The sequence below is a fragment of the Tenrec ecaudatus genome, chromosome 15 (genome assembly GCF_050624435.1).
Source record: "Tenrec ecaudatus isolate mTenEca1 chromosome 15, mTenEca1.hap1, whole genome shotgun sequence".
In the NCBI taxonomy this organism is placed as follows: Eukaryota; Metazoa; Chordata; class Mammalia; order Afrosoricida; family Tenrecidae; genus Tenrec; species Tenrec ecaudatus.
The window spans coordinates 22,193,959-22,261,254 of record NC_134544.1 but is presented as its reverse complement, the minus strand read 5'-3'; the positions used below and the strand labels follow the sequence as shown (position 1 = coordinate 22,261,254).

At 39.8% G+C, this 67,296-nt stretch overlaps 2 protein-coding genes across 6 annotated transcripts; one reads left to right on the top strand and one right to left on the bottom strand.

The window, feature by feature from the left end:
* Window positions 1-6,983: 6,983 nt before the first annotated feature.
* STARD6 (StAR related lipid transfer domain containing 6) lies at window positions 6,984-22,742 on the bottom strand. Its single transcript, XM_075533020.1, has 6 exons — window positions 22,653-22,742; window positions 22,421-22,470; window positions 18,680-18,806; window positions 13,460-13,577; window positions 10,438-10,531; window positions 6,984-7,248 (listed from the first exon to the last, which is right to left on the bottom strand). The coding sequence occupies exons 1-6, from the start codon at window positions 22,740-22,742 to the stop codon at window positions 7,047-7,049; spliced, it is 681 nt and encodes a 226-aa protein (XP_075389135.1). The 3' UTR covers window positions 6,984-7,046.
* Window positions 22,743-26,205: 3,463 nt separating this feature from the next.
* C15H18orf54 (chromosome 15 C18orf54 homolog) lies at window positions 26,206-55,088 on the top strand. 5 transcript variants are annotated; one of them, XM_075532604.1, is made up of 10 exons: window positions 26,207-26,379; window positions 30,847-31,024; window positions 31,877-32,201; window positions 33,554-34,342; window positions 34,639-34,789; window positions 37,922-38,024; window positions 43,015-43,146; window positions 43,838-43,908; window positions 51,371-51,494; window positions 53,491-55,088. In XM_075532604.1, the coding sequence occupies exons 3-9, from the start codon at window positions 31,922-31,924 to the stop codon at window positions 51,441-51,443; spliced, it is 1,599 nt and encodes a 532-aa protein (XP_075388719.1). In that variant the 5' UTR covers window positions 26,207-26,379; window positions 30,847-31,024; window positions 31,877-31,921; the 3' UTR covers window positions 51,444-51,494; window positions 53,491-55,088. The 5 variants fall into 5 exon arrangements, with proteins under 5 accessions (XP_075388723.1, XP_075388722.1, XP_075388719.1 ...); XM_075532608.1 differs by lacking the exon at window positions 33,554-34,342 and having other exon boundaries at window positions 26,206-26,379; XM_075532607.1 differs by lacking the exon at window positions 43,838-43,908 and having other exon boundaries at window positions 26,206-26,379.
* Window positions 55,089-67,296: the final 12,208 nt, after the last annotated feature.

Genomic DNA, 67,296 nt, shown 5'->3' with positions numbered 1-67,296 from the left:
TATTGGATATATGGGCTAATATCGGATATACAGACTTGAACTGGACTGGGCTGAGATGTTAATATACAATTGCTCTTTCTTATACACGAGTCTTCCTGGATTTGTTTCTCTAGTCTACCTGCACTAACACAGACACTAAGACCAGAGACTGAGGCAAGGAGACTATGAGAGAGGGCAGAGGAGCAGTACCAGACTGTAAGACAGAGGCAGAGCAGTGGGTGGGCTTCCTGGCCCGCAGGGACAGAGGCCAAGGGACTACTTGGCTGAGAGGCTGAGAACCAAAGAGACTTGGCTGCTAGCTGAGGAGAGGTGCTGCAGTGGAACAATCACTGTTTACTGACTCTGACTTACCATAACCTGTTAACTTCCCTAGACACCCCCTCACAATTGTGTTATCTATGACTTCTGTGGCCACTGCAACAGATTACTAGACCCAGCAGAAAAGTAGACTGCTGTAGGAGTAACAGTTGCTGCCAGATTTGAACAAATCTGCTGTGTTAGGGTTCTCTAGCGAAGCAAAACCAGTGAGATATGCAGATATATTGATACATGATTTAAAGAGAAATTTATATAAAAATATTTCACATAGTTGTAGAATCGGGTATGTTAAAAAAAACACAACAGGTATGTTCAGTCCAGTTTCAAGTTTGTGGGTCATATGTTAAGCTGGAGGGCTTCTCCAAAATCACATACCTTGGGGGATGCAGGCACACAGGATTAGCAGGAACACCATAGGCTACTGAGGTCGAGGAATTCAAGGCCAGAGAGTTAGGCTTATGACTGGAAAGGTGACTAAATCTCAGGTTGACTGGTCAGGTGGCAGGCTGCTGATGGCTCCTAGGATCAGTAGGCAATATGGAAGACTGTGGACAAGAACCGGAGCTTGACAAACCAGATGAGTATGCAGACAGCAAAACGCAAGCTTCTCCCAGCATTCCTATATAGGAAGTAGACCACACCTCCAAGGACATTCCCTTTCAATTGCCTGAGGGCTGTGACCTGTGTAATCCACTCAAATCTTACTTCAACTGCTTGGCTGCTCACAGCAGATCCCATTATGGGGTTGATTACATGATGCTAGGTCACATCATGAGGGATTAGTGGGCCTCACCTGCTAAACCACTGAGAATCCTCCACCTGCAAAGTTGACACAAAACCTACCACATCTGCCTTGGAAGTAGTGCAGCTCAGATGGTGAGATTCTCATACATACTTGGGACACATTATCTGGAGAGACCAGCCAGTCACTGGAGAAGGACATCATGCTTGGCAGCAGGTTAGCGTGAAAAGAGAAAGACTCCCAAGAACATGGCCTGACACAGTGGCTGCAGAAGTGACATGATTGCGAGAATGGTGCAGGATCAGGCAGTGTTTCTGTTGGACAGAGGGATCAATGTCAATTGGAGCCTTACTCAAAGGCACCTACAGCAGCATGAGCATTTCCCTTCAGGGCAACACCCGCAAACGTTTCAAGCTGGCTTCTGGTCTGGCACTTCCTGCTCCTTTCCTGCTTTTGTTTCAGCACAGCTGTTTTTTCACTCTGTGTGTGTTGTACAGGGGGAGGACCTTGAGATTTCCCTTATTAAGTTCAAACCCTAATAATTTAGTTAGTAATGAAAATACCGTTTGCTCCAGGACCCAGTGTTTATAGCAGGAGAGCTCACCAGTGTTCCACCACAGTGCCGATGCTCAAGCCTATTTGGTACTTTTTGCCATCTTATTTCGTGCGTTCTATATACCTTTATTATTGTTGTTATACTTCTTACTCATTTGCTATGTATGTATTTTATTTATTCTGTATTTTCTCTTTACTGACTTGAAAATTAAATATTCTATCACAAGTATGTAAGACTACCCTTAAAATTTCACCAGTTATTTGACATTCAACTGGCTGGATAATAGAATAGTTAGTTGAGCATTATTTGTGGCATCCAGCCCTGAATTTGTGTGTGAAATCATCATGTGGGTTTCCAACCTATCTTAATTCAAGTTCATGATTCCAATCCATGATTCCAATCATAAAACTGAGGAATCACATTTCGGTTGATTGATTAACTTCTGAATATTCACTTTCAGATCTAGACAAGAATTCTAGAAGTAACGGTATGAATTAACAAAATGTAATGCTATGCCACGAGGGCATAAAATTAGTATAAGTTGATGTCATTTGATACAGGCTGTTGTTCAGTGCCATCAAGTTGCTTCCAACTCAGAGGGACACTAGACACTATACACAACAGAATGAAACACCGCCCAGTCCTTCACCATCCTCACAAGTGTTCTTATGATTGAGCCCAATGTTGCAGCCACTGGGTCAAATGAGAGACTTACTCTTTTTCATTGCTGCTCTACTGTACCAGGCATGATGTCCTTCTACAGGGACTGATCTCTCCTGATAACATGTATAAAGTATGTAAGATAAAGTCTTACCGTCTTTGCTTCTAAGGAGCATGCTTGCTGCACTTCTTCCAAGACAGATTTCTTTATTTGGCAGTCCATGTTAATTTCAATAGTCTTTGCCAGCACCATAAATTAAAATGCATCTATTGTTCTTAGAGCTTTCTTAGTCAATGTCCAACTTTCAGATGCATATGAGACGAGTGAAAATACCCTGGCTTGGCTGAGGCCAAAGTAACATGGGTAGTCCTCAGAATAACACCCTTGCTTGACAACACTGTAGACTGGTCTTGTGCAGCATTTTTACCTGGAGCTCATCTTTTGATCTCTTGGCTCTTGCTTTCATGAGCATTGATTGTAGATCCCAGCAAGACAAAATCCTTGACTACTTCAACTTTTTATCCATTTATCATGATGTTATATATCGATCTTGTTGTGAGGATTTTGGTCTTCTTTACAATGAGTTGCAATCCTTACTGAAGGCTGAAATCTTTGATCTTCATCAGCAAGTACTTCAGTTCCTCCTCACTTTTAGCAGGCAAGGAGGTTGTGTTATCTGCAAAACACTGGTTATTAATAATCCTTTGTCAAATTCTGATGCCAGATTTTTTTTCACATAATCCAATTTCTCCAATGATTTGCTCAGCAAACATACTGAATAAGTAGGTGAGAGGATACAACCCTGATGCACACCTTTCCTGATTTTTAATTATGCAGCATTCCCTTGTTCTGTTCCCATAAATGCCTCTTAATCCATGTACAGGTTCCCCATGAGCACAATTAAGTGTTCTGGAATTCCTTTTTTTTCACCCTTAAAAAAATCATTTTATTGGGGGCGTGTACAACTCTTATCACAATCCATACATATATCCATTATATCAAGCACATTTGTTCCCTGGAATTCCCATTCTTAAAAGGCTATCTATACTTTATGATTCATAGTCAAATGCTTTTGCATATCAATGAAACACAGTAAACATCTTTCTGATTTTCTCTGCCATCAGCCAAGACCCATCTGATATCAGCAATGATATCCCTTGTTCCATGTACTCTTCTGCATCTGGTCTGAACATCTGGCAAGCTTCCTGTTAATGTATTGCTGCAAATCACTGTTGGATGATCTTCAGCAAAATTTTACTTGCATGTAATATCAATATTGTTCTATAAGTTGATCATTCTGAACCTTTTTTTGGACAAATATGGATCTAATTCCAGTCAATTGGCCAAGTAGGTTTCCTCCAAATTTCCTGGTATAGATGAGTGAGTGCTTTCCAGTGTATCATCAGCTCATTGAAACAACTTCTATTCCACTAACTCCTGGAGCCTTGTTTTGGGCTAATGCTTTCAGTACAGCTTGAACTTCTTCCTTCAGTTCCATTGGTTCTTAATCGGATGGGCAAAATGGTTGAATATCGACTAGTTCTTTTTGGTACATTGTCTGTACTCTATCTTCTTTTTGTTTTCTGCATTGTTCAATATTTTTCTCATAGACTCTTTCAGTATTGCAACTGGAGGCTTGAATTTTTTCTTGAGTTCTTTCAGTTTAAGATTCATTGTGCGTGTTCTTTTTGGCTTTCTAACTCTAGGTCAGCGGTTCTCAACCTGTGAGTCCTGACTTCTTTGGGGGTTGAACGACCCTTCCACAGGGGTCGCCCGATTCATAACAGTAGCAAAATGACAGTTATAAAGTAGCAACAAAAATAATTTTATGGTTGGGGGATCACCACAACATGAGGAACCGTATGAAAGGGTCACGGCATTAGGAAGGTTGAGAACCACTCTTCTAGGTCTTTGCACATTTTGTTATTTTACTATTTTATATCAAGCTGCCCTTTGAGATTTTGTGTAGCTCTTTGACTTCATCATTTCTACCATTCACCTTAGGTAATCCATGATTAAGAGCAAGTTTCAAGTCTCTTCTGACCGCCATGTTGATCTTTTCTTTCTTATCTTTTTAATGACCTTTTGCTTTCTTCATCTATGATATTGACATTAATCCCAAACTCATCAGGTCTTCTGTCATTAATGTTCAATGTATCAAATTGATTCTTGAGATGTTCTTAAAGAAGGAATACACTGTCCACTTCTAAGGAATTAACCACAGAACACCTTATGGATTGTATTGAAACAATGTCAGAGACTGAAAACTTCATGAATAGAAACAAGATAGTGTTGGATCTAGTGCCAGCAGATGAGCTCTTCAAGTCAAAGGCACTCAAAATGTGACTGGGGAAGAGTGGCCTTCTTAGAGTCAACCATAACACTGTAGATGGAGTAAAGTCTGAGAGTAAATCCTTTGGGACCTTCATTTGCTGATGGAGTAGGATTCAAAATGACAAGAAACAGCTTAAAACATCAACTAATAATCAGAACTCTGAATGTATGCAGTATGAATCTAAGAAAATTGGAAGCTGTCAAAAATGAAGTGGAACTCATAAAAAGATTGACATCCTAGGCATTCGTGAGCTGAAATGGACTGGTATGGACTATTTTGAATCAGAAAATCACATGGTTTACTGTGTTCAGAATGCCAGATTCAAGAGGCATGGCATCCCATTCATCATCAAAAAGGACATTCTTAAGATCTATCTTGAAGTACAATGCTGTATGTGATAGGATAGTATCTACCCAAATACAAGGAAATGCAGTCAGCCCAACTATTATTCAAATTGATGCACCAACTATTCAAGCTAGTGATGAAATGGAAAATTCTACCTACTTCTTCAGTCTGAAATTTATCAAACATGCAATCAAGATGGATGGATAATTATTGACGATTGGAATGCAAAAGTTGGAAACGAAGAAGCAGTAGTTGGAAAAGATGGTCTTGGTGATAGAAATGAAACTGGAGAGTATGTGATGGAATTTTGCAGGACCAATGACTTCATTGTAAATTCCTTTGTTCAACAACATAAAAGGTGACTGTACATGTGAACTTCTCCAAATGGAATACATAGAAATCAAATTGACTATCTGTGGGATGAGATAATGAAGAAGCTTAATATCAGCAGCTAAAATCAGGCCAGCAACCTACTTTATAATAGACCATCAATTGCTAATATGTAAGTTCAGGCTGAAGCCAAAGAATATTTAAATAAGTCCACTAGAGCCATTATATGACCTTGAATATATAGTGATGTATAAACATGTAACTGATGGTAACAATACAATCCGGAGTGGAGTATACACATGTGTGGATAGTGCCTTATAGGAACCAGCATTTTTACAAATTACTGAAGTTGAGTGTTGTTTTCACTTGATACCCGACAAAATAGACTTTAGGTCAAAATCTGCTGTTAGAGGCAAAGAAGAACACTGATGTGAGAATGGAGGTGGAGGCTAAATCTTGTGATGCCAGGGTGGTGGGCTTTAAGGGGTGACTTTGCTGATAGGGAGCCCTGGTGGCATTGCTGGTTATTGTTGAACTGCTATCTGCATGGTCAGCTGTTCAAAACCACCAGCTGCTCCTTGGGAGAAAGAGAAGGCGTTCTACTTTCATAAAGAATTACTCTTGAAAACCCATGGGGACAGTCCTACTCTACCCAATAGGGTTACTAGGAGGCAAACTGACTCAATGGCAGTGAGTTTCAGCTGTGCGTTGTACTACTGCTTTATTTCTTGTTGCGGCAACAAGTTCACCAAGTGGCCCTTTACCTGTGGGCCCCACTTACACTTCCACAACAGGGAAGTCAGAGCAGAGCAGCATCACCTGCTTTCGTCAGGGAGCTGGAGATGAAAAAGCCTTTCCCTGCCTGGCTAGCCTACACCACCTGACAGGGGAATCAGATGCTCAGCCCCTCTAACACCAGAGTCTCAGAACCTCACTGCCTGCCTCCACAGGTGGGAGAGTACACACTGGAAGATCTTCTCCCTGTTCACCCTTACTGGGTAGGTACTGTCGAGATGTTTTTGTGTTAAAGCTCCATTATGAAGTGCCTTTGCTTTATCAGTGCCTGGGGATAGTTTGGGCTAAGCTTCTGCATGCAGTGCCCTGTCCAGGATATCTGGGAGACACTAAGAAAGCACAGAGAACTCACTGCTTGGGTGTTCCTCCATCCCTAAGGTCCCTAGGCAGTTTACCACTCCCTTACCTCTGAGTCTTCCTGAACTTGTTTGTGTGTTATGGTCCAGAGATTCCAGTTATGAGGAAGGGGACTTGGGAGGGATGGGGCTATTACCTCTTGGTTAGATCCAGAAGTCCATTCATGGCTTACTTAATTGTAAAGTCTAAATGTCATTAGTCATGAATTCTATTGGAAATCTTTCCAGTTTTTGTGTTTCCCACCTTCTCAACTGAAGCAGTAAGTGAAGTGGAAAACAATTGATAGTGTTTTTCAATCTTTAACAATGGCTGTCTGACTGCATCTGCTCTTTTTCCTAGTCAGAGCATCTTCTAGAGAGAGAGATAGAGCAAGAGGGAAATAGTAACAGAAATATTAAGTACAATTGGAATTTGGCATCATTCTTCTCTGAGACTTAAAAAGTGTTATTTATTACTATTCTCTTATACAACTATGTTCACATTCTCACAAAGTCCCTTCTGTCATTTGTATAAGAATTATGCCTAGAAGAGTTTGTCAGTATTTATGCAAGTGGACTTAGAAGTAAAGTACCGTTACTGCTACACCTGATTTTATAGAAGAATGGCCTCATTTCTTCTGTCGCAGTGACGAATGATTCTTACGGTGGTATGAACTCTCTCTTGAATTTCTGAAAGCCTTAATCCCATCTTTTGCATGGTAGACAAAGCTTATTAAATTAGAAGGCATGGTAGCTTCAATCAATGACGGGGGCAATTTTCCTTTCATATCTGTCTGGACAAACACCACTAGTTTGGAATATCCTGGGTTCCTGGAAGCAAAGGAAGTGTTAAAAAAAGATAATTCTTAAATTAACCTATTGAATTTATAATTTAGAGGAAGCAAGACTTTTATATGCACAACTAGTTCCCATCACAATGTATAACATAGGGTAAGTAGTTATCTAAAGAAAGGGAAAATTAATTTTTAAGGTAGAATGATTTGTAGCCACAACCTCCTAAGGGAAATGTTTATAGAAAAACATTGAAGTAGTCAGAATGTATCTTAAATTCTTTAGTTTTAGGCAGTTTTTCCTTTTTGGTAATTTTACTAAATTTTCAAATTAAATCGGAAAGACCCCCCCCCAAAAAAAAAAACCAATTCGAAACTCACTGCTATCTAGTTGGTTCTGATTAATAGCAACTCTATAGGAGAGGGGAGAGCTGCTCCTGCGGGTTTCCAACACTAACTTTTTATCAGAATAAAAAGCCTACTCTTTCTCCTGAAGATTGGCTGGTGGTTTCAGCTTAAAACCTACTACCCCACCAGAGCTCCGTAAAAGTAATATATACATATTACAACAAGTTAAGCGACTCAGAAATTTTGTGACTGTAGATGATTTTTCATTTCCTTATTCCTTTATTGCGCCCCCTAGTGAAAATCACAGTTCATAGATTTGATTGCATTGTCAGATTGTTGGCTATGTGTAAGGTAGCATACATATGTGCATATGTATAAATACACACTTGTATTCTCCACAGTATACATATAGATATTTTAATAACAATGAGATATATCTATAAACTTTCCTCTTTGTTGATAGGTACAGATCTGCTTAATTTTTTATGGCTGCATACAGTACTTCATGTTCTCTGGAACTATTCCCTTACCATTTCTCACTTTTAGCTACTGTAAATCAACTTGCAAGAAAAATTCCTTGTAATGTATTCATTCACACTTCCCCAAATACTGACCACAATATGCTTGGTTTTGTACCTTTATCATTTTGAAATAGTATTTCCAAGTTCCCCTCCAAGAAGATTGTAACCTTTTATGGTCTAGCCTAGTCATTATGAAAATACTATGAAATATCAAACTTCAAGGAGTAGGAAAGGATGAATGCATTTCCCAGTTCTCAACATACATATACGTTCCTTGTCCTTGCAGGAATCTGTACAGATGACTCCGATGGAGGTGGAGCTGTTTCTTTTCTTTCCCACCAGACTGTGCACAGTCATTTTTCTCGCATTATGGAACAAAGACATACCTGTCTTCCTCTCTGCATAGCCCCCTTGTGCCTTATCCTGGCATATAAAAATCTTTGAGGTTTAAAGGGAAAAGTTGATCTGTTGGAAGTGAGTTGAGAAAATGAACAAATGAAGGAAAATAGCCCTTTTAAAACTCAACCTTTTCAGTTCTTGGCTTTCAACAAAATTGAAGGATCTAATGGAGTTGTCAGCTGATAGATGATTACAAGTAATTTTTTATGATAGACCTGTATATATATTTTCAATAGCAATTCAAGGGATTGAATAATATTGATAACATTATCCTCCTGCAATTTTAACTCATTAATTATGTGAACAGAGTTTCTCAGTTTCTATCTATAAAAATGAAAAGCAGGAGTAGACTTAATGTTGAATATGATCTTGTTTTCTTAGCCAGTCATCTATGTCCACAGATCAATGACATGAGTGCAACAGTTAGCAATATGTCTGATTTCTCTACCTATGTAAGGAGCCCTGGTGGCACACTGGTTTAAGTGTTAGGTTGCCAATACGCTACCATGGCTCCTCACATAGGGAATAGCAAAACTGGGCTTTGATTGTTTGCAAAATCCATTCTTCCAATCATCTATCAGCCAAGATCCGTCTAACTTCATGTGCCATGACGTCCCTTGTGCCATGCTCTTTTCTGAATCCCACTTGAATTTCTGGGATCTCCTTGCTGATCTATTGCTGCAACTGATGTTCAATTATCTTCCACAACATTTTACTTGTATGTGTTATTAATGATATTGTTCTATAATTTCCACATACTGTTGGGTCACCTTTCTTGGGAATAAGCACAAATATGCATCTCTTCCAATTGGTTGGCCAGGTAGTTTGTTTGCCAAATTTCTTGGCCTAGATAAATGAGTGCTTCCAGTACTTCATCAACTTGTTGAAACATTTCCTTGGTATTCCAGAATTCCTAGAAACTTGTTTTCCTTTAATGCCTTCAGTGTTGTTTGAATGTCTTCCTTCAGTACCATTAGTTCTTGATCACATGCTACTTCTCCATATGGTTGAATGTCAGCCAATTCTTTTTGGTACAATGTCTCTGAACTCTTTCCACCTTCTTTTGATACTTCCTGTATCATTCATTATTTTGCCCAAAGAATCTTTAAATGTTGCAACTTGAGGCTTGAAACTTTTTCCTTCAGTTTTTGAGCTTCAGATATGTCGAACATGTTCTTCATTTCTGTCTAACGCTAACTTTAATATAGAACTTCCAATGGCTGGACTCAGAATGCTTACTAGCATTTTATATGATCTTCAAGAATCTACTAGTGCTATCTTTATATGCTGAACAAAAGGTTTCTAATATTTACTAGAAAATATCATCATTACAGATAATAATGTTTTTTAAAGTTTTCTATGTGGCTAGCGGGAGACTGACTCACTGCCATCAAGTTGACGCTGACTCACAGAGACCCGAGATGGGCAGGGCAGAATTGCCCCTATGAGTTTTCAAGACTGTAATTCTTTCTGAGAGTAGAATGCCTTGTTTTGCTCCCAGAGAGTGGCTGGTGGTTTTGAACTGCTAATCTTGAAGATTGTAGTCCAATGTATAACCACTATGCCACCAAGGCTCAGCAGCAGACAAAGAATCCATTCACTGATAAGTGTAGATATGTCATAATTCAAGGGAAACGTTATTTTTAATTCAGCAAACTTCCTTAATAATTCACAGAAGTGACTTTAATGGAGGACCACAAAGTATCAGCAGCAAATGATTAGCTAAGATGGAGAATATTCCAGTAACCTCGAATTATACTTTAAGGGAATAACCATTCTGATTATATTTAATATAAAAACCACTAAAAGAGATTAATTTTAAAAACAGCATGTTAAAGGCAAATATTCTTCCAACAGAATATGCTGGCACATATGCTATTTCAGCTGATGAGCCAGGAACTCTTTAGTGGACAAATCAACAGGTGTACTAGAAACGATTCAAATGAAACAAAGACACTCACTCTGGCAGAGGCGTGCAGACATAGCCAGATGGATGGTTATAACCACGGATATAATTTGAAGATGGGGGGTATTCTGGAAGATCCACACTGTTAGCTAAGAGATTGAAAAATGTAAAATGAAATTTTTTCCACAATATTGGAAACCTCTAATGCTAGTGGTGTCATTTTAAACAACGATCGCTCATTTACCTGAACCTACCTGTTGTCAGCATTAACAGCTGTATACATGTGCATGCATGTTTGTGCATAGGAATATCATGGAGGCAGAAAGGGAGAAAATGCCAGTTGGAACTATTGGCCATTCAAAATGTTTTGTGCTGGAATTTCTAAACCAAAAGATGCTGTTACTTCTTGTGTGTGTGTGTGAAATTCCATCATCTTTTCATTGTATTTTTCTATGAATTAAAAAAAAGGTTTTTTTTGAGATTTGTTATTTTTCTATAACAGAAAAAAATGTTACACTTTACTTAATTCTGAGATTTAAAGCACAAGAAGAAACCACAGAGACTTCTAGTAGAGTAGGATGACAGACTTTGTGTCTTTAAAATATTGAAAGTGCTTATCTGTCAACAAAGATAGAAGTACTCTCCTCTTCCCTTGTTAAGTCTCTGACTAACCTCAATATAAAATTAAAAATCAGTAGCGTTTGCTTTAAGAACTATATGGCATGATATTTGAATACTGTGTGACTAGTGGGAGGTGTTTTGACTGTTAATTTTAAGATAAGCTTATACATACCATTTCTAAAAGTGGAAAAAAATAAATATTTGTTCATTCTGTGCAATTGAGATGTGCTCTTGTCAGGGAAGATGGCTTTTCTTGCACGATTTCAAAATAAACACATCTGTTCTTTGGGGACCACCATATTAAAGGATACCTTAGAGACCAATGTGGCTGAATGAATTTCGCACATTCAGCTAGTTGTTCTGCATCACCCTCTGAACAGGGTCAGTTATGTTGGTTTGACAATGTGGTAGGGACAGAGGCGGTATTTAAAAGAACACTTTCTTTTTCTGTGTTTTAAAATGGAGATTATGTTAGTCTCAACTAAAAGAAAATTTGTTATTTTCCACAGACAGTCAGGGTCCACTGACACAGAATGTGGTAATTACCACAGATTTTGGAATATCAAAAAGACTTGAGTTTTAATTCTGCTCAGTGATTTATTAGCCATGTGTCTTCATTTCTTAAGTGCCTAATTTCTGTAACTGTTGGCTTTCTCTATAGTGAGATAATGCATGCAATAATTTTTATTTAGATTTATTAATATTATTAGCAAGGTATGTGTAAGGTACATAATAAACTAAAAAGAAAGCAAGAAGCATTAAGAAAACTCAGTAGTCATCAAAAATTCATTTCAAGGAAATCACTTACAACAAATTCAGTAGTTTTTAACCTCTTGTTACTTTTTTTAAAACCTTCTTTGACTACTAATAATGAGATACAGATGGCCTACTTTTAAAATATGGAAATTAATAGATTTACAATACTGCCTGTTTTTTTGTATGGTAGTCAGTGAACAACTTTTTATGTGCCCTCACTAAAAATGGAAATACATCTATGATAATCTTTCCATAGTTTAATCTCATCACACAGAATTGCAAGAACCCAATGGGGTACAGAAGGCGATGGTTGACAGTGGGAGCCCAAGATTCATTTGTGGAATTACATAGGAAAGAAGTCTATGGAGAACACCCACTATCTACAATTGAGGGATGGGAGGACAATGGAAACTAAACAGAGAGCTTTGGAGAGAGGAGTATCAAAGATTAAAGGCATAAATCTGACTTGAACTCTTAAAACTCTGTCAGTAGATCGCCCTACAATGCAGGCTGGACCTGATCTGGTTTCCTACATTGTCTCTATCTTTGGTTTGTATTGTTTGGTTTGGTGTTTACATGTCCATATTAGGATGTGTCTCAGAGGGGTCATGTCAATGGAGCAACCTTCTTGAAATTGTTATATGTATGTATATATATATATATATGTATATATATATATATATATATATATGAAACTCAGCATTGATGAGCCTGTAGAGACAGCAGTAGAATAAAGGTTTCAGGGGGAAGTGGGTTCAGTGGTGGAGAGGGGGTGAAGTGAGATGATGTCAAGGAGGCCATGTAGAAAAGAATATTTGGAAACTGATTGTGGTAGCAAATGTATAATTCTTCTTGATGTCATTGAACTGTGGAATTATATATATATGAAATAATCAAATATATATGAACATTGGAAACATTACTCTTAGTAGTATGCATGCTGCAAAACATTATAGGCGTAGTAGAGGAACAGAAATCTGGCTGGGAAATTAAAAATGAACAGAATTGTCCCTACTTTAGAGTTTACAGTAGGGACAAATGGGAATTATAAGATTAAATGGATTTGTGGAGACAAGCATGGCATTAGGCCACTGTTCTACCAAATCTCCACTCACCATGAGCTCTCTTAAGTAGTCTGAGTCCAAAGATTCTTATGATATGAACTGGTGTGCTTTGGTGGTGTGCTCTGGATAATGCAAGTTTGGAAATGGTTATACATCTGTCTATTTTACACAGTGACACATTGTGGGAAGAACTAGAAATATATCAGAACCTCCAGTTTTTAAAGAAAGTACTATGAGCATATTATATAAATACCTATCTCATGAAAATTCCATCAGTACTTCCGGGCTGTGCCCATTCAAAGAATTCAAATCTAAAACTCTATCTTGAGAGCCTCATTTTGTCTCTGTGGGACTTGGGAGTGTACAAGTTGAAGTTTTAGCCTCCAAGTGTCTATGTGTGCTCAGCACTGCTGGGTATATGCTACACCAATCCAGGGTGTGACATGATCTGACGAGTAAGATGCACGAGCCACCTCTGGAGCTGTGCATCACATCAGGCTGGTCTGCACGACACAGGACTTTGTTAATAAAGACATGGGGGCGGGGGCTATTGCAATATCCTTTGTTACAAGCCATGGATTCAAGAGGAAAACTTATTAATGACATAGCAATATGGGCAGAAATATTTGAACTTACAACTGATAATCTTTATATTCCCTTCATAGTGCTTGACGTGAACTAAGTCGATGAAGTCGCGGGGGGAGATTGAACCCATAGCAAAGCTTTGTGTGATGGCGTGACATATAAATGTGTCCTGCAACAAATCAAAACATAAAGATGGTGACCGTTATTTTAGTTTCTCCATGTTACACCCTGAAGATTTTTATTGTGAAAAGTTGATCACTGCTTGGAAAAAGCAGACATCCGAAATTTTAGGACCTTGTCACCAAACCATCTTGTGTTTTCAGCGTTAAAGGACCATTAGGCCTATAGGCATGAGGAATCAAGATGGAACCCTGGGAACACCTAATATTTTTAACAGTTAGAAATCAAGGTCTAATTAAACTGCAGTCACAACTAGAGCTAAATACAGGACTAGATCTAGTTAGCCTGATTCCCAATAGAACAAATTCTATTATTCTACATTGGTTATGTATCATGCCATAGAGGATACATTGATTTAACATCCCTGGAGATAAAATAGAGAAATATTCATGGGGCGGTAGAGTAATTCATTTGTTACTCAGAGATACTAGTGTGTTAGACAGGACATAGAATTTGGAATCAGAAGATCAGAACAACAACTAGTTCTGGCACTGGATGAATGTATGGATTGTGATATGAGATGGAAGAGGCCCCAATAAAAGTATTAAAAAAAAGAAAGAAAAAAACAACTACTCTGGCATATATCATTGGTCATGGTACATAAATTAGTCATACAATGTCTCTGAACCTATTTTAAAGGTGTTGTCTGTTGAACTCCCAGCCCTACATTCATTCCATTATCAAAGCTGATTTTTAGCAGCTGTAAAAATATTTGGCGTGCTAGTTTAATTATATTTGTATCATATAATCATGAATGAAGCAGTTCAATATTTGGGTGTTAATTTGTGATGACCAGTGTTTCCAACTGAATGTTCCAATCCCGTTGGGGTCATGAACGTGGTTTTGTTTGTTGGTTTGTTACTGTAGGTCCTCTCTAGAAGATGGCACTGACTTGCCTCCCTGGGAATTTCTATATTTGTCTCCCCTCTTAGATCATAATTGGTTTGACAAGTGGTAAAATCAAGCTCCAGGAATTGTAAATAGGTGGCAAGGTTATGGCAGGCATATAGGACATTGCTTTTTGTTCATTTTTTTGAGTGGAATGAAGCTTGGGGAGCCAAGAAAATGAAATAACTGAGTGATAGATATGATACTTGACAGATGCAATCATTTGTGAAAATCATAACGTTTTATTGTATCCTTCCTATGTATTACCTTTCTTAAAAAACTTGTTTAGCCAAAAGCCTAGGATTCACCTTAAGCAGTTAACTAAGTTACCAGTTACCCTCTATACATTCACTAATTTTAAGTCTACAGTTCAATGAGTGTCTTTTTAGCAGGTTTATTCTGTTGTGTAGCTACCAGCACAATCCTTGTTTAGAAGGTGCCTCTTGGATTCTTCTCGGCCCCTGTTGAGTTTATCACAAAAATGTATCTTTCATCCTAGCCAAAGCCACTGTCATTTCTCACGTTGATTTCTGTGATTGCCTCCTCACTGGTCTGGCTGATTTCATTATTTCCCACTCTTTAATTCAGCTGTCTAAATGGTTTAAATCAAGCCAGTCCTTCCTCTGCTTAGAAGCCTCCAAGGGTTTCCCAGTGAACAGACTGTGTCTCCCCATGGCAATGAGGCTCTTTGAGAACTGGATCCCAAACTGACCTCCCCAACTTCACCTGTCACTCATCCCTCTTTGCCATGCTGTTCATATTCAACGCCTGCACACCTTGCTTTTCTGCTCATTAGACATTGCCGAGCTCTCTCCAGCTTCTCTCCTTTCTGCCTGCTCTGCTCTCCCCTACGGGTCTATTTCCATTCCCTTGCTTGAGCTTGTTCTTTGAGATTCGACTCCTCCGTCTCTCCTCAGACAGGCCTTCCCAGGTGACCCACTTATAAATTAGCACTCCTAGTCTTTGCCTAATTCACCATCCTTCCTAACATTCAACATTCTGATCATACTCCTGGCCTTCCTAATTCTGATTGCCTGATATTATGTTGTTTAGATTAGAATCTAAACTTGGTGAAAGCAGGCATTTCTATCGTCTTGTTTCACATATCCCCAGTACCTGATAGTAATATAGTTCATGATAGGACTTAAAAAGGGCATCTAGGGAATGAACAAATTGGTCAAAAAGAACATAAGCATCCTTCTATGTGAGGAGGGGGTTGTTGGGACTAAAGTCAAGATCCCCACCGATAGACTGGTAAGGGCGAGGTGGGTGGGGGTGGGGGAATGGGAACACATAAGCACTAACAGAAGTGGAGAAAGGTTTTGATACATTACATTTTGGGATGAGCATTGGTTTTCATGTTCTCCCCCTCCCACCCCCACCCCCACTGCAAGCAGGTGATTCTATATTTAAGTGGTCTAAGTTCACGAATAGGCGCTTTGGTGGTATACTGGTTACATGTTGGGCTGGTAACCTGTGGTCAGCAATTTGAAATCAGCCACAGCTCCACCGGAAAAAGTTGGGGCTTTCTACTCCTGTAAAGAGTTATGGCCTTGTAAACTCAGAAAGAGTAGTTCTAGCCTGTCCTGTAGAGTCACTGTGAGTTGGCATCGACTTGATGGCAACAAACTTTTGTTTGTTTTAAAAGTTAATGAATGGAAGGCCTAGAATGCGCAGAGCACCAGAGCTCAGCACTGCGTATCCACTTATTTCTACTTCTTTCCACCCTGTAGTGTTCATCCTCTCTCATGTCATTATTTTCCTTCTCTTGAGCAAAATTTCAGACTGCCTGTCAGTCTGGGTAGACTAGAGCAACAAATCCATGGAAACACTTATGTGTATAAGAAAGAGGTTTATATATAAGAGCAACTAAACATGGAGATAACATCCCAGCCCAGTCCAGAGCAAGTTCCTAAAGTCCGATATTAGCCCATATGTCTGATATGAATCTATAAAGCCCTCTTCAGACTCACGAAACATATGCAATGACGCCAAATGCAGGACGATCACAAGCCAGGGGGTATAAAGTCTTTGGATCCAGTGGTGTTTTAAGCATCTCTGTGGCTTCAGAGGTCTGGTTGCATCCATGTGGCTTGTCTTCTGCAATGTCTCCCAGGGAGTTGCAGAGAGAGAGTGGTGTCTTCCGCCTCCAAGAAGGAAGTACCAGATTTCCCAGAATTCTCAGGAGAAGGCCATGCCCACACAGAAGTCTCATTGGCTATCTCCAGATCGACAGCCTAGAATCCACCCCTCCATTCTTAATCCTTAAACTGACACTAGATTAGGTGACAAGCACACTACCTTTGCCTTCTACTGAGTGTTTTATCCTTACCCATTGCCCTTGCCTTTTACTTCTCCGTCTTCAAATTCTTGTATTTTCCCTTTCTCCTTTTTAAAAAAATTTCTCTCTTCACCTCTATTAAACTGAGATGATGTGCTTTAAAGTGTTTTCTACAATGAAAGATCTGTTATTTAATATTTCATCCTTAGTCTTTAGAAAACAAAACCCAAACAACTTGTTGTTTCATCCTCAGTCTCCACAATCTGCAATGTCTTTGTTACCTAATGATGTATGATTAAGCTAACTTGATCTGGCATCAAGAAGACATGATTAATCCTTAAAAAAAATAATCTGTGGGTTGAAGCCTTTATCAATAAAATCACACCTCTCCAAGAGAGTAGACCAGATTTCAGAAAGTATGCATAGGGGACAGAATTATACAAACTTCTTAGCTCTAACCATACAGCTTGAGGGACTCAATCATTGGGTCTGAACCGTCAACACCATTGTCTTGGAGGATACCAAGGTCAATTGGCACAACAGAATTCACAAAGACAATGTTCTATATCCTAATTTGGTGGCGAGAGGCTTAATAGCTTGTGAGCAGACAAGTATTGGTTTCTAGCCAACCAGATCGAAAACACAAAGCAAACCAAATGTACTGTCATAAAGTCGATTCAGACTCATAATAACCCTATAGGACAAAGTTGAATTGCCCGGTGGGATTCTACTACTGTAACAGTTGATGAGTAAAAAGTCTCCTCTTTTTCCTGCGGAATGGCTGGTAGTTTCAAACTGCTGACCTTGTGGTTAGCACCAACATCAGTTTCCATGATCCTGAGACAGAAGAACTAGATGGTGCCCAGTTACCACTACCAACTGCTCTGAGAAGGGTCACTTTAGAAGGCCCTGAATGGAGTGGGAGGAAAAATGTGGAACAAACCCCAAAATCCTAAGAGTGACTAAACTTACTGGCTGGAAGGAGACTAACACACTCCATAGAGTATGTATGGTCTTTAGTCACCCTTCTGGTTTGGAACACGACCTATCCTTTTGTTAGAATAATCAACCATTTAGATTGTCCAAAGACAAATACAGGAGGTTAGAAAAGGAGGAGGGATGGACATAGGAAACAGAGGATGTGGGTAAGTGATAGTCCATTGAGGGGATTGCAATGAACGAGTTGAATCAGAATAGGTGTGAATTGTTGAATGTAAAACTGATGATCTGCTCTGTAAAACTTTACCTCTAAAAACAAACAAAACCAAACCAGAAAAACATCCTGCCTTCAAGTCAATTCCAACTCACAGCCACCCTATAGAACAGAGTAGAAAACAAACAAACCAAACCAGAAAAAAACGTCCTGCCTTCAAGTCAATTCCAACTCACGGCCACCCTATAGAACAGAGTAGAACTGCCTCTATGGGTTTCCTTGTCGCTATCAGCCTAATGCATAACCCACTACACCACCAGTCTCTTTAATCTTTACCTCAATTATAATGAATAGGAAGGGGTAATCATATGTAAATGAAATAAGCCAATTGAAATCGAGTCCTTGATTAATCAAGGTGTTTAAGTCTTTATTAAAGATTTTAACTCCATTTGTATCTATGAAATACTAAGTGTCTACAACATGCCCACTGCCATTGAGTCCATTCGATTCAGTGACCCTATAGGACAGGGTGGAGCTGGCCCCTTTGGGTTTCCAAGGTTATAAATATTTACAGGAGCAGAAAGCCTCATTTTCCTCCCTCAGAGCAGCTGGTGGCTTTGACTTGCTGACCTGTTTAGCAGCCCAACATATAGCCTGCCAGACCACTATGCTCTTTATAACATAAGTTTAGTAAAGGCCAACCAATAGGATAAAAAACAACATAAAGTATATCAATACAGCAAAACTACAACATAAAGCAACAAATTACCGAGTCAATCCTGCGCACCATATTGAGCACTTTCAACGATTTATCCCATTTAATTCTGTGTTCAGGTGGGTAGAGAAATTCACATAGCTTACTTGTTGATTGCGGAATCGTCCCTTCAACACGATAGCTGTAGTTAGCAAAGTAAAGAAGATTTTAAATGTAATAAGACACACTAATTTGAAAATAGAATGCTATTGAAGTACCAAGGTATGCTATTATAGTAAATAACAGTAAAGAAAACTCAAAGATAACATCAAAAAGGTAAATGTATATTCCAGCTTGTATTAATAATCAGTTGGAACCAGCCAAGTTCATTTAAATGTATATTGCAACCATCAAGATGCATAATTTCAAAATTATTTCTACAGATTCTTTATAAATAATGTTACTACAATTGTCTTTTTAAAGGACTGCTTTCATTTTATTGATAACTATTCTAAAATGTATTCATAAATTTTGTCTGTTGTATTTTTCATAAACTGTAGATCCCCAAACATTTTCAGCCTACTGCTCCCATTGCAGAAAAATTAAATTACTCAGTACTCCCCTGGAAATGTTTGTACTCAAGCCCAGGATATTGTGCAGGTATCTGCTTTTGCAGCCCATGCCCTGGATCAATATCACACACTTTGGAAAAAACTGATGATAGGCCAACAGCAATCAATAAGAAGTTTATATAGTTATACAATTTGCTATGGCACTAATGTAGGATATAACGGGGACTAGAGCAAGCATTGACACACTTTTTTGACAGAGGGCCAAAGAGTAAATAATTTAGGAGTAGAACTGCCCTTCTAGGTTTTTGAGACTGTAACTCTCTATGAGAGTAGAAAGCTGCCTCCGAAGAGCAGTTGGTGGTTTCGAACTGCTGACCTTGAGGCTAGCAATCTAATTTGTAACTACTATGCCACCAGAATTCCTTTAAGTGAAATAACAGGATCTTCAAAATGTCCTGCACATTAACTTATAGAGAAAAAATACCTCTGTTGGACCTACTATGAGACATGATGCCCCTCAGTGACTAAGGGCGATACAGGGGACAGCACCGGAGACAGTGTGCGAATTGCACCTGGCCTGATCCCACCACACCGAGGCAAAGCACTGGGGGAGTGCAGAACAGCAAGGGAATGGAGTGGCAAGGTCCCCAGGGAATGCTGAAAGTGGACTTTGGGGCCAGGGCGTGGTGCCCCAACAGACTGGACTGGAAAACGCTCCTAAGGGCCAGCAAAGGATCCTTGAACGAACTACAAGCTTTTCTTTTGTGAAGTGTTTTGTTTTGTTCTTTGTCAGTGGTTTGTTTTTGTTGTTTTGTTGTCTGGTTGTATACTGTTGCATTGTTTTCCTCTGTCTTGTTTTCGTGCATGCTAGTGTCTCCACAGGTCTGTCTGAATAGGACAGGCTGGATGAACTATCTGGAGGAAAAACAATGGGACAGACAGTTCGGGGGGGGGGGACTTGGGGTGGGGGAGGGGGGGATAAGGAAGTGGTGTTAACAAACACAGGGACAAGGGAACAACATGGGACCCAAAATGGTAGAAAGGGGGGAGTGGCAGGCCTGGTGGGGAATGATCAAGGGTAAGGTTGCGTAGAGAAGAGTTATAGCTGTAGCCCAGGTGGTAATGGAGCATGGTAGTGGGGCAGGAGGAAAGTCAAGGGAGATGGAGGAAGGAGCTGGGAGTTTAGGGGCATTTATGGAGGTCTAGACAAATACATGTACATGCAAACATATATATGAGGATGGGGAAATAGATCTAAGTGTCTACATTTATAGGTTTAGTATTAAGGTGGCAGTAGGATCTTGGGCCTCTACTCAAGCACTCCCTCAATGCATGAATACTTTCTTTTATTAAATTGGCACTCTATGATGCTCACTCTCCCGACACAACTGATGAAGCCAAAGAGGGTGAACAAGTAAATGTGGTGAAGAAAGCTGATGGTGCCAGGCTATCAAAAGAGATAGTGACTGGGGTCTTAAAGGCTTGAAGATAAACAAGTGGCCATCTAGCTCAGAAGCAACAAAGCCCACATGGAAGAACACACCAGCCTGTATGATTGAGTGGTCCCGAAGGGATCAGTTATCAGGCATCAAAGAACAAAAAATCATATCATTGGCTGCACACCTCCATGATAGGATCGCTGAAGACAAATGGGTACATAAGCAAATGTGGCGAAGAAAACGGATGGTGCCCAGCTATCAAAAGAGATAGTGTCTGGTGTCTTAAAGGTTTGAAGGTGAACAAGTGGCCATCTAGCTCAGAAGCAAAAAAGCCCACATGGAAGAAGCGCACCAGCCAGTGCGATCACAAGGTGCCAAGGGACCAGGTATAAGGCATCATGCACAAAAAAAAAGACATATGTATATGTGAGTGTGTGTATGTATATGTGTGTGTGTGTGTGTATATACATATATATATATACCATATTGAATGAAGGGGGAAGAGCAGAGTGGAGACCCAAGGCTCAAGTGTCGGCCACTGGAGATCCCCTCATAGAGGGGTTTAGGAGAGGAGATGGGTCAGTCAGGGTGCGAGGTAGTTCCGATGCAGAACACAGCTTTCCCCCAGATCCTGGATGCATGATCCGAATTCTACCTTGTAGGGCTGGATAGGGCAGAGGTTGTACACTGGTGCATATGGGGAGCTGGAGGCACAAGGAATCCAGGGTGGATGATACCTTCAGGACCAAGGGTGTGAGGGGCGATGCTAGGAGAGTGGAGGGTGAGTGGGTTGGAAATGGGGAACTGATTACAAGGATCCACATGTGACCTCCTCCCTGGGAGATGGACGGCAGAGAAGGCGGGGAGGGAGACTCCGGATAGGGCAAGATAAGGCAAAATAACAAATGTATAAATTACCAAGGGCACATGAGGGAGCGGGGAGCGGGGAGGGAGGGGGGAAAAAAAGAGGACCTGATGCAAAGGGCTTAAGTGGAGAGCAAATGCTTTGAGAATGATTGGGGCGGGGAATGTGCACATGTGCTTTATACAATTGATGTATGTATATGTATGGATTGTGATAAGAGTTGTATGAGCCCCTAATAAAATGTAAAAAAAGAAAAGAAAAAAAAGATGTTAATAACCACCAATTCTTGACCTAATTGTACCACTATTAACTGGGAAAAATATGTGTCCTTTACTTACAATACTGAATTATAATAATTCTTATTATGGCAAACATAAAAATTGTTCAAATCTTTTTCTGTATAAATAAGCATGAAGTCTAATTTTACTGAAGCCTTATTTCCTTACTTTATAAACTGTTGATAATTGTTCATTCATGACCCTAAGTACAGATACATTGTGATAAAAATGAAAAAAAAAATACCTCTGCATAGCCAAAAGAGAAATAAAATGAGATAGTACGTTTTCCTTTTGAGTGTTTCATTTAATGGAAAAGTAGGATTTAAAAGATAATATATATTACATTAGAAAGAAAATAATTGCTTTTATAATAATTCTTCACTTTTAAAGGTTCATATTTTGTTGTTTTTTCAAAACTTAATTTTGTTGTTGTCCTGGCTTACTTATCTAGCTTTTCATAGGATTTACCCCCTTAATTATATTCAGATTTGAAAATAAATAAGTAGACAGCACATAATTCCTCTTTCATTAATATTATGTTTCAATATAATGACTTTATAGTTAATTTCTATTTCCTGACTATTATCAAACAAGTTGCCACAGTTAGTGAGGGGGTGGGGTTAAATTTAAAACAATGCTTGTAAATAGGAAATTGTACTCACATATTTCCACTGAATATTTTAGAAGCCTTCTTGGAGACAATTATATTTTTCTCAAAGGAATAAAAATCCACAAATAAATTAGCTGTGAGATACAGAAGAAATTAAAATGGAAAAACAATACAAAAGAACAATACATTTTTCTGGATTGTGGTTTGTAAAAGAAATGATTAATTTTTTTTAACACATTGACTACTTTCATTAAGAAACCTTTGAAACCTATATGTTTTCTTACTGAAGTTTTCACCACTTTCCAGCCTGCTGTGTCTTGACTGTAATCTAAAACTTCTTGAGCAGTTTGCTGGGCTACTGCTTTATAGTCCATCCACCTGCAAAGTTTTAAAACCAAATGACCGGTAAGAGTGTTATCATACAAAAATAAATTATGCCATAGCATATTACATTTCACTGCTATCTCTAGAGGTCTGGCCCATAGCAATGAGCAATAAATATGTGGTGAATGTACATGTGTACGCGAACACCTTTCTTTAACAATAGTCTTTCAAATGAGAAACTGTAATATAACAGAGCACAGGCCACTGAACAATCTTGTGAAATAAGCGATTTAGTATTTCTGATTTCCCATGGTCTTCATGTGGCACAACTGAGGTTGGCCCTCCCTTGCAGACTCACGGTGAGGAGGAAGTGCGATAATGCACATCACTGTCTGATCCCATGTGCCACGTGATAGTCATTTGATAATCCCTTTTCTTTCGAACAGCTTAACTATCCTTTTCTCTTACAAACCACTCCAATCTGTTGTGTGTTTCTTGGAGGTTCATGTTTTCAAAGTGAGCAGCTGAGACAGTATGTGTACATGACCTACCCCTGGCTTCCACTTCAAACACACCCCTTTCTACTTACTCTTCTCATACAACAAAGCTCCATTCCCATTCACCTCCTTGAGTCTCCCTCACATGAAACCGAGCAATTTCCTACTTCGTGGCCTTTGTACCTGCTGTTCCTTCTGCTTGGAACATTCTTTCTCAATATGTTCCCGTGACTGAATCCCCTTCCATTGGTGTCATTGCTTAGAAATCACCTCCTCAGAGAGGATCAAATTCAAATCAATACAGTGAAGTGCGGACTCCACGGGAACTATTTTTATGTGTATGTGGTTTTTGACGTTTAATTGAACCCTTACTAGGGGCAGCTACTGTAGTAAAAACAAAAGGAGCCAAAAGCACAACCGAAAACCAAACTGTGTGGAGGCAGACTTCTAACATAACCTAGTGTTTCTAAGCCTGAAATTCTCCGAGGGCAACTTTCTCTTGTGGAGCCACTGGCGTTTTCCAGCGGCCACCCCCTGGTCAGCAGTCCATACTGACCTGAGAGCACCAGAAGAGCTCAGGCACAGTGACAGCTACAAAATCGGCTGAGGTACTGGTTCTGCTCCGAACGCGACAGCAAAGAGTTGGGGTGAAATCTTGGCTTTGCAACTAACCACCATCATTGCTGCCACCTTGTGCCAGGGAGTTGCTTTACACTCAAAGCCACCCCACAAGACGGTGGAACTACACCCGGGTCTCCAAGGCTATAGTGTCTCTGGAGCAGATCGGTCACATGCAGTCAAACACTTAACCCACTGCGAAACCACTTAAACTCTGAATTTCAATGCCCACACCTAGAACTCAACTGGATTCCTGCCATCAAGTCAATCCTGACCCTGAGCGACCCTAGACAACTAGCATTCCTGTCAGACAGACTGGGACTGCCCCTGTTGGTTTCTGAGGCTGTCAATCTTGACTGGAGCAGAAATCCTCCTCAGAGGGACTGTGGGTTCGAACTATGAACTCTGTGGTTAGCAGCTCAACTTGCAACCCACTAGGCCACCAGGACTCATTTCCACATTTATAGCATGGGGATAACAAAAAGTTGGCATCTATTTAGTGAGTTTGGTGTATTTTCTTTTTAATTATGTATCATCAGGTTGTCATAGTAAGTGAGTTAATATATGTAAAAAGGTTCAGAACTCTAGGGCAAGTCATGATAGAAAAGATTAGACTCTTAAAATCGACACATTTAAATCTATCCTTTAGAAAATTCTCCAAAGTGCTGCCGCCTTCAAATACCCCAATAAACCATTTCTAAGTTAAATTGTCAAACTATACTTCCTTAGCTGTCACCGAAGTTTATTTCTGTGGAAGCATAAATGCATTTTCTTTTTTGCTTAGTTCTCCAGCAAGCCACAGCAGCTAATTGACACCGTGTTTGTATATTTGAGAAGCTTAAGTCAATCATTAAGCTCCTTTTCCCTGAATAGACTGTTTTACATTACCTAATCTAGTCCAGAATTTTAATAACTATTGGGACTCTTCTCCGAATCTGTTTGTAGTTCTCCATATCTCTTAACCTGCGTAGGAACAAAGTGGAAATAGAATTATTCTGGTCTGTGAACTGAGCCAATAAATTTGATCAATTCCTTTATATTTATTTACATTTTATATCCTCACTAGGAAACTGTTGCCACACAGGCTGCATGGCAGAAAACAATGAGTCTAGATAGATTTTTAAAGTTATCAAAAGAATCTTTAGAATATAATTTCAAGAATTAAAGTTAATAGGATAGTTAAGTGGAATGTGGATAAACTTCCAACTTAAAAAATTAATTCTAATATTTTAAGCTTACACCATTAACAGTTTATGTAGATGTCACACAGTCAGCCTTCACAGACCTGGGCTTGGCCTAACTTGGATTTGTTTTTCAATTTCTTATCAGGAGCCTACCTGCTAGTGACTGTTTTAAAAATTGTACAAGTTATTGGACATACTATTAGATTGCCAGCTCCTGGCCTGCAGGGACTGTATATTGTGAAATAACTGGAACTTAGCACATCTACTGCCACAATAAACGTGGGTTTCAGACTCTTCGAGCTACACGGAAATTTGTAGCCCACGGACTTTTTCATTTGTTAAGAGGACAAGGAAGTTAAGGTGTCGCAGGCTGGGGATGGGCGAGGCTGGTGGTTTTACCTGGTGATACCACTTCCGATGAGCGGCAGATAGATAATCAGATGGAGTAAAGGTCAAGGGCATCTTCACAGATTCCGTGTCAGTGGAAAATAAACAAACCAAATATTGAGATGGTATTTTTTTTTTGAGACATCTCTAGGTTGAGTCAATCAGTATTCTTCGCACCTGACATGCAGCCCCAGCCTTGTAGACAGGTTCACACATGCTGTTAAGGGGTCCTTACATCTGTCTGTACAAGCTCGCACTTTCTAGGGTGCCTGACAGGGTCCCCAATCCCGCGCTGGGTCCCCCAGCCATTCATTCCTCCCTGGGAACCAAAGTCCCCGAGAGTTCTGGACGTTCCACCCCGCTCCCCCGTCAACTTGAGACCCGCGATCCCCAGCTCTTCGGGTGAGGGGCTCGGGACGCTCGGATGGGGGACGGGAACTGGTGGCGGAAGCGGCCCCCGCGCTCTCCAGGGGACCGGAGGTGGGACGCTCTGAAAGAGGGGAGCCCGAGGACCCCAGGCGGGAGGGCTGGGGCCAGCAAGAACTGGGGTCAGCGACAGCCTCCCCTCTCTTCCCCAAACCCCCCCTCCCACGGCTCGTGAGCCCGTCCGCGGACGCTCGGCCGGTCGCTGGCGCCGAGGGACCGAGAAACGCAGAGAGCCCGGCGGCCTCCCGGCAGCCCCAGCGACGGGCGGGGAGAAACTACAATTCCCAGAAGGGGCCGCGACCCACCGCCCCGCATTCCCTGCCCCCTCCCGCCGAGTGCCGCGCATGCGCACCGCCAGTGAGCGCCATGTTGGGTCCGTTTGAAAGCCTGCGCGGGCGCCGCGCGCCGCTGTGACGGCTGAGGGGGCGGCGAGGAGGCGAGGCCCGGCCGGGGACGAGGCGGGGCCCGACCCGGCCGGGGTGCTTTGTGGCGTCTCCCGCCGCGGGACAGCGGGCCCGGGCTTTCGGCGGAGTTGTGGAAGTGTGCGTTTCTCTCCTCTTTGGGGGCGGTCGTCGGTGAGTCAGGGCAGGAAGGAGGTGTGAAGGGCGCCCCATGTCTGGACAGCGCTGGGACGAAGGTTCCCGAAAGGGTGGGGAGAGGAGGACGCCCTCTCCGGAGGCGGCGCGCGAGGAAGGCTCCCCGTGGTCCGGACCGAACGTCCGAGGAAGGGCTGCGCGGGGGCCCGAGGGGGGTCGCGGGGTCGGCGCCTCGGGGTGCGCTTCCTCGTCCCCCAGCCTCGGCGCTCCGGGTGGCTGCTTAATAAACGATGCCTGGGCGGGAAGCCACGACGTGAAGACCGTGTCTGTGTGACGGGGGCGGCGGAGTCCGAAGACAAAACCACGGAACGGCCACCAAATGGCTGCCGACCCCGTAGGACAGGCTAGCACCGCCCCTGTGGATTTCCGAGGGTAGAAAGCCACGTCGTGCGGCCCCTGGAGCAGCTGGTGGGTTCGAACTGCTGGCTCCGCGGAGCCGACCCCGACCCCTAGCCACCCTGCGGGGCAGGGAAGAACTGGCCCGGGAGCGGAAAGCCCGCTTGCTAAATAAGCATCCCAGCGCAGCTCTGTGCGTGTGCCGCAGATTAGAGTTGTTCTTCATTTCCTGTAAGACGTGCCTGTTGCATATTTAACACTGCATTCTCATCTTCAATCAAAAGCCATACTTGCTATACATTTTAACATAAAGATATTTTAGAGAGAAATCCTGACGTTTATATGGGATTTGCTTTAGAACCATCCTGTAGCTGAAGAGGGAGAATTGGGAGGGGTGTGGATAGAAAGCTTGGGTCTCTTGGTAATGGAAGTATTTAAGCCAACACCATTGTGGAAATGCATCTCTTCTCCAGTCTCTTATTCATTGTCCCAACTTCAGTCCTCAGTTTTAGTTCTCAAATGGGCTTCATTGCTCTGGAACACTGAATTTGCAGATTTTCCCAGTGTAGCTTGTTGTTTGATTGGATTACTGCTTCCATGGGTCTTGAATTGTGGGTTCCAAATAAAATAAAATCCTCAAAAACCTATGGTTTATGATGGTGGTCTAGTGAGGATTTTGCTCCTCTTTGTGTTGTAATCCGTACTGAAGTTGGTGGTCTTTGCTCTAATCAGTAAGTGCTTCAAATCCTATTGACTTTTAGAAAGGTTGTATCACTTGCATATGACAGTTTGTTAATGAGCCTTCCTGCCATTCTAAGGCCATATATTTCTTCATACAGCCCAGCTTCTTATATTAATTGCTCAGATTATCAGTTGAAGGATAAAATGCCGACACACATCTAGTATTCCAGGTTCTGTTTGAATGACTACTTTTTGGTCGACAGGTGTCACATGAGTTTAAGTGTTTCGGAACCTACAGTTTGCAGTGATCCACCCTGTTGAATGCCTTTTCATAGTAAAACCCAAGTGAACATCTTTCTGGTGTTGGTGAGCAGGGAACATGCGTGCTCTCAGCCAAGACCCATCTGACTTCAGCAGTGATAATCCCATGTTCTATACACTCTCCTAAATCTGGCCTAAATTTCTGGGAGCCCCCTATCAATATACTTTTGCAACCCTTTTTGAATCAATGATACTCAGTACTTTCTGGTTGGCCACTTTTCCTTGGAATGTGCACCATATGGATTGCTTAATTTCTTGGTTTAGAAGAGAGCCCTCCCCTAAGCATCCATTTGTTGAAACAGTTCAGTTGGCATCACATAAGTTTCTGGAGCTTTGTATTGTGCCATTGTCTTCAGTGCAGCTTGAATTTCTCCCTTTAAATGCGTTTGAGGTTGAACATACGGTTGAACCTTGACCAATTTTTGGTACAATGGCTGGTGGCATTTCTCAGTCATTTTGATGTTCCTTGTATTGTTCAATATTTTCCCCATAGAATTCTTTAGTAATTCAACTCGAGGCTTGACTTTTTTCTTCAGTTCTTTCTACTTGAGAAATACTGAGTATGTTCTTCCCTTTTGGTTTTCTAACTCAGGTCTTCGTGCATTTCATTAAAATAAACAGTTGTGCATTCACCATTTTGCTTCAATAATTACCAACATACCCAAACTTTTTAATCAATATAAATTTGCAGACATCTAGCGGATCTTGACTCAAGGTGATTCCATGTGATACAAAGTAGACTGACAGAGTTTTCATGGTCACAATGTTTGTGGAAGCAGATCACCAGGCCTTTCCTCCATGCCACTATTGCATAGGTGCTAACCACTAACCTCTAGATGAGCGGCTCACAACCTGTGGGTCGTAACCCCTTTGGGGTTCGAAAGACCCTTTCACAGGTATTGCCCAATTCATAACAGTAGCAAAATTACAGTTATGAAGCAACAAAAATAATTTTATGGTTCAGGAAGTCACCACAACATGAGGAACTGTATTAAAGGGTCATGGCATAGGAAGGTTGAGAACCATTGTTCTAGATTAATAGTCAAGTGTGAGCCATTTGTGCCACCCAGGGGCCTTTAGTGGGAGAATAAAGAACAAAACTGACTTACACTAGTTGTGTAGCTATACAGCAGTATTAGCATTTCAGGGACTCAACGAAGAGGCTAAATAACTTAAGTTCTCTGCTCATGACCACTACCAGATCAGGTGCTAAAGCACTAGCATATTCTAAGGCTGAGATAGGATAATATTTGTCCTGTCTGTATGATGAGTTAAAATTATTTGACATGGCTCATCTGTTTGTAACGCCTACCCAGTGATTGTGTGGGGCCATGCATGTAGCATGTGTGAAACAACTAGAGGGTATTGAACTGTTTTGACAGTTTTGTCATTCCACTGGATATTAAATGTGAGCCTTCTCAGAACCAGGGAGAATCCTGTGGCCACCAAGAAGGAAGAACTGCTAGTGGAGCATGTGGGAAATCCCAGTTTGAAGTGGTGGAGGCAGCTGAGGCACCAGATGCCAGTGCATCGAGATCATGAGTTATACCAGAATAGCCTAATTGAGACCATGAGGCAAAACAGAGGAGCAGCACTGAGATTGAGAGACCCAGTGGTTTCTAGGTCTACAGAACAAGGCCAAGGGACCCTTGGTTGAGGCTGAGGACTAGAGGTATACATACCATCATGGCTGAGAAGAGGGGTTGTTTACAAAAGAACTGCATCCTTAACATTTTGCAACTTGTTAGCTTTCCTAATAAACCCCATGATCGTGTATTGTCCGAGTTCTGTGTGGCCATTGCAACAAGTTATTGAACTCAGAATAGGTTAGAATGCTGTGGGAGGGATGGTGTCTGGGTAAAGAGGAATGGAAGGTAGAGATATATCTGGCCTCTTTTGGAATTGGCCTTGGACTAGTGTGGAGTTGGATTTTCCTTGTACCTGCTGAAGCCAGAGGAAGTCAGATATTCCCATGCTATTTTTCCACTCTCACTCTTTAATTGGAGAATCTTGAATCTTTTAGTCACATTTGACTGTTATTAAATATGTTGAAAGTTGTCATAAATATTTCCAAAATCATAGCCCCAAATTAAACGTGTTAACTTTATAACATCATAGTGTGTGTAGGTCCCAGGCATTTAGAGTTCAGGAGATTTCAAAAATTTCAATGTTTAACAAGTATAATTGTTATATTTCATTTTATAGGATGGACAATTTGATTACTTGATTTTATAAGAACGTCATCTTGTGAAGTATAGTACCTGTTCATTCTGTTGGGTTTTTTTTTAGGTTTTCAAATGGTGGTGCAGTGGGTTTAGCATTAGGCTGCTGCTAACAAAAAGGTTGTTGGTTCTAACTCGCGCGCTGTGCTACAGGGGAAAGATGTGACAGTTTACTTCAGGAAAAAATTAAGCCTTGGCTACCCTATGGGGCAGTTCTACTCTGTCCTGTAGGTTCACTGTGAGTCAGAATTGGGCAGGCTGTGGGAGTTGCTATAAGAGAAATTTTGTCCATTTTAAAAATGAAACAACTTTTAGATGGATACATTAAGTCAATTTTTATAGTATTTAAAATTTATTGTGGAACCAATTCTGATTCATGGTAATTGTAGGTGTTGAAGGATAGACCTGTTCTATAGGATTTTCTTTGCTCTAAACCCATAAAAGTAAATTACCTTCTGTAGCTAAGGGTAGGTTCACTTTTTAAGCTTCTTTTAAAGGAGAGTTTGGCTGAGTATCTTTAGCATAAAATGGAAATGAGGATGGTGTAAAATTAAAGGTTGGAAAATAATTATTAATCTATTTTAGGAAAAGTGCATATTACTAACTTTATAATAAGAGTTTATTTCTTCCTAGATCAATACTGTGAGTTAAATTATCTTGAGCTTTATTCCTGTATATATATATATATATATGTATGTGTGTATATATATATATACATATATGGAGATAGATATTGGTGAGGTTTAGCTATACTGGTATCCCCCTGACTTATGACATATTTGAGTTACTAAGAACTGAATTTATTGACCACTTTTTAAAAGCATCATCCTTATTATGTATCACTTTCAATGTTATAGCCATAATTTGTCGTTGTTTTTATTCTCAGATACTCACAGGCGTTGGGAATGTTTCCAACTCCCACAGTGAAAGATCAGATTTATAAAGATACTGATAATAAAAGGCAATAGTAATGAAAATTGAAAGGAAAAAAAGTATTCAACTTACATAGAGTCGATTTCCTTCAGAACCAGTTTGCCATGGAACTGTCGGAGCGGAAGCCCGTTGTAAGTGGAGCAGTACTAGTGGTTTCATCTTCGCATTTATCACACTGCCGATGGATATCCTTCTCCATCGTACCTTGTTTCCAGTCCTCATCTGACCCATTTCTAGAACGGTGTTGACACTTACTAAATGCAGTGGAAAAGAGTTGAATTTAAAAATAGCCTGTAGAGGGGAATGCTAAGTATTGTGATGTCATAGACTCTATGACTTTAAGAAAAGGACTTCACCTGTGGTTGTTAGGACTTTAAAAAGGTGAGTGCTCCTCCTTGGTGCTTTCCTTACATTCTCAGATAGTTGTTGTGCACGTACTTCTGGATACATCGTACCCAATCAATGTTTGCTCAACCACCAACAAAGAATAGACAATGTGTAATGTACAACAATAAAAAGCATTTCTAATAATGGGTATTCTTTGAAGGAAATTACAAAACAAATATTTAATATGATTGAAATACTGAATTGTTTGATATACGGATTACATGCCAATAAATCTTTTAAAAAATGTACGTAAAACCTCAAAATTTTATGCAAATAAAATATGGAGTGCTCCCCCTCAAAAAAATTTGTATGCTTAGTGGCTTTTCTGTATATGGCCATTATTCGGAAGCCCTGGTGGTGCACTGGTTAAAGTACTGAACTGTTAACCAAAGACCAGCCACTCAGCCCATCTCTGCTAGAGAAAGATATCCTCTGTAAAGGAACCCTGTGGGGCAGTTCTACTCCGTCTTGTAGGGCCAGCCTGAGCTGGGCTCTACTTGTGGACCGTGTGTTTGTTTGTGTTTGTTTGGGCATCAGTCCTTTTAATTGAAATATTTATTTTAATTGCAACATTAACCTGCTTTTCTATTTTACAGGTGTTTCAAAGGAAATGAATAAAAATAGCCTATTTTGAAGAAGCCATGGCGAAATCAAATACAAAACACAGAACTTGTTCTCGAGAATCTTCAGTATCTTCTCTTCTAGCAAGCTGCAACCGTAGTAGTAGTAATTTGTCTAATTCTGGTGGCCCTTTCCGGTATAAGGGCAAATTATACGACTCTGCTTCTCAGGCTCTACAGGCCTATATTCATGAGTTTGATCTCAGCCAAATGTGCCCTGGTGGAAGCACTGGAAAGGTGAACATTGCCGAGGGTTCTAGGAATCTGGCAAAATTCTCCACATATATGTATAAAAACAATGGTATGCTTTTATTAGTCTTTATATTCTCAATGATATGTCCAATAATTTTAAGCCTTTGGGAAATGTGCTATAGCATTAGAAAACTAGACTTTCCTTGTGTTCCTGTTGGGACAATGATTCATAATTTTGGAGATAACAGAAATATTTTATATGAGTGTAAGTCAAAATATGTTGCTAAAAATAAGGGAAGCCTTTAGTAGACAAATGTGTCAAAATGTAAAGGTTCTAAACGTAGCCTTCTAGGTCTGTCCACTTCTGAAGGAGGTGTTTTTCACCTCTCAGGCTTCCCTGAAGAATTCTGTGCTCTTTGATTTACTCTACAAACAGTTTTGAGATCTTTAAGGGATTTACATTGTGTTCCTTTAAGATGTTCTTTGAAATTGGGAAACAAGTGTGAAAGGGGAAAGATCAGGTTGTAAGGTAGATGGGGATGTTGTCCAACAAAATTCTTGTTGGACAGCCTGTCCTCTCTAAGAACGAGCAGGTGCATTGCCACAATGGGGAAAACAACTCCCTGTAACTTTACTAACCCTTTTCTTACCAGTGCAGTTTTCACTTTAAACTTTTTTTCTAATAAAGTCCCCTGATTTTTCTGGGCCCTAGAAGATGTGTCAAGATGACCTCTTTGAAATCCTAAACAACTTGCTCCATAACCTGAGCTGACCATTCTGCCTTAATTTAACAGGCCCAACAGCCCCCTTAGAAGCCACTATTTTGGTTGGATCCTATTTCATTTTGAAGACACGCTAACAAGACTAAGACTAGTGGCGGAGACATGTTTGAACATGTTTTGTTTGAAATATACATGTCTTGATATGTTCAAGACTGTATTTGGTGCATTGATGAGATAGAAATATATTAGTCTTTCAAGTCTGTCTTCTATGGGACACTAAAATTTGCAAACATGTTAATTTTTTCTTGATGGAAATGGTGACAAGTTTGGTAAATGCAACTATTGAGTAAAATAGTACTTCACTGAACACTTACAGAATAGCTCTAACATGGAAATGGTTTGCATTCACCTTTTATAGGGCTGTGATCACTGTATTCCCAATATAGCTGATAGAATGTTTATTTCCTAAAGGCAGGCAATTTTAAATGAAAAAAGTTGTAGAAAGGATAAATTAACACACGGAAATTTAGGAGGCTGGACTAAAAGGGTAGAATTAAAACAGACCAAGAGAAAGAAAGCATGTCCTACTTTGCTAACATATCTTTTAGTAAAAGTTTTAATGAGGATAAAGGGAAAGGGCAAAAGATGAATTTCAAATTATTCATTTTCACTTAAGGGGATTATTATAAAGTTGCTATGTGATACAGGAGGATAAACAGATCTGTACTTTGATTTTCAGCCTTGGAAGATGTTGATCACGAGAAGAGCTCACATTCCTTGTCTTACAGAAAACAGACTGTTAATGACATAGACTCAATTAGCCTCACTACTGATGATCTATTAAAACTTCCAGCAGATGGATCGTTACCTTCTTCCAGTTATGTTGGACCAGGTCACCGAACTAACAAGAAAAACAAGAAATGCTTTGGAAGATTAGGTTCACTGGACGCTGAAAAGAATCCAAAATTTCAAGAATCCTCTTTCCCCAAGAGCAAAGATAACTTCATTACTCCTCTTGTATACACAAACATAAATGGCCAGCAACGTGTTAAGCTAAAAAACCCAAGAATTATGAATAAGACTAATAAATGCATTTCTGAACCATCTTTATCTTTTTCCAAGAAGTCATCTTCCACCGACAGTTCAGAAGACAATTGTGACAAGAATTATCCAAGATGGTTCACTAGCCAGAAATCTGACCTTAATGTGTCAGGCATAACTAGTATACCTGATTTCAAATATCCAGTCTGGCTCCACAATCAAGACTTATTACCTGAAACAAATAGTCAAAAGACTTCAAAAGTACTTAAAGAAGATTCCAGTTCCCCTAAACATAGTTATCAGGCGCAAAGAACTCGGCTTACGAATAAGTTAGATTGTTTTGAATATTCTTTTGAACACTCAAATGTTTCAAATTCTGCACATGATGACAAAGGATTAGTTAATGAGTACAAATGTGATTTTGAATGTAGCCAATGTCAATATGAAAACCTACTTCTCCCCGGACAATCCAAAAAGCCATTCAGTGGTAATTTTCTTTTTTAAACCAGTTGTAATGCTGTAAGTTTAACTAGCATCTAGTTTGACCCTTGATGTAATGATTATGTTTTTTTATGTTTGACCCTTGATGTAATGATTAGCTGTTATGTCTTAAGGGGGTAACAGTTTTGTAGCTAGAGGTGTCTTTCCTTTTTTTCTTTGGATGTCATATTTTGACATAGCCTGCCGTTAGACATATGTGTGCATTCCAAAGTATCTGAATTCTTACCTTTGAAATTTTATGCTTTTTTTCCTTTAAAAATTAATACAATCTCTTTAAATTAGATGACAAAATTGAATTGCTTATCCTGAAAGCCAAGAGAAACCTGGAGCATTCTACTGAAGAATTCCCGAGCCCTGTGAAAAAGGATGGCAGTCCTTGCTCATTAGATAAACTTGAAGCAGAAAGATCATGGGAAAATATTCCTGTTACTTTGTAAGTAAGCAACAATGAGAATGTTTCATTTTCAAAATGAAAAAAGTGCTACAAGAACTGATTTATTTTTATGTAATGTAACGATTTAACCAAATGATAACGCCAACCAAGATTACTTTCAGATCATTTTAAATAGCATGTTTCATTTTTCTACCACCAGATGGGGTCATGTTCCATTTTGTTTCACTATAATATATATTCATCTATATTTTAATATAAGAACCTAAATCTCCAAAGAATTATTTTGCAGATGAAGCGTTAAATGAAATTCTTGTTACTTTCTTTATACTTTAAAATTTCATGTATTTCTTTTCATTGAGATTTCATTTTGTCTTTTAGTCATTTTTCCCTGAAATGATTGTACATTTTCTTGTCTATTGTATACATTTTTGTAATTGCTGAAATTGTTTTTCTTGTGTGTATACTTGACTATTTTGTGACATAGTTTCTCAGAGTAATTTTTAAAATTTTTACCTAGACACTTGTTAATATGAGGAAGGAGTTAAATTTGGGAACTTAGGTAAGAAAACTTGTTCTTAGTAGTGGCACATCTGAACTTATCAGAAATGTATTCAGGGCAATCCTATATCTTGCTTTAAGCCCAAACTTATTATCATCTCGTTGACTCTGCCGTATAGCAACTCTGTAGGACAGAGTACAACTGCTCCATAGATTTCCAAGGTTGTGAATTTTTACCGAAGCAGACTGACTCTTCTTTCTCCCACAGAGTACCTGGTGTGTTTGAACCACTGACCTTTCAGCTAGCCGCCCAATATTAACCCACTGAACCAGTAGGGCTTCTTTTATTTTGTTGTTAGGTACTCTTGAGTCAGCTCTGATTCATAGTGGTCTTATGTACAATAGAATGAAAAATTGCCTGGTCCTGTGCTGTTCTTGTAATTGTTATGTCTGTGCCCACTGTAGTAGCCTCTGTGTAATTTTCTCTTCCTGAGCGTCTTCCACTTTTTTGCTTCCTCTCTACTTGACCAAGCATGATGTCCTTTTCCAGAGATTGATCCCATGAGATATTCCTCTAGTGCCATCCTCACTTTTAAGGAGTGTTCTGGTTTTCCTTGCTCCGAGGCAGATAAGTTTCTTGTTCTGGCAACTGGTGGTACTTTCACTCCCATTGAGTTAATTCTTACTCATAGTTACCCTATAGGACAGGGTAGAAGTGTGCCTTAGGGTTTCTGGGACATTCTTTCTCCTTTGAACAGCTAATAGGCTTGAACTACAAATCTTGGGGTTGGCATCTCAACGCTTCAGAATTCCAGAGCTCCTAGAATTTTACACAGTGGGTGTGCCAGAGGAGTGCAGTAAACAAGTGTATAGTGTGCTTAGTTACTTGTCAGGCAAAAGTAGGCTTAACTAATTTTCAATTAATATGTGTCAAGTATTGTGCTGGTCTTTTACACATTGGTATTTGATATCAAAACGATACATCTTCACTGTTTCTTAATGTAATGAATGCAAAAGAAGAGAAAAAAATGTTTTTAAATTGTGGGTTGGATTGTGAAAGTTAGGTGGCAATTGGTCAGAAAGAAGTGACTGAAGTTTGCTGGTAACAAAGGCACTGCATAGGGAAATGATATCACATAATTGATGGGAATGATTCACTGTGGATAGTGTTAAATGACATAAAAACACTTGTAGTTGGTAAGTAGAGAAGAACTGTGAGCATTGAAGATGTTTGAGCTTGGACTGGTGAAGTGGATGAAAAATATTCTAGGCAGCTTGTGCTGGTGAGACTGAGTATGGTGGCTGTTATGAGTGGGAAATAGATCAGATGTACTGGAAGCTATAAGGTTTCATATCTGACCTAGAGTGTTCACTAGATAGAAAAAGAACTAACTAATCCTCTTTTAAGAAGTGTTGTCAGTATCTTAATATTTGACTAAGTAATTTTTAAAAGTACTTTTGTCTGTTAGGATTATTATTTAACATTCAGAAGGCAGACGAGGGCAGTGATGGTTCTGTGTTAGAATTCCCACGTGTATTTATTACCCACTGGTAGCTTGTATGTTCCCATGATGCTGAGTAAGTTTGAGTTGGGCCTCCCACTGGAGATTAGGGAGCAAAACGTGGAGATTTACTTGTGGAAATCAGTTTATTGATGACAATAGTTTGCACTCTAAATTTAACAGAGCATAAATATCCTTCCATAGTATGCAGCACCTGGTTTCTGGGCAGATATTGATCATGAACCACTTTATTGCTGCCCTGTGCTGAGATAACGAGGAAGGGAGAGTGAGTGCTAGAACTTGGATGGCGCTGCCAAAGGCGCTTTAATTGTGTTTTGTCACAGTGCCAGCCTGCACTAGATTAAAATAGAAAAGGAAACTTGCCCTTTAGCACAGATAATTTGAGAAGCTGGTTAAAACCTAGATCTTCTCTACTTCCACATTGCCAGTCTGTAAATAAATATATTAGTTCTCTGGGAAAAGTGGTTGTGTTTAAGAGTTTAAGCGTTCAAGTTTGTCAGCCCTGGGGTGGCTACTGGTTCTGAGGTAAGCTCAATTGCTGAGGGCTCATTTGTAAAAGGAGGGTAGCAGTCATCTCACAGGGGCTGTTTGAATAACTACATGGGGAAAGGTATCCACAAGGTCTTTACTAGCCTAAAGCCAGCATATTAGAAAAGATAAGTGGATGGGAAATATAATTAATTAGGTCATCTAGATGAGGAAAAGCATACATTATCTTGGTACACAAAAGATTGAGATCAGATTTGATTTAGGAGAGAAGTCAAATTTAGCTGATTTTGAAGCTTTAATTTGGAATTGTGGTACTCAAGTAGAAAGCATAATGGAAACTTAGAGAGGAGAGGGTTTTAGGGACAATTTAAGGACATTAGTGCTAGGTGGGAGTGGGGTGAACTATCTTTTCTCCTTTCCTTTGTCAAACTGACCTTTTTCCTCAGCACCAGACTTAGGGAAAGGTAAGAGGGGGTTTAGGGAGGGACTGGAATTTAGGCTTCGTAAGAAGATAGAATTAAGCAATGCCAGTATGCATCATATCCATGATTACTTTTGGGTGACCATGTATGTTTAAATGATAATTATGTGTTGTCTATTTTTTTAAAAGCACTTTTTAGGGAACTTACTTGCTGTGTTGTATCCTTTGAATCCTATTTAGCAAATCACCAGTTCCTGTTGACTCTGATGATAATCTTCAAAAAACTTCAAAGGCAAAATATACTAAAAACTTCCTTGAAGACTTTTTAAGTAATGATAACCAGGTGGGTGAAGTTAAGTCTTGAAAGAAGGTTTAAGACTAATATAATAGATAATGCTTTCTAATTCATTTAGGTATTTTAGAACATACCATATATGCTCGTGTATAAACTATTTCAGCACTTTTTTTTAATTAAAGAAATCATTTTTGGGGGTGCTCATACAGCTCTTATCACAATACATATATGCCTTCATTGTGTCAAGCACATTTGCAGCCATCATTTTAAAAACTATTTTTATTAAGTCATGTTATTGGGGACTTGTACAACTCTTATCATAATCCATACATCCATCCATTGTGTCAAGCACTTTTGTACATTTGTTTCCCTCATCATTCTGAAAACATTTGCTTTCTACTCGAGCCCTTGGTATCAACTCCTCATTTTCCCTCTCCCTCTCTTCTCCCCCTCCCCCTCCCCCATGAACCCTTGATAATTTATAAATTATTATTGTCATATCTTATACCATCTGACATCGTCCTTCACCCACTTATCCGCTGTCTGTCCCCAAGGGAGGAGGTTATATGTAGATCCTTGTAATCTGTTCCCCCTTTCTCCCTCACCTTCCTTCCACCCTCCCACTCTCACCACTGGTCCTGGATCCCTGTCGCGCGCTCAGTCTCGCCAGCAAGAAGGACGCGCCACAACAGGATTCTTCCACAGGCGTTTAATGCGGGTTCGATTTGCAGATGCGGAAAAAGACCCCGAAGCCCCAAACTACTGCTGCTTATATGCGCTCTATGGGGACGTGCTGTGCATTGATTGGTGCGTTCGCCAGAACCCTTATTAGCATACTCCAGGGTGGAGTTATGACTACGTCATCTAAGCAGTGCGCATGCTCTAAGTGGTTGTTTACCACTTAACTGGGCCACCGCCCTGACTGCCCGGCGCCATCTTGTAATGGCGGTGAGAGCTGCGGCTTCCCACAGATCCCCTGTGTTTCCAGTTCCTGTCTGTAGCAGTGTACATCCTCTCGTCCAGCCAGATTTCTAAGGTAGAATTGGGATCATGATAGTGGGGGGGGGGATGAAGCATTCAAGAACTAGAGGAAAATTGTATGTTCCATCATTGCTACATTGTACCCTGATTGGCTCATCTCCTCCCCACAACCCTTCTGTAAGGGGATGTCCAATTGCCCACAGATAGGCCCTGGGTCCCCTCTCCCACTCCCCCTTTTTTACAATGCTATGATTTTTTTTTTTTGTCTTTGATGCCTGATACCTGATACCTTTGACACCTTGTGGTCTCACAGGCTGGTGTGCTTCTTCCATGTGGGCTTTGTTTCTCAGTTAGATGACCACTTGTTTATCTTTAAGCCCATAGGACCCCCGACTCTATATCTTTTTATAGCCGGACACCATCAGCTTTCTTCACCACATTTGCTTGTGCACCCATTGTCTTCAGTGATCAAAGCATATTTTTAATGCAGTTTATGTGGTAAAAATTAGGTGCCTTGCTTGATATTCAGGTCGGCTTATACTCGAGTATATATAGTATCAATTATTCTAAACCCATCCCTCCCCACACAAAACCATCCAGAATTATTAATACTCAGATTTTTGTATCTTAATATATAGGGACCAAGGGTTGAACTCTACCTGTAAAAAGAGCCTAAATTGCCATTACAATGTATGTTTTTCCTTTTCTGAGAAATGTGCTTAAGTAGAGCATTACAGAAGCATTCTCTTAAAGAGAAATTAATAGTTGAAAGGCATGCTTCTCACAAATAATATAAATTGTTATAATAACTTAAAATAGGAAAATTACTACCTGGGAAAATTTACAACATAAGTATATGTGCATCTTGCCATTGAGTCCCACATAAATTATAAGTGTTGCTTGTATATATATGTGTTCATACATATTATTTGACTTAAAATATAAGCCATGACTTGAATGGTGAAATAATGTTTTGAGATCTGTACACTTAGAGGACTGGAGTTGTTGAACACTCACAAAGAAAATTAGCATAACCATTTCAGAGACTGTCTTTGAGTGAAATTTACTGGAGTAAGTAGAAGCTGTCAGCTTATGTCTGACCTTAGAATTTTACATAAGATACCATACCATATACTATACTATATATTAGATCATTAGTAAATAATATAATCAACAAATATTTGAGTACCAAGACTTTTCTAGAAACTACTTTCCTAGCACTGAATGACTTGTTTTTACCCCCTGGATGTTATATTGTAGTTAGGGATTTTTGTTAGACAAACTAGCTATCTATGTGTTATGAAGAGAAATAGATTGGAATATAGAGATGGGGCTTAAATTCTAGATATGGCGTTCAGGAAGGTCTCTAATGAGGTAACATCTCATGGAAAACTTGAAATGCGTGAACAAGCCAAGCACCAGTGGGGGAATGCCTTGAAGGTAGAGGTAATAGGAAGTTCAAAATCCCCAAGGCTGGAGTTTGTTTGGCAGTTTCAAGGAATATCTAGTCTGTAGCTCAATCAGAATGGGCAAGAGAAAGAATGATGAGAGAGGTAACCAGCAGCCAGATCATGTACAGTTTTGTGAGCTATCCAATGAAGATTTGGGATTTTATTTTAAGTAATGGGAAGTTATTGGAGAGTTTTCAGTGGAGGAGAAGGAAATGATCAGATTTACATGTAAAATTTCTGAATGAACTTATGTGAAACATAGAGGTCAGAGCATATGGGAAGAGCAAAATTATGAAAAGTTCTTATCCATAATCAAACACTCAGGCAATGAGTCACATAGCCCTCAGTATAGTCAGAGGCATCAAAACATAACACAGTGCACCAAGACAGTGTTCTACATGCTACTTTGGTGAGTAGTGGTGACTGGGCACTTTTTTAAGAGGTGGGAGCAGCCATTTAAGATGCAAATTTGCTTTCCTCTTTGTTCAGAGCAAAGAATGTAGAAAATCAATGACTGAAGGAAACCGTTAGTCTACTAAGTCTAATGAACCACACCACCTCCACTACCCTGAGACCAAAAGAACTAGATGGTGCCTGGCTACCATAACCTGACATTTCTGATTCTACTCCAATTTCCAGAGGTTTTGATTTTATTTTAGTCTTTCCCGTTTTTACATATTTTTAATAGAGACCCATTATTAAATCTAATTTAGACAAAGACAAGACAAAGCCAAATCATCAAAATGAGGGAGATCATCACATGAGGTCATAATAGTGCCCCAGTCTTGAAAAAAACCTAACTTAGTATCTATGCTAAATTTACTTATTTGGTCAATCTTGGAATTCACAAAAGTAGTTTTAAGACTTGCTAACATACTCTTGTCAGAAACAAATTTGCTAACTAGAATATTTGGATAAGGTCATTTTTTCTTTAGCATTACAATATCTAGTCCAAGTACTGTTTTTTAAAGTTACTTTTTTCCCCCCCAACTCTTAGTGGGCAATGTTGTTTACTTGTACTGTAGGTAGGTGGTTCATGCATTATGTTAATGTGTTTGGTTTAACAAATGTTGCGTTCTGCTTGGTTTAAATTCAGGTTTGGATAGTTGAACCATCAGAGCTCTAAGAGGTAGAGCTGTACAAAGAAGACAGATCAGAAAAGTTCACTGTCATTTTGTGTGTGTTAATGTTTTTAGAAAAATATAACAAAATTTGAGATTTTAACCTTTTGAACTTAAATGGGAGGAAACCAATGTTTTCACTTAAGACAGCTACTCGTGAGTTTTTAAAAGACCCCAGGTTGCTACTCAGCAGTGACAATACCAGGTTTTTATAGAGTCTCAACAAATTCAACCGCATGTGCCAACATTTGTTAAACATTCATTAGCAAATTACTTAAGACAGTTTATATAATCCGCTTTATAGGATTTCCTTTATTTTGAGGTGCTCTAACCACTTACTTGCATGACAGGTTTATTTGAGGCAGATATGACAAAATCTAGAAGCAGGCATTTGCAACCCTATTATTGGCACTTTAAGTATTCAGACACTCTTCTAAACCAGTGACTAAATGAAGTATTAGTTATGCCTAAGACCTCAGGTGCCATCTCGGTGTAAGCCTAGCTGGATTCTTATGTCAATCATTTTCTGTAGAATTGAAGTTTAAATAATTGCTACATAGGCTATAAGGAGTATTGGTGGCATGGGGTTAGGCACAGGGCTGCTAATCCTAAAGTCAGAGATTCAAACCCAGCAGCCAGTTCACATGAGAAAGAGGAGACTGGCTTTTCCTGTAGAGAGTTAGAGTCTCAGAAACTCTTTGGAGCATCACTATGAGTTGGGCGCGCTCCACAGTGGATTTGGGTTGTAGATGCTGTAGTAATTACACTCTCTGCTAAAGTATTTTAAAGTAAATTAATTTGCCACTGTGGATTGCTATCAGGCCATGTCCACTCACTTAAAGGTAAACCAATAGGCTGATTACACTTTTGAAAAGAAGTTTTAAAATATCCCTTACAGATTCTCTTAAAAGAATCCTGACAACCTAATGTAGCTACGTTCTGTTGTTGGCTTCTTTAGAGGCAGGTAAGGTCAGTGATAACAGGTATGTGTGTTCATGTAGGTAATATGAAGAGGTAAAAATCTAGCATACTTCATGAAAAATTAATATAAAATGTGCAGAGAATATTATCATTAGCACTCCAATTCTAGTCCTTGCTTACCTGATTACTGGCTTTATTTACACACCTAATAAAGATCTTGCTGGGTTACATGTTCTTGAGAACCTTTTTAATTCCTAAAATTGATTATCGTAATTTGTGTACTAACTGAATTTGTTATTAGTGCAAGCATTTGCTTTTAAAATGCAAGGACTAGAAAAAATATGCCAAACTCAATAAAGGTTATTTCTAAGAAAATGAGTTGGGGACTGGGTAAGAGTAGGTGGTGAGTTATGATTTTGATATTTTCCCCCCTCAACACTTTATTGACATGTTGGTTTTGCATGCACTGATTTAATCTTAGAAGAAAGTAATAATACCAAAGACAGCTTTCTCCTCTGCCCTGAGTTTACAAGGTTAACCACTCGATCACTGTTTTCATCTTAGAGCTGTACCCTCTCTGGAGGCAAACATCATGGTCCGGTTGAAGCCCTAAAACAAATGTTGTTTAATCTTCAAGCAGTCCAAGAAACTTTCAATCAGAATAAAATCTCAGAGCCAGAAGAAGAGCCCAAACAAGTAAGCACGCATTTGATTTATGAGCGAAGTATGTGACTGTGTAATGGCTTCCCTTTATATCGTTTTTAGACCTACTTCTAGATTTTTGTTAATAAGCAGGCCACACAATAGCTGTTTTGATATTTTTTAAAGAAAATTACTTTCCAAAATTTAATACTACATTTCTGCAGTGGTTTACCTCAGAGAGGGTAGAACAAAGGCAAACCAATACCAAAAACCCGCCACAAAGCTTTCCTATCACTTTACCTTGCCTTTCTTTTGATTTGCTTTCCTATCACTTTACCTTGCCTTTCTTTTGATTTCTTGCTGCTAACCTTTGGTTGTTTTCCAGAGTTCCGAGAAAGCTGGTTCTGCCAGTTGGTGAGTTCTCCCCAGGCATGGACGTCGGGAAGTGTTTAGTCATCCTTGTGCTCTCCTCGCTCCTCTTTCAAATCTCACTGAGGCTTACGTTTGTTCTGTAAAGTCTCAATTTTCCAAGCCAAGATTTGATTTTTAATAAGTATATTAGGACAACCGAAAGTTGAGTTTAAGTAGTACTTGTATTTTTAAAACTACTTTTTAATGTGCTACTGAATTCCTGTGATTACTTCTTTGGAAGTGCAGAGAATAATTTTTCATCTCATTTTGATAACATTTAAGTTTATGATGATAAAATTTCAACATTTTTTATTGTTGGTATTTTTAAAAATAGATTTCAGAAGATGAATTTTCTAAATTGCAATTGAAAGAAAGCATGCTTCCTATTACTGCGTCACTTCAGAAGTAAGTGTTCTTTTCTAATTTCTGCAGGCGGAACGGATGCAAAGCCACTCTAGCCATTCCTTTGATTTTCCATTTGAAAGTTACATGGGGGAATTTGTGAACCGTTCCAAGGGCTGATGTACCTGGATTATTTAGCTCATTTTGAATGTGTTAGGCTAGGTGGACTAGAGGAACACACCCAGTGACACTTACATGTGTGTAAGAGAAAGCTTTATAACAAGAAGTTATTATGTATCAAACAAACATCCCAGCCCAGTTCAGATCAAATCCAGACGTCCCATACTAGCCCATAAGTCTCTCTTCAGATTCATGTAGTCACAAGCAATGATGCAGAATATAGGAATATCACAGGCCAGTGAGTGCAGTCTTGTGGATCCAATGGTGGTGGCTGCATCTCCGCCATCAGGGTCAGTCAGCAGGAAGGTGAAGCAGAGAGAAAAGGGGGAGGTTCCCAGGAGCCTCCTTATGAGAAGGCCATGGCCACATAGAGGCACCATCAGGCTGTGTGATCTGATGACAGGTTTAACTCGACCCCATACTTTTATGTATCTTAAAGTTGATAAGAAATTATATAACTACCACAAGAATACATTTCAGTTTTATCTTAAATCTGTGTTGTTTTCTATTAAAATGTTTTTGAACCTGAAGAGACATGCTTAGACAGTGAAGAGATAATGCACTTGAGTGACCCAGAGAGAGTCTTCATTTCTGAGTAGCGGCAGCGACCCGAGAATGGTGTTGATCCTGCTGGCCCATTCATGAAACATGTTTTCATGTAGCCTCGCAAATAAATATGATGATGTTAAAGGAATCATCATTTGGCCTACTCCATAAAGGTTTTGATGGACATAGTGTCCTAGAATAAAGGTAGATGTAATTAAGGATGTTAACCTACTTTTTTTTTAGTTACTTTATTTTAAATTAAAAGCGACGAAGTCATAATCTAGGTAGAAGAGTGAGTAGGGTCTTAATTTATGGATTTAGTTGTCTGAACATAAGTACTCTCAGAACATTAAAGAATTGAATTTAAGAGAGCTAAGATTAAACTTTTACTGTGGCAACATTATTTCACATGGCTGGAAGTAGAGTAAAACAAGCCAGGTGTCTACAGTATACCCTTTCAGAAATTCATAGGGTTCTGCTACCTAAGACAGTGGTGAATAAGTGCCACATTAGACATGAAATTGTCATTATATGTCTTTATTTTAAACATCTTTTGTCATTTGCTTACATAGTTTAAAAAACCAGATCTTATGTAAGATTTTCTTTTTCTCCCTCTACCTAATTTATAATCTTCTTTGGTCTCAAAATAATTTTCTTTTCTTTGTAGCTTTCCATTATACTTAGATATAGTGTTCCATTCCTAGTAGAATTTAGTGAATAATGATGATAATAAGTAACATTTAACGAGCATTTACCCAGTGCCAATTTTCTAAGTGCTTTGAGTATGTCATTTGACCTTCATAATCCTATTAGGTAAGTAGTTATTATCTTCATTATGCAGATGAGGGGAGAGATTAATTGTCCAAGGTCACATTGTTAGCAAGAGGTAGCATAGGGATTCAAACCAAGCCATCTAAAGTCTTTGCTGCTAATCCTTGGATTAACACTCCTCATTGATGATAGTGGTGAGTTACCTGTTTTCAGTAGGTGGGGGGAGTCACTTGATCACTGAGGATAGACTTCATTTTCCTTTTAAGATTTAAAGTAGATGACCTCTATTTTTCCATTGCTCTTAAAAACCTTTATATTGAACTGTGTCATAGACCCAAATGTATTTCCTTATACCCTTGAAGAGATTTTCTTTGTGAAAATAAGCACTGACCATAAATAATCAAATCACCTTAAAAAGTGATAGAGATTCCTAGGTTCTTTAACCATTTGTTGGAATTGGCTGGAATGTTGCTAAACAATCGATAGTCTTCCCAACATAAAGAATTCCACCACCAAGAGTAAGATTCATGTTTTGTTGGATTGGCTTTTAGCTGTTAATTCTGTTGGGTTATTTGAAATGGTCTTATTGTAACTTTTATGTTTTACAATTCTTAATTGTACTGTTCATCTGTAATGTAACAGTAAATTTAGACTTAGAAAATCTGATTAGTGCCTTCCTCCCTGCTCTCATGATTTTCAGTTTGTAGGTTACCTGCTGTGACAATGATTTAAACTTCATTCAGCCCCAGAATTAATTATTCTTTCTGGACAGCACAGTGTTCTGGATAGGCATGTGGGCTCCTATTTTGAAACACTCAGCTTCTCCGTAAGTTACAGTTCTACTAGGAGAGTTCTTTTGACCCTCCCGCACGTGGATGTTCTGTGATCATGCTTCTCCCCTAGTCCTCAAACAGCAAGTTGTCGGCGTTGTTAACCATTTGGATTACTAGTTTATTTCAAGATATTGGTCATTATCTTCAGAAACTCCAAACTCTTAAGTTGACTTCCTTGGACAATCTGTTTGTTTTCACTCTCCAAGTTGAGTATATCCAGAGGGATATCTATTTTAATAGCGATTGGAATAGTGATTGCTTTCTACCGTATAATACTTACCGTATCTACTCGAATATAAGCTGACCCGAGCATAAGCCGAGGCACCTGGGAAACCAGAAAAACTGATTGACACAACTATAAGCCTAGGGTGGAAAATGCAGAAGCTATTGAGTTTCAATAATCCAAACAAATGAAAATAAAATTACTAAAAATTGAGACATCAGTGGGGTAATGTATTTAAATATTTATTTTAAAAAGCATAGATGGACAAGTCATTTAACATTAGTAAACCAGCACAGTAAGTGGAAAATAGGTTCAACAAAAATAATAAGGTATCAACAATGATACCTTAAAAGTACTATTCCCTGAGCTCAATCAGCAACCAAGGTAAAATGTAAAGAGTTAAAGTCCTTCAAAACTGGATTCCTCATCATCATCCGTATCCCATTTCAGAGCTTCAGCTGGTGTGAGGTCATCATAGATGCTGTCCTCACTGAGATCACCGTCATCACCATCACTGCTGTCATTTTCATACAAAGCGCAGTCTTCACTGCCATCCATAGCATTACTAATACTACACTTCTGGAAGGCACGTTGCACCATGTCTTCTGGAATGTCTTCCATGCATCTCGAACCCACTTTGCTATTAACTCTATGTCAGGCTTCATGAAATTTCCTCCTTTTGTTAGTCAGGCTTGACCAGATGATATCCATTCATGCCACATCCTTCACACACAGTCTTTAAAAGGCTTATTCAAAGATACATGCCATAGGACGGCTCTGATTGGTTAGATGTGAGCAAACAAACATCTTGTTTTCTTGGGGGAGGGGCAGCGATACGTTACACCTCGTTGGGGTACCACTGACCTGTGTATAAGCCAAACCCCAGTTTTTCAGCACTTTTTTTTTTTTGTGTGCTGAAAAACTCAGCTTATACACGAGTATATATGGTATGTAGTTTTGTCCTGTGAATTTATATATTAGAAACTTAATAAAAACTTGTTAATCTTGCTACGATAAAATTTCCTTCTTTGAGCAGATGGAATTGTAGTTTTTAAGCAAGAGGCTTTCCTAAATTTATTTGGTGGTAGTATATACACCCATTCACAGTCCACACAAATATTCCTAAAGTACTTTACCTGTGAGCAGCCAAGTAGTCTGCCTAAATGGGCTATAAAGAATGGGGAGTAGTATTTTGCTTAGAAGCTATAGAGGTGAGCAGTAATTGAATCCTGCAAAATTATCAATCATTTGTCAAGTTTCTAGCTTTGGCGTATCTTGGTTTATATATATTTTGGAAAGGTGTGTGATTGTATAATTATCAGAATTACCTCTTAGATTTGCAAAATTTAATAAAAACACAAGTTTTTCCTTGTTTTAATATACACATAATTTTATGTAGCTTTACAGAGTGGTGGTGAGTTTTGGTTTTTAGTCTTTTCTGTATTCTAGGCTCATACAGGCCAATGTACATACAGTGTTTAAGCAAATAGTCTGTAGTAGTACTAAGAAGAAACCAAAGGCAAGCTATTTGAGTAAATTAAAATTGAGCTAATCCACTTACGTTTAGTTAGTCTCTTACTGAATTTCGGTGGATTGATTTGTATGTATTGTTAATGTTCATGAGTAGATTCAAAACCATAATAAATCAGTTTATTTCAGTAGTTAGGTGTGTTGTACATTGTCCTTTTTGTACATCATCCTTAACTTGATGTTTTTTTCTCAGTAACCTGACTTTTCAGTTGAAATGAAAAAAAAATCAAATAATTTTCTTCCACAATTTTGTACTCTATTTCTCTATATACACACTTTTCAAATAGAACTTAATTTATGATAGTTCCTTTTCAAAGTAGATGATGTTTTATTCTGAGCCCAATAGAGAGGTGAACTTTAAGGAATTAACCAGCTGTAAGACTAGGGCAGCGTCTGACCTCCTCTGACATCACAAGCAGGAGGATAATTAAACTGCACATCATCCCAAAGCTGATTCCTCTTAGGCAAGGGCCAGGCATGCCTCTACCGCCAACCTTTACCAATTCTAGTACCCGCTGGCCCTCTGATAGCGCTCCCATTTCTGCTGGTTTCATTCCGTCATTGCAATGATTAAACAACTCACAGACCATACTCAACAATTGTGGGACTTAATAGGGTAGTTAATAGTCTATAATTTAGAATCAGAAATGCTCAGGAGACAGCCTTGCAGGCATGCCTCTGTGGTCCTCAGCTTCTCAACTATTCTCTCTAGTTTCTGCCTTGCTCAGTCAGTGTTACAAAGCTCCTTTAGCACTGTGGATAAATCCCCAGAGGATACTCCACGTTGCTGTGAGCCTCAGCTCAAAGGCAGTCAGCTCAAACTCCATGGGCCAGCAAATCCAGTTTCCCCAATTAAATACCTGGAGGCACCCCTTTCCTCAAATAATCCTCCTGTACTCAACATTTATTTACTCCGAGCACGGGAGGGAATCCCACCACTATGCCTTGTGATCGGTCTCTCTGCTGCGGCTGCTCCTCTGCCACTCTTCTGGGACCACAGCTTCTGTTTTCTTGATTCTGTTTCCTGAGGAGGTGCATTGTACAGGGATCTCCTGGCTCTTTTTTTTTTTTTAATCAGTAATGAGATTCCCGCTTCCTCCTTCTGAGATGGCTCATTTTAAATCCAGCAAGGTTGCAATATTGACCAAACCCCATGTTTAAGTTCAGGTCTTTACTGTCACATATAACCTTGTTTAAATATCACTCACAACTGAATCATATAATCCTATCAATCAGTATCATTCCCCACCTTCTCTTACGTAGACCTATCTGGAAGAAAGAAACTGTACCCGTTTGCATGGTCCCACCCAGTTGTTTCGTGGGAGTTATAAAGACTACAGCTAGAAAAACTTTATCAAGTAATTCACAGTCCCACATGTTGTGATAGGGGAACTAAAACCTACCATATTGCACATTCCTCTTTGCTGTCCTCCCCTCCTCTTTCTCTCCCTTCTTTCTCATTCATGTCACCATTGGTTTTCTGTATTCTCAGACTAATTTTTAAAGGCATAAAATGAACTACGTAGAATTCAAGAGAAAACTAATAGTGAATTGCAGTATGAAAATATTTAAAAAACTTGTGATGTAGTAAAGACAAAAAATTTGAAATATACATAAGTTAAAATGTATTTGGTAAAAACATGTGTATGAGTGACTATGGAGGTCTTTTGTATCGCTTGCATAGAGCAGTAATCATTAAGCTGTGGATTGGTCTTCCTTTCTTCTTTCCGCATGTTGATCAACAGGAAGGGGTCATTGGAAAGGTCCCAGGTCTCAGTTACCAGTGAACCTTCATTATTTGAGTGGATGAGCAACTAATCTTAGAGATGACTGATAGTTGGTCGCTTAAGCCACATGAACCTTTGGACTAGACAGGAGGATTTGGAGCACACGTGCTGTAGCAATTGGTTTAATTATTGTAATTTTAAAGTAGTTGGTGTGTATACAAGACATTTCAAGAGGTCTCCAACACTGATAGGAAAATGCTGTAATTTCTAAGGCAAGGCCACTGGTGTTGGTCTGTTGTTACCATTGGTAAGTGAAGGAAATGGTTACTTACCGATAGCCTTTGTTTTTTCCATCCATTTTCATAGACCCTCTAGTAAATCCCAGGGATCTGCAGCTCTCAGGTTTATAACCTCTTCTGGGAGTTATAAGCAATAAGATAAGACTTTTACTTTCTCTTGGTAAGTCCCAATTATATCTAATGATTATCTTATTTTTCATAATCATATGTCTTCAAGAAAAGAATTCATTAGGTAGAAAACTTTTACTGTAGGGTGTAGAAGTGATCGTTATATATTTATTTATTTATACCTCTGATTGCATAATAATGATAGATGAGTTACTGTCTTTTATTTAATGAAGGTGAGAATCTCGGTAATTAAAGTTACCCAAAAAAGTGGGGTCCAGATTTTTCTCCTATTACATTTTAGTATAATGTAAAAGTGTCCAACAAGTACATGAGATTCAGATATTAGCAATTAATGCTACTGTTTTATTCCATCTGTTTATCCTGGTTGAAATAGAAAATGATCATATTATGTACATTTATTCACTATATTTTGAAGATATATTTATTGAATATATAGTGTATTAAGTATTAGAGACTGCAGAATGGAGTATTGTAGTCACTTTTTCTCAATTTACCGTAGAAATGGGAATGACTCATACTGGAGATTAGAGCATGTCATAATTGCTATATTCTCAGTATCTTTCATATTTATCAGATATCTGAAATATGTTTGACATTTTCTAAGTGGTCCTCAAGGATCTGAAGGATAGGAGAGAGGAAAAACGGGAAGAATATTTTTAGAGAAAGCCTAGAAATGTATAGGCTTCTCTCTTCTTGGCTTATTTGAGGAATGAATGATTTTTCTTCACTTGAGACTTTATTATCTTGGCTTTCATTTACAGAAAATCAACGTTCTTACTATAATAAATTATGAGTTTCACCCATACCTCCTCCTCCTCAAAATGAGATTTCCTGAGAATTGAAATTGATTCAAAGGTGCTAGTTCTTTTAAATTTTGGCTATTTTGAATGTAAGTGTGCATATTATTTCTTAATAAGGCCAAAGAGAAAAGCATCTTTTCAAAAGCTGTTATGAAGAATTATAAAGAAATAGTTTGTAAAGTGTTATGCTGATTATACTTATTTTTTGTTGTTTCTTAGTGGCTATTTGACAAATTAACTTCAAAATTCTTTGAATGTTTTTAACACTAGCATTTACAGAAGTTTAAATTCTTTTAACCCTCAAGTCTTTTTCAGTTCTCAAGTTTTTATTAGGAAAAACTCTGAAAACTTTGTTTATGGTATTCTGTAAATTAATTTCTTCTACTAATTTGAAATGAAACAAAATATAGACCCATTCCTGCTGTCTGTGTTGGCACATCTAGGCTTAAATATTGGTTTATAATGTGTTTTGCGCTTTTTAATGAAGGGCATTGCACCACCTATCTCGCCTGAGAGACCTTGTGGATGATACCAGTGGGAGACAGTCACCGAAAATATGAAGAGGAGACTAAAAGTGCCTAACCAATAAATAGTCACTACCAAAGAACAAGGTTTGTTTTTTCCTATTTCTTACAGTGACAGAGTAAGTAGAAGCCATATGCTATGCTGTGGCTGGTTCAAGTATTACGAATTTCTGGAAAACATGCTTGAGAACGTTTATAGGTTTTGTGACCCATACTCATTTTGTGCCAAAATAACGAGGATCTAAACTGAACCCACAGAGATCAGACAGCTTGAGTTTGGACATCAGGCCCTCACATGTCTACTATTCCGAGATGAAAGATTTCTGTTCCGGAAGGTTTCATGGACTTAACCTTCTGCAACCTTGTCGTCTTTTTATTATCTGATTCTGGATTATTGAGAAACGTCCAGGTTTTCTCTCCAAAGTCTATTAAGTTAAATAGACTTTTTGGTACAGGTAGTATCTGCATTTAAAGAGCTTAAAGGGATATCAAAATTGTTACAATGTATCTTATCCATATAGATGTCTATACTTTTAGGTTTTCATGAATCAAATATTTAAGATATGTTGTATTTACAAATGACATCCATGTAATAATAGGTGGTATAATGCTAATGAGAATAATCCTTAGGTTGGGGGTTTTAAGAGAGCCTCATTCAATTAATGCTTTGATTATGTATAAAATAATTTTGGCATTGTTTGATAGTATATAAAGCATTTTGGGATATTTGGGGATTTAGTATTTTGAGATTATATTTACCAGACTTTCATTTTGCATTAGCACAGATGTATAAAAACTATGAGGTTGTAGTTAATTCCTTTATGAAATTTTATAAGTAAGCTTAAAGAAATGGATATGAAAGATCAGAAAGAAAATTGCTGTTTTAAAGCTAGGAGGAGACTCAAAAACTTTCATGGAAACCTGGAATTAAAAGATAATAGAATTTTCCCAGGGATTTTTTTAAGCCCTCTCACATTTTGTGGGAGCTGGACTTTCTTTAAAGCAAACAATCTTGTTCAAAGTTAGTCTCTAGATGGAATTGAACAGTGCTGTTTAGTTTTGCAATTTTCTACCAGTGAATTTCTTATAACCAGGAAGTATCTTTATCAGCAAAACCAAGAATTAAACCATAAAGCATAAATAATGTTGCATGCTTTAAAAGTCCAGTGAAATGAAGTAATTTCTGTATATGTATACAAATAATATAAACTTAAGTTTTTAGTCTACTGTCAGCATTTTTGCTAAGTCAATTTTGCCTGTATTGCCAAGACACTATTTAGTGCCCATGTTACAGTGCTGACGTGTCAAAGGCTGTGTAGCGTTAGCCTCTCTCTTACTTTTTTTCATTGTCTAGTCATTCAGTGTCACCATCTTGCTCCTTGCTCAATTTGAAAGGCATTTACTCAAGTGGGCTTGTTTTGTTTGCTCTGTGGGTTCTTTCTGCCACGTTCTATTTTCTGGCTATGGTCTTTTGCTTCACAGCAAATGGTTTGAGTAATTAAATAATGGGATTACTTTGATGCTTAAAGAATGGCTAGATGTTATAATGAAGGTTTTAAGTAGTTAGTTTTGGGTGGATCTGGATTATGTTCCTGGCAAGCAAAATCAGCCATTAGGCAAATTCTAAACAAAGCACAGAGGATAAAGACATCTGGGATAAACACTCAATTGTATATTAAGTATAGTTTGGTCACCTCTACTAGCAACAGCGGTGCAGTGGTGAAAAAGGCTCAGCTCCTAGCCCAATGTTGGTGGTTCCAATCTATCAGCTTCCCCGCAGGAGAAAAATGCAAGCCATCTGCTTCCCTAAAGATTTCGGCCTCAGGACTAATTCTAAATTCCATAAAAGAAATATATAGAGTGGAGGGGAGAGTCAACTAAAAGAATAAAATATCTAAATTACAAGTACTCAAAAAATTCTCGATATTTAATTATATTTCAGAATTGTTTGAGGTTTTCGAGGGAGAAAGGGGAACAAAAATATAGGCTGTCAAGTTATATCAACTAAAGTAGACAGTGAAACTAGATTTTAAAACTTGCATTGTGAACCAAATTTATCAACCCTTTGCTTTCACTTTTTTAGGTTTATTCATTAATGTAAGTAGAAAAAAGAAGATTTTAAAAGATATTTCAAAATTTTATTGAGTATGAAAAAATGTAACAGAAAAGCCAAATTCTAGAAACTGAGATCAAGGGATAAATATGGCAGTGATCACATGAAGCCTCAAGACCCTGATGGATCATCTTTACTATTATTCAGAACTCTGCCCTCAGTGCTTTCCTGTGACAGTTCATTTTAGCATCACAGAGAATTCTGACTAAATTGTTTAGCTTGTTTTTGCTATTTCCTGTGAACATAAATGGGGGGGGGGGGTGTTTCGTGTTATTTCACATGTAATGCTTTATGATAATGTATTAAAAATACATAGATATACCAAGCTATTGCTTGAAGATAAATCACGAGAAATTTCTTTTTCCTGTGTCCTAAATTCATGAGATCATACATCTGGGTTTAAATATTGTTTCATTTTTGTGTCATCTTCCTCTCTGTATCTCAACATCCGCTTAGTGGAAGTGCTGTCAAGAAGTAAACTTGCCAAAGGCCAGCGGCATGAAAAGGAGATAAAAGAAGCAAAAAGTCACTAACGTTGGTTATCAATTTCTGACTAACTGAAGTTCCTTTAAATGTGAAAAACGGTGTATCCCTCTGATTCTTGTACAGACTGGATGTTTCACGTGTGATCATGTGCTGTTTTAGGTTGCAATGCTGGCAGACAAAAACTTGGGTAAGCCTAGGCCTAAACCTGGACACATTGTTTAGTAGGTTATCATGGTAGATATTTTTCCTTTAATATCTGAATTTATTCTTTTCCCACACCCCCCTGCTGCTGCTGCCTTATTTTCCCTCCCTCTTTTTATAATATCTCACCTGTAACTAACACATTCTTTACTTGGATGAAGGGAAAACAACCCCAAAACTTAGCATATTTCACCTTCCCAGTTCCTGCATCGACATAACCCTAGTCCAAACCCTTCGGCTTCACAAGCGCAATATCTTCTTTGCATCCCACCCCTAAATCAAGACTTGTCTATTTGCTTCCTAATGCCTATTTTGACCTCAAACATTCACCCCTTCTCGGAATTTTTTACACTGAAGTTATATTGACTGGTCTTTGTAGGATACTGCTATATACCACTATTCTGCGTGTACTCGTTTTCCAAAATTATCTGTTTTCTCACCTTCGTGTATTTTATTTTTTATGTTTGATATACTTATTTTTTTACATATCTAAAGCTTACTCAGCCATTTCTCTAAAACTCTGTGAAAGTCTTACATTTCCTTTTCTAAGTATTGTAACACTGTGTTAGATAAAGGCTTTCCCCTTTTCTTCCATTATTCTCTAGCTTTATTTTGTATTTCTTGTTTTATTTTGTAGCTACTGCCTCATACACCACACTGTATCCTGAGGGGAATAAGTTTTATCTCAAAAATATGAAATAACAATTTCTGGTTGGTTTTCTTTCCTTGATGCATAGCTAAGAGTAGTGTTGCTTGATAATTCTATACCTTGTTTTTGTATAATGTAAGGTCAAGATCAAAAAGACTACATGGTTTTATATCTATCTGTAAATAAGTTCATTTTCCTTTTTTGGACAAAGAGAATAAACAAAAGCCTAACATTGAACCCTTTATATGCTGTTCTGCAAGTTTTTTTAAAACGAGGTAAATTAAACCTATTTGGAGAGTTATTTGGTGTTGCTGCCATTGTTGCTTCTGTTCATAAAATACGATCCACAAATTTAAAGGTGTTTTAGATGATTTAACTCTTAAGTTTTCTGACTTCTTGAACCTTCAAAACTAAGATTTTTTAAATGTTTTGCATTTCATGAGGTGCACAATCTGTTTTATAAATTTAGAAGTAAACTGGTGGCTGATTTTATATTGTCTTGCCTGATCTGATGGAAATCATATCACAATGGTCTAATCTAGAGACGGGAATCCAAGAGTAACTTTAAAAGGAAAACTTAAATTTAAAAGTTTCAAACTATGATGAAAAATTTAAGGTATAGAGGACTCTACATGGCATTTTGTCCAAAGGGCAAACTAGGGAGAGTTCTTGCCCCGAGGCTGGAGTTTAGTTGAATCATAATCTCTCCCACCTTCTTACAAAAAGGAAAAAGTCATTTGGTAGAAATTACAAAGACTGTGGCCGGAAAAGTTGTATTAAAATAATTCACTGCAGTCTGGGCTGCTTCTTGGCTCTTTTACCAGTTGTCATTTTCACACATGAAGGATTCATTCCCCCTTTTTAATAATTTTACTGTAAGCACACTTAAGAAATCTTGTAAGACAGATGATCCCTGCCTTTATCTTTCCCCATTTTAGATTTCCAGTTTCTAAATTGCCCATCCCTATCAACTCTGAAGAGATAGACATATTTCTTTGATCCGAAGGTTCTATTGCTATGGGAACTTTGGGGATAGTCATCCAAAAAGACTTGTCCAGAGAAAGCCAAGAAATTTCAGCAGTTTACACTAGCTCACAGTGGCAAGTGCCCTTTTTCAAGTGGTTAGATTCTAATCATTTTAGCCGTAGCCTTCCAAGCTTGGTCAGTTAGGTAGGTACCAGTTGCAAGTTTGGGAGTCCACACACCCCTGCCTGCACTTCAGACCAGCTGGGCCCTTTCTCCCACTGAGCTGTAGTACTCAGGAATTAGGTCAGTGCCCATAGGTGTAGGAGTACAGATAGTGTCCTGAGCCAGCTCTTCCTCTCTTCCTAATTCTGGCCTCTAGCCCAGGTGAGTGGTTGCCAGTCAGACATGTCCAAACACAGTCTGTCTCTTCATTGCTGCTTCTCGCCCACTTCTACTCCACAAGGAGCCATACCAGGCTGCCTTTATTTTGAAGGTCTAGGCGGGAGTTCTCTCCGATGGACACACACTTGTTTTTCATAAATGCTTCCAATGGCAAACCGCTTGCTCAAAATTTAAAAAGCCAAGCAATCTGCCCACCCCTACTCACTGCCCATTTGTAGGTTTTCCCTTCAAATGTCTTCTGGTGTCAGCTGGTGGGGGCTCAGATTTCCACTTAAGCCCCAAACTCTGCCATCAAATAAAACCTAGTTCTTCTGGGAAATTCCTTCACTTTGTTTCCCATATCCAGTCAAGTATAAGGTAATTATGGCTTAAAAGCTCTCTGTAATCGTGGTAACCATATTGTTCTCCATCACACAACTGACCTCTTGTACAATTCCAGGTAGGAGAAACGTTCAATAGCCATAGTGTGGTCAGAGAACTGCCTAACCCTTCAGCCTTTTAAAAATGCTCATATTTAATGTTCTCCGTCACTGGGCTGTGCCTCTGGCAGGGTAGATAGTGTAGATTCTGACCCCCCTTTCTTAGTCATCTTGCTTGACTTAACCCAGACCACTCCAGAAGTGGCTTTTCTCCTCAGCTGCAGCGCATCTCACACTGCTTCAGTAATCACATAACTTTTCATGTCCTTCACGATTCCTCTTGCAAAAGACCCATGTTTCCTATGTGTTTGGAGCCATTGCGATGAAGCCCACTCCAGACACCAGTTGTATAAAAGAAATGACATGGTGCCACATCTGACCACTTCCATTTACACAAAGAGGAAGGAAAATGGCCAGTATTGGCATCATCTTCACGAGGCCTGTGCTGATGCGGCTGAAGTCAGGCATACCTCCAGTCATCCGACCAAGGCAGCGAACACTCTGCTGCTTTGCTAGAGCTGATCATTCAGCGGTCACATACAACCCACAAAACAGTAAGGTAAATGCCTATGAGGTGGGTATTGCTAAGTCCCAAACCTAAAATTCAGATACTGCTCAGCTAAAATACTGCAGAAGTTGGTGAAATTAACTTGGGCAATAGTCTTCAACTTAAGTCCCAAGAATCCAGAACGAGAAGAGAAAGTGTCTAGAAGTCAACGCAGGTCTGGCTTCTGTGTGTCCTTAGGACGGGGAGATCACCAAAAAGAAATGGCTTTGGAGGTATGGATTTTGCCTTCTGCAGACCATACCCCTAAGGAAACAGGGTGGAAGCTTACATGCTTTAGTATGTGGAGACTCAAAATATTTCCCACCCTCGTCCTCTGTGGGCAGTATAGCAGACAAGTGCCTCCAAAATGGGATGACAATCCCAAGTGTACAGACTAGAGTTTACGTTAGAAAGGGCTAGAAGAGCCATACTATGAACTAAACTACATCTCAAGTGCTCTATAAACGTAGCCTCTGAATAAGTGAGTCTGAGAGGAACTTAGGACTATATACTTTCCTAGGGCGACCTAACTAAACATGGGCGACAACGAAAAATTGTCTGTTCCGGGGGCTGAATGTCCAACTCCCAGGGGTTTCTTGGCTGGCAGCATAACTCCTCCCTGGCTTCACATGCCCTCGTCCTCCTTCCTGTCTGCCTCTGCATCTCATCCTCCTTCATGGGGCCCTCCTTCCTTTATGAGCACACAACCACTCCACAAGACCATACTAAGAGAAGATTCTATTTACAAACAGGATCACATCCATCGATCGTTCCTGGAGGTTAGAGTTTACACATTTTGGAAAGGGGGCACATAAAGCCTAACAGGGACCCATCAGATATTCGGTATGTCCAGTTAAAAGTATTTTATGTTGTAGGCAAAGGGGAAAGGACCAACATTTTTCATGTTTTCTAAGTGAATATTATTTATAATTTTGATTTTAAGGAGCTCTGGTCACATGGTTATGAATTGCATTGCGAACTAAAGGGTAGTGGTTCGAACCGCTGCTCTGCTGGAGAAAGATGAGGCAGACTGCCTCCATGAAGATTTCCAGCCTTGCAAACCCTCTCGAGCACTTGGTGCTATGCCCCATTGGATTACTATAGGTCTGGATGGCTACTGGATGGCTACGGGATTGGCTGGATTGATTGGTATTTGTAGTCAAGTAGAACTTTTTTTTCTTTATCCAGACACTAAAACCGTTTCCATTCTTTCCTGTAGCCATTTCTTAAAAGCTGACCATAGCAATAACATTGTCACATAGTAATTAAAAAAAAGATAATAAAGCTAGTAGGCAGGCCAATTTAATTTTTGTTCAGAGGTACAGTATGGGATCCAGCCCACATCTGGATGGGTCCTGAGGGGCGGTTGTATAATTGAAGGGAAGAAATTAAGAGGCAGACAAACGTTTTGGGCCACTCACCTCCATGGTCACAGGAACCAGGTCTGGGAAAGCTAATACATTCTTTAACAGGCTTGTATATTCTCAGCACATGTAGACTTCCTTAATTACATACATAGCAAGATAGGCAGTCTCTTAACCCTAGAAGGCCCCGAACTCGCTGGGAAAGAAACCTAACACTACCATTGGGGGCAGGCAGGGAGAACAAAAGGAACGTGGCTGCACTATAGCTAAAAGCCTCCGTATAGTGATCAGCCATGATCTTGTAAAAGGTGACATTCAGGTAACAAACACTATGGGAGGAACTTGTAGGGGTGGTTTTTAGTGAGAATGAGACGGACTCATCTCCAATTCACAAATGTGGAGGCCTCCCTCCACCCAGAATTCTGGCCTCCCAGGCTTCTTAATTGAGAAAATAAAGAGTTTGGCCGCATGCACTCTTCCCAGTCCTCAGCTTCCCACAGCATAGAGCTACTTATACTATCATTTCTATTATTTTAGTAAAATAATTTCTCAGAATTTATATAACTTTTAGAAGACTTGTCTTAGATTTCAGCAATAGGAATTCTTGGATTGATTAAACCGTTTACCTGGGTTCTGGATAAGAACACAAGAAGCAGACACAAATGAACGCAAACGTCCCTTCAGAGAAGGGGCCCAGAAGCACTGATGGCTGCTGACAAGAACATGCTTATGCCCCTGACAGATGTCAACCAGCACCCTTTGAAACGATTTTAGTATTAATTGTTTTAGAGGAATCTGGGGGAAGCATGAAAAATTGGATTGAAAAACAGATTATTATGTCAAAACCAATCAGTATTAAAAATGAACAAAATGTAGCAATATTTCCCACAGTCCTGTAGTTCCTGTGCCGGAAAGACTGACACATTCTGACTCAGAATTTTTAGGATGATGTAGAATGGAAACAAGTTATTTTTATCTCTTAACAGTTGGCATACCTTGGGACTGGACACTGAGCCGACTCACAATAGCTACTTCACACGGCCGTAAGGGCTATGTGAGTTGAGCCCAGTGCCTGGCTCAGAGGGCTTACAGTTCCTATAAACAGATGTGTACCAATTTGGTTCAGCATTTCAGCTGCTTACGTGGCTTGTTGCCATTCAGCTGCCTGCATCTTTACGGACAATTTATAGAAACAATCCGTAAGGGCTGGATAAAAACTTTCTGCTGGAGGACATTGTGCACTTTGGTTGTAACAAGATCAAGAGCAGGCTTGATGGGCTTACTGCTTGATTGGACTACGCCTTGATTGGGCCCTGAGCTCTGCACTCTCCAGTTACATCTCTTGAGGCTGGCCTGGAATAGGTGGAGAAATTCTCATCCTTCCCACATCGACGTATATGTGGTTTGCTTGCTTTGTTCTGAGGAGGGAACAGCATCTCACCATTCTAGAAAGCCAGATATTTTCTTGACTGAAGGTACGACGCTGGCCCCAATCTTGTATCGCTAATGACCTTGCATTGTGCCAGGTTGTCCTCCGCATATATGGAGGAAGGGTGTTTGAGCCTGTGCCAGTGCATAGGGTCAGCTCTTGAGTATGTAGACTGATGGAGGGTGGCATTGTGAGCCGTGAGGGGAAGTTCAAGGGAATCTTCCTGGTTACCTCTCATCCTCCAGATCTTGTTCATATGCAATTAAAGCAAGTTTGGAAGAGTAGCCACCACCTGCCTATCATCTATCTGCTCAGAACCTTTCCTGTTTCAAGTCAGGGAGGACAAGAGGAAGCGTGGGATAGACTGGAGGGAAAGGCAGAAAGAGGCACAAAGGGGAGAGACAAGCTTGAATAATACTTTTGAAGTGACAGATTGTGTTTAATTGTACAAGCGTGACTACAAACAACCCAAACAAGCCAAATTCACTGCCATGGAGTCAGTGCTGACTCAGCCACCTCCCACGGGTTTCTGAGACTAACTGCTGATGGCAGTAGAAAGCCCAGTCTTTCTCCCACGGAGCTGCATGTGGTTTCAAACCGCCCACCATCTTGATGGCAGCCCAGCCTGTAACCACTATACCACCAGGGCTCCTTTCAAGGTGACTAGAAACTTTATATTCCCACCTGATCACTACTTGGTTTGTTGTACATAGTGTCACTGAGTCGGAAGGGAGAGAGGAGAGAGGGTTTGGAAAAAAACATTAAACTCAAGATGAAAGGGTTAGCAGATGTCGTGATCTTACTCCTTCCCACTTACCCAGGTCTCACCCCACCTGACAGTGTTTCCACATCAAGCTTCCTTAACCATCGACACCTACCCTCTGTGCTTTCCCCGCCACGGGCCGTCTTGAGATGCTCACGAGGAGCCTGGCGGTATCGTGGGTGAAGTGTAGTGGGCTGCGAAGAGCATGTCATCGGTTGGAGGTGACCAGCAGTTCTGCGGGAGAGAGATGAGGCTGTCTGCCCCCACAAGATGGACAGCCTCAGAAACCCACAGGGGCGGTTCTAATCTGCCCTACCGAGTCACTGAGTCAATGGCAGTGAGTTTGGTTTGTTTTTTGGGGAGTGAGCATTGAGTTATTTATAACCGCTTTATTCTTTAGGATAACTTCATCCAATAAGACTCAAGCCTCATTAAACTTTTGATATCTCTACTTTGTCGCTGTATCAATAGACTGAAGAGTGAATGGCTCAATCAGAATGAATAAAAACCAGAGCTTTCACTGAAAACCCCCCTGGAAGCCAGAATCCGTCCTCAACATTTTCTACACAGCCTGTGATACAGGCGCACATGGTTCATTTGAAACGGCATGAATTATAGTACATAAGATGTTCTTAAAAGTTAAAAAAAATATTTAAGCACTTCCTTTTTGACAGCAGCTTTGAATTACTGAATGGAATGAATGACTTCAAATAGAGAAGCGACAGGTTAACGAATCACTGGATGTTCTTCATCGCCTCTAAATAGTGGGAAGAGGTTATGAAAAGTTTACTGTTCATGAGCTCATCCTTCCCTATTGAGGCGTAATCAGGCTGCATTTTATCACCGAGCTGATTTAGGAAAGGGAAAATAGTTACGACTGATATAACTTGATTTCCAATTACTGGAACTTATCAGAAGCTGAAAGTGAGTCAGCGGTGCAATATTATTGCTTTAAAAAGCAAAACAAAGTGAAAACAAACCATGGTAATTGTGTGCTATAATTAGAAGTTACAATGATCTCTCCTCCATATGCTGCACTAACCATAGCTTTATAAATTTAGTGTGTTCACTAGAACACAAAACAACAAACGACAACCAACCACAAATCCAGAGTTGCCAAGTTGACCGGGTAGGACAGAGGAGGGCTGATGTGTAGGGTTTCTAAGCCTGTGGTCTCTATTGAAACAGTCTGCTGCATCCTCCAGCTGCGAAGTGGCAGGTGGGTTCGAAAGCCTGCCTTTTGGGATTATAGAGCAGGTGGAGACCAGGTATCATCTAGTTGCATCACTTGAAGATGCAGAAATGGGAACAGACACAAGAATGGCAAGGTACCTAGATTTAAAAATAAAATTTATTGGGGGCTCTTCCAGCTCTTACCACAATCCATCCATCTATTCATTGTGTCAAGCACATTTGTACATATGTTGCCATCATCATTTTCAAAATATTTTCTTTCTACTTGAGCCCTTGATATCAGCTCATTTCCCCCACTCCTTCATGAATCCTTGTTAATTTATAAATTACCCCCCCCCATATCTTACACTGACCATTGTCTCCCTACACCCACTTTTCTGTTGTCTATCCCTCTAGGAAGGGGTCACATGTACATCATTGTGATTGGTTTCTCCCCTTCCCCTTTCCCCTTCCCCTTTTCCTTTCCCCTCCTGGTATCTCTATTCTTATTGGTTCTGAGGGGTTTATCTGTCCTGGATTCCTCGCGTTGGAAGCTCTTATCTGTGGCAATGTGCATGCTCTGGTCCAGTCAGATTTGTAAGGTAGAATTGAGGGGTACCCAGATTCTAAATAAAGGGAGTTCAGACCCGCACTCAGATGCTAATTCCATCATCAAATCTTTGGTGTATGGCCTTAAAGTGGGACAGGTGATGCCTCTACCTACAAATCAGGCAGCCCCAGACCCATTGTGAGCCTACTAAATGACCTAGATCCATAGGTCCAAGTTGCTTCTGTAAAGTTGACCAGACCCTTCTGAGATCATCGCTTATTTTTCCTGTGTAGCTACACAGTGAGGCAGCATCAACTCAATGGCCCTGAGTCTGACCTTTGGTTTGGAGGCAAGCACTAAAGGAGACCTGGTGGCTATGATTGGGCTACTAAGGCCACTGTTCAAATCCTCCAGTTACTCTAAGGGACATGGATGAGGCTGTGAGCTCCTGCAAGGATTTAAAGTTTCAGAAAGCGAAGGGACTGGGCTGTTCTACTCTCCCCTTTAGGGTGGCCAGGATCTGGAGAAGGCTTGATGATAGTGGGTTGGTTTGGGTTTTTATTAGCCAACCACTCCATGCAGCTTTTTGATTATTTTCTACCCATTTAAGTAGCTTTACTGTGTGCTTACCACTGGACTAGGATATAGAAGACACATGACCATGGCCTCAGATAATTTGTATTTGGATGTTTCTTATTTGGTTCTGTGTTTCTTCTTCCTCCTCTTCCTGCCCTGGATCAACCCTTGCCATCATTGCCCGTCACGACTATTCGAAAAAAGTTCATTGATTCAGATTTAGGCAGGGAGTCAAACATAGGAAGCGAAACTTATCATTACACACTGGTATTTCCAAAGGCACCAAAGGACCACACTACCCCCTCAGTGATTAATATTATAGAACCTTAACACTCCTTGACCTCAAGTTTTCAAAAAATCCCATGAAATGTCTACCACCTCTACTTCTTGCAGGGAGTGATGGAAGGAGACTTTCATTTTAATATCTGAAGTTTAAACATTTGGATGGTCATGTTTGATATTTTTTGGGGGATAATATTAGTAAGGAATTGCAAATGGTGTAAACAGGTATCTTTTACACCTTTTCTCTTGGTTCAGATAACTTGGACTTGCTGGCAATCAATCATTTTGTTGTTTTAGAATGATATACTCTTCTTTAGTTCAGAGTGCAGAACATTTCATGTGGAAAAGAAGCAAGCAAACAAACAAATAAGAAAAAACCCACCAGTACTCCATAATGTTCAGGCTCGCTGAACTTATGCATATGTGTGTGTGTATATGTGTGTGTGTGTGTGTGTGTGTGTGTGTGTGTGTGTGTGTGTGAGAGAGAGAGAGAGAGAGAGAGAGAGAGAGAGAGAGAGAGAGAGAGAGAGGAGGGCAGTGGTCTCTCACTGTCAACCAATACATCAGTACACATTAAAAAGCAGCCCACTGTTCACACGGAATCCAGGACAGATAAACCCCTCAGGAACGGAAATTGGCGTCGCGCTACCAAGAGGGTAGGGGGGGAGGTGTGGGGAGAAGGGGGAGAGAGAGGGAGCTGCACACAATGATCGACATCTAAGCCGCACTTCCCATCCAAAGGGGAAGAACACAGAAATGTGGGTGAAGGGAGACAGCGGGCAGTGTAAGATATGAAAACAATAATGTATCATTATTAAGGATTCATGAGGGTGGGGGAAGAAGAGAAAAAGGAGGAGCTCAAACAAAGAAAATGTTTAGAAAATGATGACAACATATGAACAAATGTGCTTGATATAATTCATGTATGGATTGTTATAAGAGTTGTAAGAGCTGGCCTGAAAGTCATGGGGGGACGACAGTGTGCCCAGAGCTCAGCTTCCCACAGCATAAAGGAGACGCTGCCTGCTGCCTTCTGCCCTCTCTCCTGCACTGACCCTGGAGAGGGGGCCACGTTTGTGTGCGCTGACCCTGGCTCTGGGGAGGGGGAACCACATGTGCCCTGACCTTTAGGGTTGATGAGTAGACAGTGTTCATTTGATTTTCTACAGAAATAATACAAACTATTCTTTGGGTTCAAATAAGAGCACTCATGCAATATGCAAATACTCAATGGGGTTGAAAAACAACAACAACAACAACAAAAGCTGTAAGAGCCCCAATTAAAAAAAATTTTTTTTAAGCAGCCCACTGTTGATGTCAGGTAAATGAAAAAAATGTTAACTGTTTAAATCATGACTCAGGAACATTTACAAAGCAATGAGTAACTGCTTATTTTTCTTCTCAGGAAATTGGGCAAATAAGAGGCAGTGGGTTTGTTCCTTGTATTGGTATTAGGCTATAGGTGTTAGTAGTCCCAGGAATAAAGGAAATGAAACAGAGCAATTGCCAGTAAAGTTGGTCGCAAGTGAGTTGTCTGATGTCGCGAGATGCCTCTGATAGCTAGACAGCCTTTCTCCAGTAGTAGCCCTGCTCAAGAGGTTATTGTGATGACACAAGCTTTCATATGACGGCTCTTCTCTCCAGGTCTCTGTCATGCCCACTAAATGCCTGAGTGGTACCATGCAAATAGAAAGACTAGTCGGCTTTCATAGCCACTCCCTGGTAGGTAAGAGAGCCATCTCAGAAGCAGAGCGAGAGAATTCCCAGGACCTTCAGGTTCGAAACCCTAGCCTGAAGTGGTGGAGGCAGCAGAGACGCTGTCATGCTGAGACCAGAGGCGGAGGCATGAGATCATGAGAGCGAGCAGAGGAGCGGCACCGAGACTCTTCAGACTCTGAGACAGAGCAGCGGGTGGGCTTCGTGGCTATGGAGACCAGAGACTAAGGGACCAAGGGACTGAGAGGTTGAGGACCAGAGAGAGGCTTGGCTCCTGGCTGAGGAGAGGCACCGATACAGACCAATGACTGAATGCTTGATATTTTCTGATCCTGGCTTGTGGTAAACCTTTAACTGGTCAATAAACACCCATAATTGTGAATGTTGTTTGTGATTTCTGTGGACAAGGCAGCATGGACGCAGAGTGCTGTGGGAAGAATGGGTGGTATCAGAATCAGGATAAGGAAAGATGGAGGGTGGAGGCCTACCTCACCTCTGCTTGGGGCCAGCTGGCAGAGCGCAGGTGTGGAGCTGATTGTCCTTAACTCATGTCGCTAAAGGAAGTCACACAGAAGTGGCCCCAACACTGTTAGCCTCGTGGATGACCTCAAAGATGATTTTGGCTCTGCTCAAAAGGAGTTATAGGATAGTAACAAACAAGAAGAGAAAACTCTGTCAGCAGGAGAGAGCCTCCATTCAGCCATGCCATCTCTTAACTTTCAAACAAGCTACAGCCTACAGCACATCATGTCACATGTTACAGGGCAGAGTTCTCTCCTGGCCTCCGTGTGGCAGAGCGTTCTTCAATTGTGAACAGAGAGAAGCAGGAAGACAAAAAGAAAATTTTTTGGGTTTAGTTCTTGGTTTTAAAATGTCATGGGGCCACCAAGGGCTGGGTCACAACGTTTGATCCATTTTCCAAATGAGATTTCTTGAATTGTATACTTTCCCCGTGAAAGATTTGATTTTGGATGGGCTATTTATCTAAGCAGACACTCTAGCCTACATTTTCAGTTATCATCCCTTATGTTTTTAACTTGTAAATTCTTTTTTAAAACTTCATTTTATTGAGGACTCATACAACTCTTATCACAATCCATACGTCTATCCATTGTGTCAAGCACTTTTGTACATTTGTTGCCCTCATCATTCTCAAAACATTTGCTTTCTACTTGAGCCCTTGGTATCAGCTACTCATTTTTCCCCTCCATCCCCACTCCCCACGCCCTCATGAACCCTTGATAATTTACAATTATTATTTTGTCATATCTTACACAGTCTGACGTTCTAAATACACACATTCCTGCCTTTCATTCCCCAGGGAGGAGGTCACATGCAGATCCTTATACTTGGCTCCCCCTCTCCCCTCCACCCTCCCTCTACCCTCCTGGCATCGCCACTCTTACCACTGGAAGGGAGGAAGGATTTAAAACTAGACAAAAGTTGTATGTTTTATTGGCTACACTGCACGCTGACTAGCTCATCTCATCCCTGTGACCCTTTATGTCCAGTTGCCTACAGATGGGCTTTGGGTCCCCACTCTGCACTCCCCCTCATTCACAATGATATGATTTTTTGTTCTTTGATGCCTGATACCTGATCCCTTTGACACCTCATGGTCACACAGGCTGGTGTATTCTTCCATGTGGGCTTTGTTGCTTCTGAACTAGATGTCCACTTGTTTACCTTGAAGCCTCTAAGATCCCAGACTCTATATCTTTTGATAGCCTGGCACCATCAGCTTTCTTCACCACATTTGCTGTGCACCTGCTTTGTCTTCAGCAGTTGTGTCGGGAAGGTGAGCATCATAGAATGCCAATTTAATAGAAGAAAGTATTCTTGCATTGAGGGAGTACTTGAGTGGAGGCCCAATGTCCATATGATACCTTAATACTAAACCTATAAATATATGCACATAGATCTATTTCCCAATCCTCATATATATATTTACATATGTACATGCCTGTATTCAGACATGTATACATGCATTTTCCCTCCTCTTTCTTTCCTCTATTTCCTTCTACTTTCCTCTTGTCCCACTATCATGCTCAGCCTTCATCTGAGTTTCAGTAATTTCTCTTGGTTACATTGCCCTTGATCAATCCCTAGCTGCCATCTCACATCCTCCTTGCCATTGATTTTGGATCACTTGTTCCCTTGTCCCTGGGTTGGTCAAGACCACCTCCTTGCCCCCACCTTCCCATCTCCCATGTCCTCCCAAAACCATCAATCTCATTGTTTTCTCCTCCAGGC

Excerpts from the sequence above, each read along its gene's own strand:
- STARD6 (XM_075533020.1), bottom strand. The coding sequence starts at position 22,742 with ATGGACTATAAAGCAGTAGCCCAGCAAACTGCTCAAGAAGTTTTAGAT. Across the intron at positions 13,578-18,679 it reads TGGTGCGCAGGATTGACTCG|GACACATTTATATGTCACGC; the intron begins GTAATTTGTTGC and ends GATTTGTTGCAG. Across the intron at positions 7,249-10,437 it reads GTCTGCACGCCTCTGCCAGA|GAACCCAGGATATTCCAAAC; the intron begins GTGAGTGTCTTT and ends CTTTGCTTCCAG.
- C15H18orf54 (XM_075532605.1), top strand. The coding sequence starts at position 31,922 with ATGGCGAAATCAAATACAAAACACAGAACTTGTTCTCGAGAATCTTCA. Across the intron at positions 34,343-34,638 it reads ATCCAAAAAGCCATTCAGTG|ATGACAAAATTGAATTGCTT; the intron begins GTAATTTTCTTT and ends TCTTTAAATTAG. Across the intron at positions 34,790-37,921 it reads GAAAATATTCCTGTTACTTT|CAAATCACCAGTTCCTGTTG; the intron begins GTAAGTAAGCAA and ends AATCCTATTTAG.